Source organism: Balaenoptera physalus (assembly GCF_965194825.1).
Source record: "Balaenoptera physalus genome assembly, chromosome: 19".
NCBI lineage: Eukaryota > Metazoa > Chordata > Mammalia > Artiodactyla > Balaenopteridae > Balaenoptera > Balaenoptera physalus.
This window is the reverse complement of record NC_138900.1, coordinates 15,294,862-15,363,507: the sequence shown is the minus strand read 5'-3', so window position 1 is coordinate 15,363,507 and position 68,646 is coordinate 15,294,862. Positions and strand designations below refer to the sequence as shown.

The following is a 68,646-nucleotide window of genomic DNA, read 5'->3' as shown; positions in this document are numbered from 1 at the left end:
TGTGGCTACTATGGAAAACAGTTTGGCAATTCCTCAAAAATGAAACATATAACCATATTACCCAGCAAATCCACTCCTAGGTACATACCCAAAAGAATGGAAACAAGTACTCAAAAAATACTTGTTCATGAATATTCATAGGAGCACTATACACAGTAGCCAAAAGGTGGAAAGAGCCCAGATGTCCATCAACAGATGAATGGATAAACAAGGTATAGTAGATACATACAATGGAATATTATTCAGCCACAAAATGGAGTGAAGTACTGTACTGATACGTGCTACAACTTAAATGAATTTCAAAAACATTTTGCTAAGTGAAAGAAGCCAAAAAAAAAGTCACATATGTCACATAAGAAAAGGTCACATATTCCTTTTACATGAAATATCCAAAATAAGCAAATCCATAGAAAGCAGATTAGTGTCTATCTGGGAATGGGAGAAGGGCAATGGATAGTGATTACTTAGTGGATATGGGGTACTCTTCTGAGGTGATGAAAAATTTGAAACTAAGATGGTTTCATAACATTGTGAATGCATTAAATGCCACCAAATTGTACTTTTTAAAATGGCTAATTTTATATTAATTGTGAATTTCACCTCAAAACAAATGGATGGAAAAAGATATACCAGAATAAAGTAGACTTCAGAGCAAAGAGATTTACCAGAGACAGAGAGATACACTACATACTGATAAAAGAAAAACCAGAAAGACGATACCAAACGTAAATATGTATGCACCAAATAATAGAGCTTCAAAATACATGAAGTAAAACCTAACAACTGAAATGAGAAATAGACAAATCCAAAATTATACTTGGGGGCTTTAATCCCCCTCTTTGAGTACTTGAAATAATGACTAGACAGAAAATTATCAAAGATTTAGAATAAATAGCAGTCAACATGATCCAACTGACATAGAACACTCCATTCAACCACAGCAGAATACATGTACTTTTCAAGTACCAACAGAATCTATAACAAAATCAACCATATCCTTGGCTATATGATAAACCTGAAAAATTTTTAAATACTTGAAGTCATACAGAGTTTCTTCTCCAACCACAGTGGAATCAAACTAGAAATCAGTAACAAATATAATAGAAAACTCTCAAACCACTTGGAAATGAGAAAGGGGACCTTGCAAACATTAAAAGGATACGTAAATACTATGAACCACTCTCCACCCATAAATTCAATAACTTACATTAAATGGGCCAATTCTTTAAAAAAAAAACACGAAAAACAGAAACAAAACCCTCTTACCAAAACTCATGAGATGAAGCATAATATGAATATTCCTATAAGTATTAAAGAAATTGAATCTAGGGAGTGACACCAACAAGGGCTAAATAAGATGTCCCTCACTTATATGCCCCCTTCAGCAATAATTTGGCATCCACCCATGAACAAAAGTGACTTTGTGGGGTCTTTGTGATCCAGTGAAACCCCAGTGGAGTCCAAGACTGAGGAGCCATTTTGATAAGGTTTGTTCGTACTCAGGCAACTGACCCACCAACCATGGTCCTGGCTACAGACCAAGAAACGGCTCTGTACCCCAAGAACTCAGCTACAGTCCCATTTGACTTTGGTTCTGTCACCAGTACCATACACTAAGGAACCTGGAAGGATGAACGTGCACCTATGCATTGGGTAATAGACCTCAGTCCCAGCTGTAGACCCTGAATTGGTGTGTGAACAAGTTCTATTCCTTTTCAGCTGGGGTTCAGGAGTCCCTAGAGGTAAGCCCACCAAAGCAATCTGAGCTCAGTCAGATTGTAGATTCTGAAAGACTCTTATAACTGGGCTCCAGCCCATCACAGCCACAGTCCATGAAGTCTTGTTGACACAGGGACTTTGCAGGAGACATTCCCATCTCTGACCCTGTAGATCCTGAAAGGGCCCTCAGCAGCTACAGTCTGCCAACAGTCCTGAGGGTCCAGGTTCCCAGTAGGAGACACTTCATTTCCATCCCCAGAGATCCTGAAAAGGCCCTATCCTTGGCTCCAGCTCCTTCCAGCCACAGTCCATGAGCAGCCCTGCTGGCACAGGGACCCTATGAGAGACACATCTGCATCTCAGGAGATCCTGAAATGGCTCTATACTTGGCTCCAGCCTTTCTAGCCACAGTCAGGGAGCAGTTCAGCTAATCCAGGGACCTGGAAGGAGAAACACCCATCTGTACCTCCACAGCCAGGTTTGTAGACCTCAATTTTAGCTGTGGAAACTGAAACAGCCCTGGGGCTTGGTTGTAGCCCCTCTCAGCCACAGTTCAGAGCCCGTCCTTACCACCCAGGGGCCCATCCAGTGACAGTAGCAGCCCTTCCAGGGACCTGATGGGAGCCACACCCATCCAAATGGTATAGCCACTTTGAAAGACAGTTTGGCAGTTTCTTATAAAACTAATACTCTTACCATATGATCTAGCAATCATGCTTCTTCATATTTACCCAAAGGAGTTGAAAACTTAGGTCCACACAAAAACCTGCATAAGTATGTTTATAGCAACCTTATTCAAAATTGCCAAAATTTGGAAGCAACCAAGATGTCCTTCAGTAGATGAATGGATAGATAAACTCTAGTACATCCAGACAGTGGAGTATTTTTCAACATTAAAAATAAATGAGTTACCAAGTCACAAAAAGGCATGGAGAAATTTAAATACACATTACTAAATGAAACTCTGAAAAGGCCATGTACTTCCAACCACATGACATTTCAGAAAAGGCAAAACTATGGAGACAGCAAAAAGATGAGTGGTTGCTAGGGGTTAGGGAGGAGGGCTGAATAGACAGGACGCAGAGGATTTTTAGGGTAGTCAAACCATTCTGCATGATACTACAATGGTGGATACATGTTATTATATATTTGTCAAAACCCATAGACTGTACAACACTAAAAGTGAATTGGAATGTAAATTACAGACTTTGGGTGATAATGATGTGTCAGTGTAGGTTCACCAATTGTAACAAACGTACCACTGAGATTTGGAATGTGGTAGTGGGGGAGGTTGTACACGTTTGGGAACAGGGAGTATATAGGAACTCCCTTGTACTTGGAGCTCAGTTTTGCTGTGAACCTAAAACTGTTCCAAAAATTAGTCTGTTGTTTTAAATCATGAAAATTTCTGTCTTTAAAGCATTAGAAATTTAAAATTATACTGGTAATTTTTTTCCTTGAAAATTTGAAACGAGTTCACCAGTGAACTCTCTGAACCTGGTAGCTTCTGGGAGTTAAGCATTTTGATACTTCTTTGATTTCTTCCATAGTTATTAGCCTTTTAGTTTGTTCATACATTTAGAGTCAACTTTTATAATACAAGCATAACATCTATTTCTAGCAGATATTCATATTTATTTTTATACACTTATACAGATTTTTATATGAGTAATAACTCTTGTAACAGCTTTTGTATTTCTGGTTATTTCCCCTTCTTTTTTTTTAATTTTTGTGTTTGTGCTTCTTCTGTTCTTTTTGATAATATTAGTAGGTGATTTATCTATTTTATTTTATTTTCTAACTCCAGATTTTGGATTGATATATTTATGCTACAGTATTAAATTTCATTTATTTCTGTTCTTTTATACTTTTTCATTAGTTTCATTATGATGTTCTCCTACTTATATGATCTGAATGCAAATCAAAACAGTAGTGTAATATTTTTCCCTTCAGATTTTTACAAATGTAAAATATTCAGTATCAGTAAGATGTCAGGAAAAAGAAGGGTTGCCAGATTTAGCAAATAAAAATGCAGGATGCTCAGTTTAATTTGAATTTGTGATAAACAGTGACTAATTTGTCAGTATATCCCAAGTATTGAAACTCAGAGTATATGGCAATCCTAAGCAAGGGGCATTGTCAAGCTTTGTTGGTGCAATTAAGTTAGTATAGTCTTTTTTTTTTTTTTTTTTTATGGCTGTGTTGGGTCTTCGTTTCTGTGCAAGGGCTTTCTCTAGTTGTGGCAAGCGGGGGCCACTCTTCATCGCGGTGCGCGGGCCTCTCACCATCGCAGCCTCTCTTGTTGCGGAGCACAGGCTCCAGACGCGCAGGCTCAGTAACTGTGGCTCACGGGCCTAGTTGCTCCGTGGCATGTGGGATCTTCCCAGACCAGGGCTCGAACCCGTGTCCCCTGCATTGGCAGGCAGATTCTCAACCACTGCGCCACCAGGGAAGCCCAGTATAGTCTTTTTGAAGGGCAATTTGGCAAGATCTAAAGTATTTTAAATGTATTCAGAGAATCTTTTTCCTTATCTCTCATAAGGAAACTCTTGCTCATATGTACAAGTATAATATGTGTGACTGTTGATTGGAGCATTGTCTATAATAGAGAATTCCTGGAAATATCCTCATACTCAAGTATCAGGGAATTGTTTTAAAAGATATGATACTCCCAAATAAAGTATACCCACACTTATAGTTCAGCTCTGTGTGTGGAATATTACCGAGGGTAAATTAAGAAAGTGAACCTTAGAGCATTGCTCATGTTTCCCACTTATGGAAATAAACTATCTATGCAAATGTGTGTGCGTGTGTGTGTGTACAAATGCACAGAATTGAAGATGTTCACGAAATAGTTAACAGAGGTTACCCTTGGGGAAGAGATTGACTTGGTAAAGAGTACTGAGTGAAATCTGACTTTTGACTTTATACTCTTTTGCATCCTCTGGATTCTGCCCAGCCATAAAATATTAATTAATTATAGTAACTAAAATTAGACAGCCTGCCCATACCAAGAGTTAGCAAGGATCTGGAGGATTTGGAACTCTCACACACTGCTGGTGAGAATGTAAAATGGTACAACTACTTTGGGGAATCGTTTGGCAGTTTCTTTTTTTTTTTTTTTTTTAACATCTTTATTGGAGTATAATTGCTTTACAATGGTGTGTCAGTTTCTGCTTTATAACCAAGTGAATCAGTTATACATATACATATGTTCCCATATCTCTTCCCTCTTGCGTCTCCCTCCCTCCCACCCTCCCTATCCCACCCCTCTAGGTGGTCACAAACCACTGAGCTGATCTCCCTGTGCTATGCGGCTGCTTCCCACTAGCTATCTATTTTACGTTTGGTAGTGTATATATGTCCATGCCACTCTCTCACTTTGTCACAGCTTACCCTTCCCCCTCCCCTTATCCTCAAGTCCATTCTCTAGTAGGTCTGTGTCTTTATTCCCACCTTACCCCTAGGTTCTTCATGACCTTTTTTTTCCCCTTAGATTCCATATATATGTGTTAGCATACTGTATTTGTTTTTCTCTTTCTGACTTACTTCACTCTCTATGACAGACTCTAGGTCCATCCACCTCACTACAAATAACTCAATTTCGTTTCTCTTTATGGCTGAGTAATACTCCATTGTATATATGTGCCACATCTTCTTTATCCATTCATCCAATGATGGACACTTAGGTTGCTTCCATGTCCTGGCTATTGTAAATAGAGCTGCAATGAACATTTTGGTACATGACTCTTCTTGAATTATGGTTTTCTCAGGGTATATGCCCAGTAGTGGGATTGCTGGGTCATATGGTAGTTCTATTTTTAGTTTTTTAAGGAACTTCCATACTGTTCTCCATAGTGGCTGTATTAATTTACATTCCCACCAACAGTACAGGAGGGTTCCCATTTCTCCACACCCTCTCCAGCATTTATTGTTTGTAGATTTTTTGATGATGGCCATTCTGACTGGTGTGAGATGATACCTCATTGTACTTTTGATTTGCATTTCTCTAATGATTAATGATGTTGAGCATCCTTTCATGTGTTTGTTGGCAATCTGTATATCTTCTTTGGAGAAATGTCTATTTAGGTCTTCTGCCCATTTTTGGATTGGGTTGTTTGTTTTTTTGATATTGAGCTGCATGAGCTTCATTGCTGGCTTTGAAGAAACAAACTGCCATGAATTCTATAGCCACAACAAGTGATTTCTGCTAGCTACCTGAAAGAGCTTGGAAGCTAATCCTTTTCTAATGAAGCCTCCAGATGAGAATGCAGACCAGCTGACACCTTGATTTTAGCCTTGTAAGACCCTGAGCAGAGGACCCAGGCAAACTATAGCCAGATTCCTGACCCACGGAAACTATGAGATAGATAAATGGATTTGTGGTAATTTGTGACATAACAATAGAAAAATAATACACTGTTAATTTTATCTATCTGTTTTTTCACTATATGTGAAACACTAACATATTTCTAAAAGTCAAAACTACACAAAACAGTTCACCAAGAGGAGTAGAATTCCCTCAATCACTTCTATTCCCTTCCTTCCCCATATGCTCTTCCTCTTCTGGATTTGAACTCAAGGCATAAGAATGATGTTTAGCTGTGGGCTGATGTGCCAAAGCCAGCAGTAAATAGATACTGCAACAATTAGATTTTTTCAACTAACATGGAGAAGCAGCAATGAAAATTAGATCAAACAAAAGCTGGATGGCTCTCAGAAGAAATTCACATAAGTTCCTTGTAATATATAAAAATATAGGTAAATGGATATGCATTTAGATATTTTAGGATAAAATTTAAATGTTTTAGTGTGTATCATTTTACATGATTTCACACTAAAACCAAGCTTCTGTAATTAATCAACTGATTGCACTTGATAAAAGGTATCCACTATGAAAATAAATGATATAAAATGCATTTGATATAACTGTTCAGCTGATAAGCCACATGAACTTCTTGCTAAGTGGAGAGACAAATGCCTTCATTGTAAAAGCCACTTCCTGTTGGGCATTATATAACTTCCATCTTAATTGAAATTCCTAAATTATTATTCTTGTACCATCCTTTCCACTGAGCTGTACACACATATATCTAAATGCCTACTTGATATCACCTCTTTGATACCCAACAAGCATCTCAAAGTTAACATGACCCCCACCCCCATCCTAGACACCTGCTACATACTTGTTGTTTTCTGTCTTGGCAAATGATACTACCATTCATCCAGATGTTCAGGACAAAAATTTAGGCATTATATCTAACTTATTCTTTCCTTCATATTCACATCCAAGCATCAGCCATTCCTGTTAGTTCTACACTTAAATTTCATCCCACTTTGACCATTTTTCATTGACTTTACCATTTACTACCCTAATTCAAACCACCATCATATCTTAAGACCAGTGGTCTCCAAAATAAATCATATAGAAGCAAAACTGCCCACTGACAATTAGAGACCTGAGTCAACAGGACAAGTGGAAGTCCTCAGCCAGGCCCTTCTCTTCTCACCCCCCATCCTTGTTCCATGCCATAAGGGGCCTTAGGTTTAGACACTCCATCTTGCATGTCTAAGCTCTGTCTAATCTCACCAAATAGCTTCCACTTGGCCACCATGTACACATAAGCAACACATTCACCTTTCAGAGGACAGATCAAGGGATGGAGCTTTGGACACAGAAGAGATGTACAGGCTCTGGAAGCAAGCTTGAGGCTACTTGAGTGAGGAATTCTCGGATACCCAAAGCATGGTCTGAAGGGGGTTGTGAGCTCTGGACATGCATGTCTCTTTGCATATGGACTTCTTCTCATCAGGAAGGAAAGGTCTTGGCCAAAGGAAGGCCAAATTGTGGCTCTTTGTTTTGTTTGTTTGTTTGTTTTTGTTTTTAAAGTAAGCTCTGTTTTTTTTTTTAATTTATTGATTGATTGATTGACTGATTGATTGCTATGTTGGGTCTTTGTTTCTGTGCTAGGGCTTTCTCTAGTTGCGGCAAGCAGGGGCCACTCTTCATTGCGGCGCGCGGGCCTCTCACTATTGTGGCCTCTCTTGTTGCAGAGCACAGGCTCCAGACGCGCAGGCTCAGTAGTTGTGGCTCACGGGCCTAGCTGCTCCGCGGCACGTGGGATCTTCCCAGACCAGGGCTCGAACCTGTGTCTCCTGCATTAGCAGGCAGATTCTCAACCACTGCGCCACCAGGGAAGCCCTCTTTGTTTTTTTGAAAGATATTTATTTATTTATTTATTTATTTGGCTGTGCCGAGTCTTAGTTGCAGCACGTAGGACTTTCGTTGCTGAGTGCGAGATTTTTGTTGCCATGTGGGATCTTTTTTTTTTTTAATTAATTAATTAATTAATTTTTGGCTGCGTTAGGTCTCTGTTGCTGCGTGTGGGCTTTCTCTAGTTGCGGCAAGTGGGGGCTACTCTCCATTGTGGTGCGCGGGCCTCCCATTGCAGTGGCTTCTCTTGTTGTGGACCAAGGGCTCTAGGTGCCCGGACTTCAGTAGTTATGGCACGTGGACTCAGTAGTTGTGGTGCATGGGCTTAGCTGCTCCGCGGCATGTGGGACCTTCCCAGACCAGGGATCAAACCCATGTCCCCTGCATTGGCAGGCGGATTCTTAACCACTGCACCACCAGGGAAGTCCCATGTGGGATCTTTTTAGTTGCGGCATGCAGGATTTTTTTTTTTTTTTTTAGTTGTGGCATGCGGGCTCTTAGCTGCAGCGTGTGGGATCTAGTTCCCTGACCAGGGATCGAACCTGGGCCCCCTGCTTTGGGAGCGTGGGGTCTTAACCACTGGACCACTAGGGAAGTCCCGGTGTGGCTCTTTGTATGTTAATAATTATTAAAATGTTAGAGGTATTTGTTATTTTAATCAACTGGGTACTAATAATTATAATAACTAAATCTTTAAGAAAATTTTGACACAGAGCATTTTGGTCACAGGATAAGAATTAAAATTTCATTTTTGTTGCAGAGAAGTAAAACAAGATTTAATAAAAGATTTTTGAGGATAAGCAATTGTTACATTAAGATAAAATTCAGTGATGAAAGTGGAGTGGAAATGATTTCAAGTAAAAGGTACCATGCAAAATTTCTAAATGTTAAAAAAGAGCTTGCTTATGTGTGTTTAATGAATGATGAAGATATCTAGCATATTGAAAACATGCTAGAAATTATATCTTTGCATTATTTAAACTTATGAAAACATTGTAGGTGTCAACTTAAAAATGTAAAAGGGAGTACATTATTTTTAAAAATTGTTTCAAGGGGAATGTAGCAAAACATATGAAAGACCACTGCTCTGATAAAGGAAGATCAAGCTTAATAAATGATGTGTCAAGGTATACCATCACAGACATGTATGCTATTGAGAAGTAAATAAGGTTGACTCCTGTACCACACCAGCTATCTGAACTTTCATAAGTTGTCACACCTCTGAGTCCAAATTCTCCCAACTGTAAAATTGGATAAGAATATTTATTTGTAGTATTGTGAGGAACAAATCAGATAACATTTACAAAGGAGATTACACAGTTCTTGGCTCTTATAAGTTACCCATTAAATTTAAATTCTCTTCCCTAGAAATTAGCAGTGGGTTTTATATGTATCTGGATTTGACAATCACAAATTGTGGTGTGGGAGGTTCTTCACTAGCGTTAATGTTAGGGTATGAATGCTTTCCAAACATCTCAATAAGCCGTGTCAAGTAAGCCCTGGTAAAATCGTGCTTTATTCTTCCCTCCACAGGGTTATACAAAAACATTCTAGGGCAAAGAATACGGATGGTCAATTAAAATAACTAAGACAAGAAGTCGTTCTTGGTTTCTTCATTCTCAATTTTACTTCATTCTCAATTCAAAGAAGAACTACTGCCTTCAAATAAGAAATAACTGAAAAAACAGAGCTTATAAATACAGAGTACAGTTTGGTGGTTGCCAGGGGCAGGGTGCGGGGGTTGGGCAAAATGGGTGAAGGGGATCCGTTATAAAATAAATCATGGGGATGTAATGTACAGCATGGTAACTATAGTTAATAATACTGTATTCCATATTTGAAAATTGCTAAGAGAGTAGATCTTAAAATTTCTTACCATAAGAAAAAAAATTTTTTTGTGACTATGGTGATGGATGTTAACTAGACTTACTGAAGTGATCACTTTGCAATACATACAAATATCAAATCATTACATTGTGTACCTGAAACAAATGTAAAAGTCAATTATACATCAATAACTAATATACATAATAGTCTACAAATCACATACCATGATTCTCACACTTGTTAGGATATTGAGGACTGTGACATCATGAGGGCAATTAGTGGTTCACCATGAAATATTTATATTCGATAATAAATAAAGTTGGGGAAAGGTATATTCATTATAAAAATTACAACAAAATAGGTAAAAACATGAGTGCATCGAAATAACTACATATTAAACTAGACGTAAGCTATTTCAGAATTTGTATTGCTTTGTTATTAAGACACCATTACTAAATATGAGCCAGTTTTTGTCACCTACTAGGATTCCTTTATAAGGAAGTAGAAACATTGTTAAGAAAAGTTCCTCGGAAGAAAAATAACTTGGAAAGCTATATTAATTTATTTTCCAGCAAATTTTAAAATGCTCATGTGCTGATTACTTCCCTGTTGTTGTTTCAGCTCCAAGCATGTCTTTCTCTTATTCTGTGATGCCAGGGCTGGGACTCTGACAAAGACATTTCCCATTCTCCCTTGCTAGCTGGCTTCCTGTTATAGTTTGCCAATGGAGGCATTAAAGGGATTTTGGGAGACAGAAATGGAGAAGGAACCCGCTTCGTATTTTCCAGTTCTTTTAGTATCTCTCTAGCAGCATCTAGATATAGCTAGTATATCTCTAGCAGAATCTCTCTAGCTTGCCTGTAGAATCTTTCTGCTTTCCCAGCACCAGTACCAAACCTAGTTAACAGCCAGGCTGACACCCCTCTTCAGAGCTTTTAGGTTCTAGTAAATCCATCTCTTCCCCTTTGTTCCCCAAGCTCTAGGGTTTAGCTGCTTCCTGAAGTTACAAATCTCTCCCCTTTTTGCTCTTTGAGGCCTTCCTTCAAAATTGTATAATCAATTTCCTGTCATTAAATCTTCTGTTTGAAATTCCCAGTATAGTTCTGCTTTCTTGATTAGACCCTGATAAACAGAGTCCTACGACAATTTCTTTGAGCAGTACAAACACTTATAAGGTTGACATACTTTGAGGACCACTGCCGTACTCTACTGGAGATGACTGGGCTCAAACCAGTGTTGGACTTGGTGGTATGAGACAAGAAAAATAAAGGACAAAAAGTCTTCTTATGATCAATTACTGACATATGAAGAGATAGTCATATATACAGTTTCTCTGAAGGTACACCTTAACAGTCAGGAAGTATCTTAAATTTCTAGCACTTTAGAATGAAACATCCAAGAAGATCTCTAACCTGCGTGATAGTTAAGTCCAGGGAAGAGCTGTGTGATGTATTTGTCAAGCACCAAACCACAATTATCATCCAAAGAATTCTTTTTTTTTTTTGGCTGCATCGGGTCTTAGTTGTGGCATGTGGGATCTTCGTTGAAGCATGTGGGATCTTTCATTGCAGCGCGGGCTCTTGTGATGCGAGGGCTTCTCTCTAGCTGTGGCATGCAGATTTTCTCTCTCTAGTTGTGGCGCATGGGTTCTAGGGCACATGGGCTCTGTAGTTGTGGTGCTCGGGCTCCAGAGCATGTGGACTCTGTAGTTTGAGGCACGTGGGCTCTCTCGTTGAGGCACCCCAGCTCAGTAGTTGTGGTGGGCAGGCTTAGTTGCCCCGCAGCATGTGGGGTCTTAGTTCCCCGACCAGGGTTCAAACCTGCGTCCCCTGAATTGGAAGGCGGATTCTTTACCACTGGACCGCCAGGGAAGTCCTATCATCGAAAGAATTCCTAACTGGTAAATTTCCCATTAAAGCAACCCAACTATTAAATGTTTGTAGAGCCTTAAAAAATAATTGCTTGCTTTCTTCTGAATGTAACAATGCAATGTAACAACAGTTTCACAGAGTAAACTGCAAATCACTTCAGTCCTAGTAGCCAGACTCCCTTTGTCTAAGACTCTGGGGCTTTAGCTATTAGAGGGCTCTTTCTGGGGAAGGGATTAGAGGGAACCTCCAAGGATGTGTTCTTATTTCAAGAACTTCCCTTTGCTTCCACACACCCCTACTTACCGAGATCTTGAGTTGGGTGCACCTTCCCGATCTTCCAAGGTCTGGGGAAGAATGTTGATTTGTTTGGAACCTTCACTGACAAAGACTCTCTCCTTGACCAAACTTTTAGTCAGACTCCTCTGAATCCTCTTCTTAACTAGGCTTCAACCTTTGGGCTTCAGTGTTTGTCTTTGCAACACCCACTTTTAGCAAGAATTCGGTCATGTCAGTTTAGCTTGAGTTCTTGATATCTGATCACTCTCAATATCTAATTAAATTCCTCATCCACCCAGGTGGTATCTGATCACTCTGGCCAGCCCTCAGCAAGAATCCTGTTGGTCAGTATAGTGAGAATTCCCCCCTACCCTTTATGTCTCCTCTTTGTAATTTTCCATGAACTGACCACCCCCCAACCCCAACTTGCTCCTTGCCTATAAATCCCCACTTGTTCTTGCTATATTTGGAATTGAGCCCAGTTCTATACTGAAGTCTCTTTCCCCCTATTGCAATAGTTCCTGAATTTAAAAAACAAAAAACAAAAAACAACCCCCTCAACTACTGTTCAGCTCTGGTTTTCTTTAACATCACTCAGGGGTTCACATTCTTGTCCTCCTGACTGTGGACAGTTTTTCTTAAAGCTGGGCCCTAATTAAAGTTGTAAAGTGAAAAGGAGAAACAGCAATAAACCCCAGAGCTGTTGGCTACAACATTATAACTGGCTTTGGTGCAAATGAGCATCTTCCTACAACTGGAATATAATTACCCTCTGTGCCTGGCATCACATATGGGGCAATCAGAGAAGGGATAATAAAAATGAGGATAACACTGACCCCACCCATGGCCGGAGGTGAAGGGTTGGGTGGGGGTGGGAGAACAGTTAGACCTGGAGACAGGCTCACACACAGACACACAAACACTCTTCTCCCACGTACTCAACCCTAAAGACAAGCCCAGAAACACCGCCCATTATGGATAAACTCCTGCGATCTCTGGGATAAGAACACAGTTACAGAAACGTCATGCCCAAAGTCAGCCACAGTTCCTCACACACCCACAATCACTCTCCCATTCTTGGCGTGACAGACCCACAATCTGTCACACAACGACCCACACTCACGGGGCGTGACTGAAAATACAGAAGCTCACTACACCGACAGAACCCGTCGTCCCGTGGTGAGTAAGTACAAAAGTGTGCAGCGACAGTCACACACACAAGCCGCCCCACCTGAGCATTCAATAACAGTCACGGACGTGCGCAACTTCACCATTCCCTCACACACAGTAGCCCAGAGTCATTTGAGCGCCCAAGATCGCCCAGGGTCGCACACAGCGCTCCGGGTACCCGCACCTGCAGCTTCGGTCACCTGTAGCGCAGGCGCGATGTCTAGGCGTGCCTCGGGGCCCTCTGGGAAATGCTGTTCTTTCCGCAAAGAGGCCGAGGCGCAAAGCGTTCTGGGGCTCGTGGTCCGCGGGGTCGGAAGGAAAAGCTGAGTCGCTAGTCCAGGTTCCTGCAGCTGGGGTTTACCCAGCCGAGCTCGGGGTCCCGCGCGCCTCAGTCCCCGCCCCGCTCCGCCCCGCAGGGGATTCTGGGAGGCGACGTCGCTGGTCTCGGGTCGTTGGGCGTGTTTCCCAGAGCCAGCGGCGCCGGGAGGTGAGTAGGGCCTGGCTACGCGCGAGAGCCAGAGGGCAGGGCCGGGCTTGGGGTGGACCGGCAGGGAGCGGGATGGAGACCAGGAGGGCGCCGCCGAGGAGACTGTGTGACAGGCTGCGGATGTGACAGGGTGTGATCTTCTGTGTCACCGTGTATGTGATTGTGCGCGACTGTGACCGTCTGCCTCCGGTAGACTCCGAGTCTGTGTGTGTTTGTGCGTGACTGTCTCCGCAGGTGTAACTGTGTTATTGTATATGGGTTTGTGAGAAATTGCGGGTGTGACATTGTGTGTGTGTGTGTCGCTGTGTGGGTGTGTGTGTGACTGTGTTTGACCACTTGTCCCTGTGGATGTAACTGAGTTTGAATGTGTGTGACAGAAGGTGTGATTACGTGCCCATGACCATCTATCTCTGCAGGTATAATTTTGTGTGAGTAATTGTGGCAGGATGTGTGACTTTATGTGGTATGTCACTATGCATGAGATTGTGTGTGACTGTCTCTCTGTTGGAGTAACTGTGTATCATCATCTCTATCTTTGTGTTAATACCACTGTGTATGTATGTGACATTACAGTCGCAATTATGTGACCACATATATGTGTGTGATTGGGTGAGAATTGAATTTGTATGTGTATGTCAGACCTAGTGTGTGATTGTGAGACACAGAAAGATTAAAATTACTCACCCACATTCACACAGTTACTAAGTGACAGAATCAGGACTTAAGCCCAGGCTATTTGGCTCCAGAATCCTTGCTGTTAATTGCTAAACTCTCTTGATCTTTCCCACGCTGTGAGGGTGAAAAGTGGGGGCCCTGAGTTCTGAGGGTGTTGGAGAGGATTGTCTGTGGTCTTGGACTGGGACCCTTCTGGACATGGAACTTAACCTGAGTCTCTTCGTTTGGTCCCATTGTGAGTAACAGAACCCAATCTAAAGGCACTGTAGTGAAACCATCCTCATATTGGCTGCCTTTGGGGGAGGAAAGCCCAACCTGAAAACCCAGTCTTCCTCTCCTTAGGCCATGGAGTTTGAGATTTTAGGTTTGTCCTTGTCAAAACTCTTCCATGTTTGGTGCTGAGAGAGGCTGATCCATGGCTCTTTTTCTCACATACCAAGTGAACTAAGTGTTTGGGTCTGACTTTACGTAACAAAGAAAAATGCTCTCATTTCCTTTTCAACTGTGTGTGTAAAATCTAAGTGGCAATAAGGGTGGCACTTCTCTATGCCAGGAGTTGGCTCAAGCAATCTTGACAGTGAGGAAAGGTTCTGACAGTTGGGTTGATTTGCCCAAGGTCACGTAGCCAATGAGGAAAGGAGTGGAGAGTCAGTGTGTGTCTGGGGGTCTATATAAAGCGCAAGTCTTTCCCAACACCTTTCAGAGACTGGTGGTTCATCTCAAATTTGAAAAATATTATTCAGATGATACACAGCGATTTGAAACAGCAATTTAAAAGCTATTTCTTTTATGCAGGTGCTACTTAGAGCTCCCAGGTGCTGAGAAGACTTCACTGATTCTCCTCTTGGGTTGCAAAGGCTTTTATGGACAAATTCAAGCTGCATTGCACTAAGGAAATAATTTTCTTACAGATTGAGTTGGTTAGTGCAGAGTAGCCCAGAATTAGGGGGTTGTATATCTTAAATTCTAAGTCAAACACAACTGTCTTTGTTTTCAGAGTGAAGAAATGTTGGCTCTGAGAAGACAAGGAACTTGTTTCAGGCTGTGCAGTTTCTTGTTGGTTTGGTATTGAAATTTGTCAGTGTTTGCCTCAGGCTGAATTTCTGTGGAGTAATAAAGGTAACACCTGCTGCCCCTGAATATGCTTCTCTAAAAAACATATAGCATTGATTTCTCAGGTTATGTTGAATATTTCCCATACAAACATTGTGGTCTCTTGAAAGAGGACCAGTCTTTGAGCCACACTGCAGTTTGAGTCTTATGACTTTGAGTTAGCTGTTTAAGCTTTTTGAACCTCAATTTCACTTGGTGGTAAAATGGGGATAATAATACCTACCTTTGCAGTTTTGTGAAGATTAAATAAGATAATGACATACACAACATGTGTAACATTGCTATTTATATTACAGGAGCCACAGTAAGATTTATTTATTTGTTTATCAAATATGTTTTTAGCACTTACAGTGGTTCTGGCATTATTCTAGCACTAGAGATATACCAGTGAACCCAATAAATCCTGGCTGTCTTAAATCTTATACTATTGTTTGGGAAGACAACAGTTAACAGAAAAAAAAAAAGTAACATGTCCAATGATGTTAAATGCTAAGAAGAAAAATAAATCAAGATAAGGAAAAATAATAACTGGAAGAGAGATTCTCTTTAGGTAGAATAGGGAGGTCCCTCCAATCTTGTAACAATTGAGCACAGATAAGAATGAAGAGAGGGAATGTGCCGTGTCCAGGCAGAAGGAAAACCCAAGGCCACAGCCTTGAAAAAGGAGTGTGGACAGTGTTTGAGGAACTATAAGGAAATCTGTATGCCTGGAGTGGGGCGAATAAGGGGGAGAAGAGTGGGAAATGAGGTCTAAGGGGCAGCCAGGGCTAGATCATAAATTGTCTTATTGGCGATAGGATGGACTTTAGATTTTGTTGAGTTCAGGCTGTGTGTCCTTAATATTAGTCAGGACTTCAGGGGTTAAGTTCAACTTTGGCCTTTTTTCTCAGATCTTGGAACGGGGTAGGGCTGGTCCATGTAAAGAAACTAGGGACCATAAAGGGGCAAAAAACTCTGTGAGTCTCAGATCAGCAACATAGGGCTGCTCTGCCATTTTTTTTCTTGTTTAACTCTCCCTTCTCAGGACTTTGTTCTCCAAAAGAGAAAACTGAAGAAGGAAGGAAGAATGGCTGTTGGACTATGTAAAGCCATGTCCCAGGTAAGTTGATGTTTTCACTTTGTTTCCAGAAATTCCACATCATTTTTCAGGACTTTGGGACCTCAGAGAGAGTCACAAGTAGCCCAGTGAGCACTCTCTTCACTTCTCTCTCTCCACTATTTGTTCATATAATCCTTCTACAAAACATTTAGTTGCTTTTTTTACTCAGTGTTGTGCTTAAATGTATGATGGAACAGAATTTTTCCTCTTTAGATGGATCACGATTTGTTGTGTTGGAGATGAATGCAAGTGAAATAAAGGATGGAGTGTGATTATCAAATAGGGAGGTCAAGGACGGCTTTTCTGAGGAAGTGACAGTTGAGCAAAGAAAAACCTGAGTGAAAGTAGGGAGTAAGTTTTGTGGAGATCTGGGGAAGGGCTTTAAAAATGTAGAAGGAATAGCAAGTACAAAGTTACTGTGGTGGGAGCATGTTTGATATGTTCCAGGGATAGCAATAAGCCAGTATCCTCAGAGGGAAATGTGCACTGTGAGATCAGAGCAGTATCTGGGGACCAAATTATGCAGGCCCTTAAAAGTCATGACCAGAACTTTGATTTTTGTTCTGAAGGTGAAGGAGAACCATTGGGGTGTTTGTGATGTGATTTGATTTATGTTTTAAAAGGAAAATAAATAGCAGAGAAGTAAGAGTGGAAGCAGGGAGGCCAGTCAGGAGACTGCTGCAGTAATCCAGGTGGGAGGTGATAGCTGCCTGGACCATGGTGGTGGCATTGGAGCTGGCGAGATTCTGGGTGTATATTGGAGATAGAAAGTATGGGATTTGATCAGGGATTGGTTGTGGCGTATGAGAGGAAGAAAGAAATCATGAACGACTACAAAGATTTTTGACCTGGGCAATTGTGTAAATGGTCATGCCATTTACTGAGATAGGAAGACAGGGTGGGATGAGATAAGAATCAAGAATTGAGTTCTAGATATATTAAATTCGAGAGACCTGTTGGATATCCAAGTAAAGTATTGATTATATATCTAGAGTTCAAGACTGGAGATGTGAATTTGAGAGTCATTAGTGTATTTAAAGCCATGGGACAGGATGAGATTATCTTGAGGGTAGGGTTGTGGCGAATGTAGATAGGAAAGAGGTCCAAGGACTGAGATTAAGGCATTGAATATAAGAGGCTGACAAGAAGAGGAGGAACCAGCAAAAGAGACTAAGAAGGACTGATGTAGAAGGAAAACCAGGAGAGTGTGGGTCCCGGGAGTCAATAGTAGAAAGCATTTCAAGGAGATGATCAACTGAGTTAAATTCTTCTGAGAGAGACTGAGGAAGAAGCTAGGACCATATGGGAGTACTTGGCAAACAACATTTTTTAAAAAATTTCAGGGTTTGGTGACCTTCAGGGATGTGGCTCTAAATTTTTCCCAAGAGGAGTGGGAATGGCTGGACTCATCTCAGAAGGATTTGTACAGAGATGTCATGTTGGAGAACTACAGGAACTTGGTATGGCTTGGTAAGGATATGTATCCCCCATAATTCAAATCTTCCCTATGAGGTGTTTTTGCTTCCTCCATTGGGAATATCTAGGGCATCTTAAATGCTCAGCTGGATTTCTACTTCGTGTTCCCAGGAAATTATTCAAAGTAGTTTCATAGAGTTATAAATGAGTATAGTTCCCTTTGCTCTAGAATGTTGGTTTGGGATAGCAGCATTAGTATGGCGTGGGAATTTTTTTAATTGCAAATTATGGGGTCCCACTATAGACCTACAGAATCTGGGAATAAGCCTAATAGTCTGGGTTTTAATGAGCCCTCCAAGTGGTTCTGATGCCCATTAAAATTTGAGAACCACTGTGGCTTCTGATTTAGTAGGTCTGGGTTGGGGCAGCCTGAGAATTTGCATTTCTAATAAGTTCCTAGGTGATGGTTCTTCTGCTCTAGTACTTTGAGAACTGCTATGGAAGAGGCTTTGTCTTTCTCATTCTCCATTCAAGCATCTTTCCATTCTCTGGCCCTTCCTCTAATGGCCTTTCTTGCCTAATGACCAAGAGATTGAGTCTGAGTCTGGAACAGCAATAGCAAGTTGATTTGTTTATCTATCTGTCTGTCTTGCTGGCTCTCATTTTTCTTCTCCTGTAAACAGGACTTTCCATTTCTAAGCCCAACATGATCTCCTTATTGGAGCAAGGGAAGGATCCTTGCATGGTGGAGAGAGAGATGTCAGATGGTCAATATGCAGGTGAGTGACGGGGAACAGGGAAGGCTGTTGTAAGGTGACAGCCCAAGTGGTCATAAGAAGACTGCCCTGCATTTGAGGAGGCTGTCCTGGGCTTCAGGGGGTCATTTCCTCTCTATTTCTATCAAGTTATAGTCTCAATAATATTTCTACCTATACCCTAAATCTTGTTCCTTTTAAGTTCTTTCCCCTTTATGGACAGAGTTATATACATTTCTAGATTTCTTTTTAGAGTTTTTATTTTTATCAAAGTTATGCATGCACATTGGTTGAAGAGACAAGTTGTTTTATAAGGCTTATTCCTTTTAAAAAAGGAGGTCTCTTGCCCTGCTTCCCAGTTTCCCTCTCCCTAGAGGGATCCACTTTCTTTACTTTTGCAGCTTCTTTTGGTGTTTCCTTCATGTCTCTAATAAATATGTTTATGTTGCTATTTCTTGATTGTTTTTTTCAGGTTTAGTCCTCATCCAATATCTTCACTAAGAAAATAAGAATTTAGTACTTATCCTGAATCCAACATGTGTGTGAGCATGCACGCGCACACACACGATTTCTATCTTCCTATCTCACCGATATCATAATTTTTTAAGTTTTATTTATTTTTTTAATTGAAGTGTAGTTGATTTACCACGTTGTGCCAATCTCTGCTGTACAGCAACATGACTCAGTTATACACATATGGACATTCTTTTTTTTTTATATTCTTTTCCATTACGGTTTATCACAGGATATTGAATATAGTTCCCTGTGCTATAAGTAGGACCTTGTTGTTTATCCATCCTATATATAATAGTTTACATCTGCTAATCCCACACTCCCAGTTCTTCCCTCCCCCACCCCCTCCCTCTTGGCAACCACAAGTCTGTTCTCTATGAGTCTGTTTCTGTTTTGTAGATAGGTTCATTTGTGCCATATTTTAGGTTCCACGTATAAGTGATATCATATGGTATTTGTCTTTCTCTATATGACTTATTATGGTAATCTCTTAGTTGCATCCATGTTGCTGCAAATAGCATTATTTCGTTCTTTTTTATGGCTGCGTAGTATTCCATTGTGTGTGTGTGTGTGTGTGTGTGTGTGTGTGTGTGTGTGTGTGTGTGTGTGTGTGTGTGTGTACGTACCACATCTTCTTTATCCTTTCATCTGTAGATGGACATTTAGGTTGTTTCCATGTCTTGGCTATTGTGAATAGTGCTGCTATGAATATAAGGGTGCATGTATCTTTTTGAATTATAGTTTTGTCCAGGTATATGCCCAGGAATGGGATTGCTGGATCATATGGTAATTCTATTTTTAGTTTTCTGAGGAACCTCCATACTGTTTTCCATAGTGGCTGCACCAACTTACATTCCCACCAACAGTGTAGGAGGGTTCCCTTTTCTCCACACCTTCTCCAGCATTTGTTATTTGTAGACTTTCTAATGATGGCCATTCTGACCGTTGTGAGGTGGTACCTCATTGTAGTTTTGATTTGCATTTCTCTAATAATTAGTGATGTTGAGCATCTTTTCATGGGCCTGCTTGCCATCTGTATGTCTTCTTTGGATAAATGTCTATTAAGGTCTTCTGCCCATTTTTCGATTGAGTTGTTTGTTTTTTGTTGTTGAGTTGCATGAGCTGTTCATATATTTTGGAGATTAAGCCCTTGTCGCATCATTTGCAAACATTTTCTCCCATTCCATAGGTTGTCTTTTGGGTTTTTTTTATGGTTTCCTTTGCTGTACAAAAGCTTGTAAGTTTGATTAGGTCCCATACCAATATCTTAATTTTTATTGAATCACTGTTCAGTGTTTACATTATTATGGCTATTAAGTGCTAGTCATAGCTGTGCTGTGCATATACCAAGATTACTTTTTCTGTACTTTTTATTTTTCTTGGCATTAATAATTATCTGGGGTTTTGTCTATTTTTTTTCCTTAGTTTTCTATATACATATTCCTAACTCAATTCTTAACTCCTGATCAATTGTTTAAATCTCTTAAGACACTCAGACACATTAGGTTATCTATTGATTTTACCTTCTTGGAGAAATCTCTCCAGAGTCTTCAGATATGCTTCACTCTAGACAAATGGCTCATTACATTTGCTTGCATTCTATTTGGGTTTATCTAACGTTTTCTCATGATTAGATTGAGGTAGTGCATTTTTGAAAAGAGTGCCACAGAAATAATGTTGTATCCTTCTCAGTGAGTGCATCATACCAAAGGATTGATAATATTGATATATCTTATTATCAATGATGTTAATTTTCATCACTGGGTGAAGGTGGTATCTGCCTGGTTTCTCCATTGTAAAGTTACTATTTTTCTATTTATAATTAATAAATATTTGGGGAAGATACCTGATACTATTCAGTTTCTTCTGAAACTTTTGCCCACTAATTTTAGCATCCACAGCCCTGTTGGATCTTGTCTGCAACAATTACCACTGTTGTGGTATTGACCTGATGTTGACATTTTTATTTCCTTCTTTTCTTTACACATATTAACTAGGATTGTTCTGTCTGGAAGAGCTGTTTCATCTCTCCCATTTGTTTATATATTAAAATATTTCTTCATATTTATGGAATGATGGGGTTTTTTTTTCCTGTGAGTTAAAACTACTGTATCATTATTTTGTTGCTCAAAGTGTTCCAGCTTTGACCATTGGGATCTTCTTCAAGTTGGTTCCTATGACCTTTTAACATGCCCCACTTCGTGGTTCCAGGTGTTCCAGGTTCATCTTGTTTTCCTTTCCCCAGCCTTCAATCAACCACTTCTCCAAGGAGCCCTGGTTCCTTTTATTGGGAAATGATGTTTAGAAACCAAGGTCTGGGTACTAGGTGTACTTATTGCTACTGGAAGTGATTTCTTCTAGGCCCTCACAGCAGATTGAGCTGGAAAATATATGTATGTATACTAACACACACTTCTAGACAGACACACACTTCTATATTTATTTCTGCCTCTGTTTTTTTTTTAATATATTAAATTATTGGTTTATATTGATACCTTGATTTTAGTCCTACCCTCCACAGGGTTTATCATAGCCTTTCTCCTTTACTTATTTGTAATTTCTTCTTCTGACAATGAGAAGCAATGTATTTAATTATTTGCTCAATTTAAGTATACACACAAAGTAGTTTCAGAATTTCTAACCTATTCCTCTGTGAGGAATAAATTTACTAAGTAGATTACATTATTTGTATTTAGGTACAAATGTACTTTTTTAGTCTTAAGTATTCAGTCAAAAACTATTTTCCAGAGTTACTTAGGTTAGTTCTTCTAGGTTCATTTGTTTCTGTTGATTCCTACTACATCCTGGTTGATTTCAATTTTTTTTTTTGTATCTGAAACATTACTGTGCTCCTAAGAATCAGACCTTTACAAGAATGTATCCTCAGAAAAGTGTTGCTCCCTCCTTGTCCTTACTATCTTGTTTCTGTTCCCTACTTCTTCCTGCCCCTTTCTTACCCACCCCTTGTAGATCACCAGTCTTTATTTTCAGGTTTGTCCTTTTTATGTTTCTTTTGCACAAGTGAGCAGATATACCTGTAGATTTGCGTTTGCTCTTTTCACTTAGCTATAATGACATGGTTTGAACTACGAGGGTCCACTTATATGTGAATTTTTTCAATAAATACTTACTACATGATCCGAGGTAGGTTGAATCCATGGATGCTGAACTGCAGATTTGGAGGGCTGACTGTAAAGTTATACCCATAGCCCCTGCATTGTTTGGGGGTCAGCTGTACAGGAAATCACTCCATATGAGTTCATGGAGAGCTTCCTCATTTTTCTGACAGCTGCAGAATACTCCATTCTGTGGATGTTATGGTAATTTATTCAATACTCTATAATGTGTGAACATTTAGGATGTTTGCAGTAGTTTACAATTACAGACAATGCTGCAATAAATAACCTTGTAAATATGTATGTTCCTTTTGTTGAGGCTTTATTTTCAGGGTTGTTTCGTAGATGTAGGTGTGCTAAGTAAGTGCATATGTAGTTTAGGAATTGCCAAATTTCTCCCCAGAAGGTTGTACCTGTCTGCTTTTTGTATTAGTTTCTTATGGCTGCTGTAACAAATTACCACAAATTTAGTGGCTGAAAACAACACAAATTTATTATCATATAGCTCTGGATCCAGGTCAGAAGTTGAAAATGGGTCTTACAGGGCTAAAATCAAGATGTTAGCAGCCTGCCTTCCCTCTGAAGGCCCTCAGGGAGAATCTGTTTCTTGCCTTTTTATGCTTTCTTTAGGACCTTTATCATCTTTTCATTTTCAACTTTGTAAAATCACCTTGTTTTAAACGTGAGCTTTATATGCAGTATAGAATTGAGTTTTGCTTTGTGAACCAATCTGGATATCATTTCAATTTAATAGGTGAAAGTCCAACCACATTTTTGATATGTTTGGGCTTAATTCTGTACATTGTTTTGTGTTATATTTTCTGATTTTTACAGTTTTAAAAAAAGACTTTAACTTGTCTGTTTTCTTAGGCTTTTTTTTGGTCGTGTAATACTATAGTTTTTATAATAATTAGAAAGATTCTTCTTTTGTTCTAGTGCCTTCACGGTTATAGTGCTCTGTTTCTTTAGACAGTATTTATTCCTTCTATTACTTGATCGGTCAGCTTTAAAAACTAGCCTTTGATTTTTTTACCTGTTACAGATGAGTCAATAAGTAGCCTTGTTATACTCCCCACCTTCTCTTCCCAAATTTTGTTACTTGTATGCTTTTTACATTGTCCAGGCATATTATATTTACATGCTCTTGTGTCACATTTATCCCAACCTTTCCTTTTGTCTTAATTCTGTAGTTAAATATATTTAGTGTTTTCCACTAGGTCATTTTCCTGAAATTTCTCTGGACATCTCTGGATTGGCTGAAATCTGCTCTCTAGCAGTTTCCTCAAAAAGAGTTCATGCAAACAATGTCCCCCTAAGCTCTACCTTGTTCATAATTGGCCATTCTTTCCTTAAGTTGCTTATAGTATAGTATTGGTGTTGAATATTGTTACAAAGAAGTCTGATGCCAGCTTGATATTTTCCCTTTATGTATAAGTGCCTTTATATTTTGTTCTGACCTCCTAGATGGTTCTTTCTTTCATTTTAAAGTCATTTTATCAGGACATGTTTTAGTCTTGACCATTTTGGGTCACTTTTTCCTGGTAGATATGTTCTCTCTCAGGATGGAGAGTCAAGTTTTTATTTCTGGAAATATTTTTTTCTTTTTTTACTGATGAAGTTAAAAATATAGGAAAGTATAGAGAATAATAATATAGTAAAGATTTCCTATTGATGAACAATTTTTGTATTTCTGAATTGCATACTTCATCATGTGTATTATTTATTTAATATACTGCTTGATTCAATATTTAATATTTAAGAATTTTGCCTGTTATCCATGAGATTGGTCTGATATAACAACGGTGAAATAGATCAGTGGAACAGTGAAGAATGTACAAAAATACACCCACGTATATATGAGAACTTAGTATTAGATAAAGGTGGTTTTTCAAATTAGTGGTGCAAAAAGATTTTCTTGAAAGTTATGGATAATATTTGTATAATATTGGGTTTTGGAAAGTCTTTCTTAAAATGACATAAAGGCCAGGCTCTATAATGGAAAAATTGGAAGATTTGAGTTCATACAAATTTTTTAAAAATTTTATCAGAAGCATTATAAATCAAGATGACATGTGACAATAAAATTATAAATGAAAATGACATGTGGTTTGAGGGAGAAAAATGCTCATAAAGCCTTAATGTCTTAAATTTATAATGACTTCTATAAACCACTTAAAAGAAATGCCAGTGTAATTAAAATATATGCAAAGTACGTGAATAAGGAATTCACCAAAGAAGAAACCACAAAATATATAAAAGGTACATAAATATATATGCAAATGCTCAATTTTATAATCAGTGAATTGCAAATTAAAACAATAATGAGGTACTCTTTACTTGTAAGGGCAAAGATTTTTAGAATAATGTTAGCCAGTGTGAATGAGTTCGAAGACATATTTCATGTTGCTGACAGGAATGTAAATTGATAAAAAAAGTCAGAACCATGACTTTCTCCCCTCTTTCCCCCAAGTAAATTCTTTAATTTCTTCTATAACAGTTTTCTTTCTCCCTGCAAAGGTAAAAAGGAGACATTTGCTTTCTTCATATTTTTCAGAAGGGGGCTCTTTGTATGAAATCAAGGCATTATCTCCAAAATGGTACATTGATGAAGAGGAAATATCCCAGGGGATGATAATGGAAAGACTTACAAGTTATGGCCTTGAATCCTCCAGTTTCAGAGAAGCCTGGAAATATGAGGGTGAATTTGAGCAGCATCAGGGAAATCAGGAAAGGCATTTCAGGCAAGTGACAACTCTTAAGGAAATCTCTGCCATGAAAAGAGACAATGAATATAATAATTCTGAGAGAAATGTTCTCTTGAACTCAGTACTTTTAACACAACAGAGAGTTCCCACAGTAGAGCAAGTACATAAATTTGATATTTATGATAAAATGTTCCCCCCAAATTCAGTTCTAACTGAACATAAAAGACTACATGCTGAGAAGGAATCTTTGATAGGTAATGAATGTGAAGAATTCAACCAGAGTACATACCTTAGTAAAGATGCAGAAATTCCTCCTGGGGAGAAGCGTTACAAAAGTAATGATTTTTCAGATCTCTTAAGTTTCCACTCATTACTTACTCAACATCACACAACTCATCTTGGAAAATTATCCCATGGATACGTTGAATGTGGTGCTGCCTTTAGCTGTTACTCGTTCTTTACTCAACCTCAGAGAATTCACAGTAGAGAGAAACCATACGCATGCAATGACTGTGGAAAAGCCTTTAGCCATGACTTCTTTCTCAGTGAGCATCAGAGAGCTCATACTGGGGAGAAACCATATGAATGTAAGGAATGTAACAAAGCTTTCAGACAGAGTGCTCACCTTGCTCAACATCAGAGAATCCACACTGGAGAGAAACCCTTTGCATGCAATGAGTGTGGGAAGGCCTTTAGCCGTTATGCCTTCCTTGTGGAACATCAGCGAATTCACACAGGAGAGAAACCATATGAATGTAAGGAATGTAACAAAGCCTTCAGACAGAGTGCACACCTTAATCAACATCAGAGAATTCACACTGGAGAGAAACCCTATGAATGTAATCAATGTGGAAAAGCCTTCAGCAGACGCATAGCCCTTACTCTGCATCAAAGAATTCACACAGGAGAGAAACCCTTTAAATGTAATGAATGTGGAAAGACCTTTGGCTATCGCTCACACCTTAATCAACATCAGAGAATTCACACCGGTGAAAAGCCCTATGAGTGCATCAAATGTGGGAAGTTTTTTAGGACTGACTCACAACTTAATCGACATCATAGAATTCATACTGGAGAGAGACCTTTTGAATGCAGTAAATGTGGGAAAGCCTTCAGTGATGCTTTAGTTCTAATTCATCATAAGAGAAGTCATGCAGGAGAGAAACCCTATGAATGTAACAAATGTGGGAAGGCCTTCAGTTGTGGCTCATACCTTAATCAACATCAGAGAATTCATACTGGAGAGAAACCTTATGAATGTAATGAATGTGGGAAGGCTTTCCATCAGATCTTGTCCCTTAGGCTACACCAGAGAATTCATGCTGGAGAAAAACCCTATAACTGTAATGAATGTGGGAACAATTTTAGCTGTGCTTCAGCTCTTAGACGACATCAGAAAATTCATAATAGAGAAACTCTCTGATTATGTATAACAAGTGTAAGAAAGAAAACATTTAGTCACCATTCAGTCCTTATTAAATAAATATCAGTGAGTTCTTCAGTTGGTAATTCTATGAATGTAGTACCTATGGAGAAGCTTTCAGTTCATGAGCATCCCTTATTTGAAATAGCCTGAGTAGTAGACATCTATTACTTTTGGATCTGTTCTGTACCCCATTTGAGACTTACCTCACCCTCAATGCATATCATTCTGATGAAATTGTTTAATCAGGGAGAGCAGTAGATTGCTCATAGGCAGGCCAATTATTTTCTTCAAACTCATGATAGATAAGGGATTTACAAATGTCCCTGTCTAGACCAGTAGAGTCCTAGGGGGTTATTGTTATGGGTAGTAAGAAAAGATTTTTTTTTTCCCCACCCCAGAATTGCAAGTTTCAAGGATTTAGTAAGGTTAAAAACTCACCAGTAGCCTTTTTGCCACCACATGAAGAAAGCCTTCCCAGGATAAATCCAACACAAAGGAAAACTGAGGTCAGAGACAGAAATCTGAGGATGCTGTTTGATCTTCTGGATCCAGTCATGTCTGAAGTCTACACCATTTTTTACTTTTTCATTTTTGTGATCCAATAAATTTTCTTTTTTCTGCTTATGTTAATTTGATTTGGGTTTTTGCCTCTTGGAATCGGAGTCCTGACTCATACACCCCATGTTTGCTACACATCTGAGAAAGCCTTAATCTTTTATATGGCATAATTGTTTATCCTGAGTATAAACCTCATAAGTATATAAAAGTTAAATACACAGCCTTCATAAAGCTGAGAGAATTGTTACATTTTATTTGTTGATAAAAACTAATTTAGTATTCATTAGTCTGTTTCACAATAAGGAAGAATTTTTAAAAATTCACTTAGTAAAACTTATTACCAGGCTTTCTCATAGGGAATTAAAATCATTTGTGGCAGTGACTCACTATAGGCCTTTAAAGAAAGATTGGCCAGCTAAAAGAGAATAATGGATCCATTAGTTTAATGAATGGCTCTTCATCTTAAAGGAATTATTTGATTTTCTACTTTCAGCGTGGGTTTAAACATATCGTGATAGAATAAGATAGAATTGTAAATGAGGTCTTCTTTTGTGGGTGGGTTGTAAACTTGGTTTAAGAAGTTTATGGATAACTTCTTTGAAACTAGACATATTAGACAAGACATTGCTGGCAGACAAAAAGAATGAGCCATTTTCAACTAATGGTTAAAGTAAAGCAGTTGGAGCCTAAAATTTTTAGAGTATAAATCATTACTATTCAGAGTAATGAGGAACAGGAGGGTGTGGGGCAGTATATTCCTGTTTTATCTGAGTGGATATACGAAGGTAAACTTTAATATGGAGACGTTGCCACTTTGAACAGTTAGAACCAGTTATAATCTTGGGCATTGTCTGGAGAGCATCTATAAAAACAGATCAGGACAAATGAATTATGAAAAAGTGAAGGATTTACATGTGAATATATGTGCGTGGAGCAAAACAATGACTACTAATATAATAATGTCTTTAATAGTCAATTTATACTTATATCTAATAAAAATCTGAAAATTATTTTTCTTAAATATTAAGACAAATTCCCTTTGAACAACTTAAATTACAGATCTAGTATAATTGAATACTTCAAACCTTGAAGAGAAACAAATATAATGGTTTTAAAACACTGCCAAACTTGCATTATATCTATAATATATTAATAATCGTAAGCTAAATTCATGTAATCATTCCTTTATTCTCTCATATTTTCTGGGGGTATAGGAACACTTATTTTAATATTTTCTAAGGGTTTAGTTATAACTTACATCAGAAAGCTCCTCAGGGTTACTCTAAACTTACTAAGCTTAAAGGAAAAAAAAAATTAACTCAGACCAGTGATGAGTCTGAGTTGTTCACTAATTGATTCTTGATCTAAGTATGGCACCTGATTTCTTCCTCCAAGGTGATATAAACCCAAGCCACTGATGCTGTTTTTACAGTTAAACTTCACTTGTAATGTTGATAAAATCTGTTACACCCATGCCTTTAGCACAGGTGTTTGTATTTTACAATCTGATGTTTCTCCTCACAATGAGGTACCTAAATTTTGTTTATCTGCAACTATACAATCCATTGTCTTATTGTGATATATTGACTTGACCTTTTAGCATTATTAAAAACTCATGCTTTATTAGTACCTTATAGATATTAGGACCAGCTAGAGATTTCCTATCCTAAGAGATAAGAGTTTTAGTCTGTTTAGTTAATTATCTTTAGGACATGAACTAATCCATTGAGAACACACTGGTTAAACCTTTTCCACTTGGTTGAGTGTGATCAATGACAATGACTTTTTGGATTTCTTTTTTAATCTGGTTATTGTGCTGAACATATCTTTCTGCCTCGTTACAGTTTATGCAGTTTTTGCTTGTCATATAGAAGAGTTTTCTTTATTTACTCTTGCTTAAGTAGAAGGTTTGTATTTGTGTGTTTATGTGTATGTGTTTTATTTAAAATTTTTGTATTGAGCACCTACTCTGTGCCAGGCTTTGTTCTAATCCAGGCTTTGGACGTAACAGTTGTGAGTTAAACAGACAAAAATCCTTGCCTTCATAAAGCTAATTTCTAGTGAAGAAGATAGACAATAAAAAATATATGTAAGTAAAACATATACTATGTAAGAGAGTAACTTCTAAGGAGAAAAAGATGAAGGAAGAGCTGGGTGACCAGGTTGATATTTTAGATTGTGTGGCCAGTGAAGTCCTCTTTTGAAGTTAACTTTTGATTAAAGACCTGGGAGAGATGAGAGATCTGTCTATTCATGCTACATATACACGTACACACATATACACATGTATAGGCCTTATCTACCTAATGGAAAGGAAATGCATATATGTATATGTATGTGTGTGTATATATATATGTTTTATACTTTGTTCTTACTAAATTCTCATTTCATTATGCCTCTGTATTTGTGTATTGCATTTTAACATTTTTCTTTTTAGTCTCATGAACTCATGGCCTTCTACAGTCTTAACACATTTTAATTATAATGTATATATATATTTTGATGCTCAAATTATCAGAATTTAGCCATTGGGGCCACTTTAAGCTAACTCCTTGCTCCCTTCAGCACTGCCCTGACATCTCTGCAAGCAACTTTACTTTCTGGCAATAGTAGGATATTCCAGACCCATCCTAAATGTTTTCTGTCCAAAGTTAGCTACCTTCCAAGGAATTTAGGGAGGGAGAAAACAAGCATATACTTTTGAAATGAGACAAGCTGGGACCTGGAACCTGGCACCCTTTGCTACAGTGCATGCACCTGGACAAATGTCTCTTGGAGCAACAGAATACAAAAAAAACTATATAGGACTAAAAATAACTGCATGCATGCGCAGTTGGGGCAAATTATGAACAACAAGATACAAAAAGACCAAAAACCCAACTGCGACTTCTGAGGTGTCGAGGGCAAACCAGGGTACTGCACATAATCCCTGCACACAGCACCACCAAGGAGGTGGGCCGACCACCTAAGCCACCCTTCCAGCCTGACCCTCACCCCATTTAGGGATCAGCTCACACCCCCACGCACACACCAAAAGCGAGCAAGGGCATCTGTTACTTGTTTTCGCTCCCTTGTGCTGCAGCATGAGTCCCAATAAAGCCTTGCCTGAATTTCTCATCTGGCCTCTTAGCAATTTCTATTAATTAAGGAGTCCAAGAACCTTGGTCAGGAACAGAGAGAGGTTATGAAATCAGAAATAGGAGTTTTCAAATAATTTTTCTCAGCAAAAGGTCTTGCTAGATGGATTTGGGGACCTGAGAAAGAGTCTAAAGTAAGATTGCATTTTCCTTATATACTATATTTTCTATTTTCTATCGTTCCTCTTGCCCAAGAAGAAAAAGATGGCCCACAGTAGAGCTCATTTTAATAAGAAATATATATTAATTACTCTATAAAACTTGAAATTGTTTTAGGATTTGTGAACATTGTTTCAATAACATTGTTAAAAAACAGCCATTTGAAAATTGATGATAATTTAAAATTGCCTCAATTGATGTAAATGAGTCAAAAGGAAATGTGGCTAAGCTTCTTCAGGTGTGTTAAAATTCCACTTGCTCTCTTCCTCCTAATAGAAGGTTTTCTTTCTTTTTAAAAGTATTTCAGACATCTCTTCCTGAGCAAGTGCAAAGGTTTATGTGATGTATTGATAGAAGTAAATTTCCCATGGATTCCTGTACCCTTTTAGCAGTTACTGTATTTGGATGCTAGGACTGCACATGAATTGGGGGCAAAATTGCTGCTATTATGATTGGGTCCCTTTTAGAGACAGCTGGAAAAAATGTTTCCTTTTTAGAGCATCATTTCACATTGATTCTAGTTCTTAAAATATTTACTGTACCCTACTTTATTCACAGAGCTCGGGACAGGGAGACAATAAATTGTATGATAGAGAAAAGCAGATTGCTTGAAGCCATGAGTTGAGGCTACTTTAGTGACAGAAGAATGAGTCACTTTCCTGGTCAGCTTTCTTAAGGCATTTGCGTGGGGTAATTTCTCACATGTTCTTCCAGAAAGAGTAGTGGAAGTATCCACTCTTTTGATTATTGGCACATGTATAGATGTTGGCGTTAGACCTTCACGTGGATGTCAGGTCTTTTAGTTGGGAGAACCTGAAAAGGTGATTATACTTCTTTCAGAGTCAGTTTGGTTATCTGTAAAACTAAAATAATTACAGCCTTCCACGTTTTTGTGAGGATTACTTGACTGTAATATATGTAAAAAGTTAACATGGCAATTATTAATGATGAAATTAAGTAGGAAGTTGAATTGCATGGCTGAGAGCCAGCTGCTTATATGAGACAGAATTGCAAATTCAGCCCCTGTGTCCTGTTTCCCAGTGTGTGGAGTCTCAAACAGCAGTGCTCCTAGCCCTTCTCTCTGATCCTGGAGAGGGAACTGCAGTTCCAGAGTCTCTTCAGAGCTCCCTGTTGGGATATATGGAGCTGTTAGGACTCTGCCTTCTATTAAAATAGAGGCCAGGAAGGGTATGGCTCTTGGTTTTTAAATTTTGCATTTATACTTTTGGACCTCAATTCCTAGTATATTACCAAAATTGTTTAGTCTAACACTCATTTCTTGGTTCTTCCCCCTGTCGCTCCCAATTCCTAATCTCCCCCATGGGAACATACACAGCTATGTTTGGTATGCATCCTTAAATGTGTATATATCCCCTATCAAATAAGTCATGATGTGTGTTTGAAATTTATATTATTGGTATTATGCTATAAAAGTGTCACTCTTTTCTACTCAGTACCATATTTTGGATTGATCATATTCTTCTATGCACAGTGCTGTTATGCTATTCAGTGCTTCTAACATTTGCATAGTAATTCATAGTAAATGTTTACTACTTTTAATTTATTCATTTCTGCATACAACTCGTGGCTGGCACAAAGAACATCCTGGTATGTGTCCCCTTGTGGACCTGAACTAGATTAGACTACTTGCTGTAGAATATTGTGCAAAGGATTTTTTTGCACAATGTTATGAGGTACAACCAGATTACTTTCTAAAATGGCTGCAACTATTTACATTCTCCACAAGAGCACCTCTGTGTCCTTGTAAACACTTGATAAGATTTATCTTCCTTGAATGTTTTAGTTTGCATTATTGTTATTGACTACTGGTGAGTTGAAGTTATATCTCTATACTTCCTCATCATTTGGACCTTCTATCAAGTGGGTCTTTATTTTTTTAACCATGTTTAACTTTTATCAAATAGGTCATCAAATCTATTTACAAAAGTTTAGTTAAAATGTACTTGTAAGTCCATCTGGGCTTTAGGCTTTTTCTTCTTTTGAGGGGATGTTTCTATACTATTTCAGTGTATCAGATTTATTCAAATTTTGTTTCTTGTGCCAACTTTGGTATTTTATATTTTCTAGAAATGTATTCATTTTGTTTAGGTTGTCAAATTTGTTTGCAAATAGTCATTCATAAGATTCTTTTATAATTATTCTAACTTCATTTGGATTCTTACTCATTTTCTCATTTACATCTTTGCTCTTTTATTTTTATCAGCTTTGACAGAGGTTTACATAACTTACTGAGCACTGATCTTCAAAAAAACCTATCTCTTGGTTTTGTTATCCTTTTCTCTTATTTTTCCTAATTCTTTATTGATTTCTTCTGCCCTTTTTGTTTGTCATTTAATTCTTTTCTGAGTGTGCTCTGTCCTCTTAATTTACATTTTTTTTAACATCGTTATTGGAGTATAATTGCTTTACAATGGTGTGTTAGTTTCTGCTTTATAACAAAGTGAATCAGCTATACATATACATACATCCCCATATCTCCTCCCTCTTGCGTCTCCCTCCCACCCTCCCTATCCCAACCCTCTAGGTGGTCACAAAGCAGCAAGCTGATCTCCCTGTGCTATGTGGCTGCTTCCCACTAGCTATCGGTTTTACATTTGGTAGTGTATATATGTCCATGCCACTCTCTCACTTCGTCCCAGCTTACCCTTCCCACTCCCCGTGTCCTCAAGTCCATTCTCTATGTCTGTGTCTTTATTCCTGTCCTGCCCCTAGCTTCTTCAGAAGCTTTTTTTTTTTTTTTTTTTTAGATTCCATATATATGTGTTAGCATACGATATTTGTTTTTCTCTTTCTGACTTACTTCACTCTGTATGGCAGACTCTGGGTCCACCCACCTCACTACAAATAACTCAATTTCGTTTCTTTTCATGGTTGAGTAATACTCCATTGTATATTCCAAATCTGCATTTTTTAATTGAGAATTTAGTTTTTTGTTTTCCCTGAAAATGTATTTAAGTTGTATGTTTCCCTCTACTACATAAGTTGTGTCCTACAGTTTTGGCATTTAGCGTTTTCATTGTTGTATTCTGTCCTATGCTGTTGCATTATGCATTTCCACATTTTTTGTAATTTATTTTAGGGGTTCCTCTTTAACTCACAATTCTTGGCTATCTTTTTGTTATTTGTTTCTAATGCTATTACATTAGAGGTTTATATTAATTCTTTGGAATTGAATGAGTCTTCCTTTATAGCCTCATATGTAATCAATTTTTATAACTGTTACATGTATATTCAAAAAGTATATGTATTTTGAGCTTTTGAGTGTAAATTTCTCATCTGTTAGGGCAAACCATTAAACTACTGGATCTTTATCAATCTGATAAGTGGGAAATTATATCCCAGTGCAGTTTTTATTTGCTTTTTTCTTATTATGAATGGGTTTGAGCTTCTTTTCTGTGAATTGTCTATATTTCTTGCCCAATATTCAATTGGAAAGTGACCTTTTACTTATATAGTAGGGAAGTTAGCTCCTTATGATGTGATTTGCAGATTTTTTTCCAGTGTATTATTTGTTTTTTGAATTTGCTTACAGTCCTCTTTTGCCATGCAAAATTGATTTTTATGTTATCTAATTTACCAATATTTTCTTTTAAGGCTCTTAAGTTTTGATTCATATTTAAAAGGCCTACATCTTGAGACAATTTAATATGTTTCACATGATTTCTCCTTCTGTGCTTTCATTTTTTTTACATTTTAAGTTTTTTCGTAAGAATCTCATTCTACCCCCATATGACTACCCCATTTCTCAGCATCATTTACAAATAATCCACCTTTCCCACTTATTGTAAATGTGAACTCAAGCATATACTAAATAAACAGATGTAGTTTGGTACATTTATGTATTTCCTATTCTTTTAATACCTGTTATATTAAGTCTACTATCTCTTGTCAATTGTTTTCAGAGAGGGGGTTTTGCCATCTCTGGCTATAATTGTGAATTTGTCTGTTTTTCTTTTTTGGTTCTATAAGCTTTTGCTCTATGTGTTTTGAAGTTCTTGTATTAAATGCCTAAACCTTTGGGATTATTATGTACTCTTAACTAATATATCCCCGTATCATTATAAAATGAACTTCTTAGTCCCTGGCAATATTCTTTGCTCCCAAACCTACTTTATCTGATATTAATATACACACTGTAGCTTTCTTTTAATTAGTCTTAGCATAGCATATCTTTTCCCATCCTTTTACTTTTAACCTATTTGTGTCTTTCTATTTAAAATGCGTTTCTCATGAAGAGCATACAATTGGGTATTGTTTTTAAAACTCAGTCTGCAAATCTCTGTTTAATTGCAGTGTTTACACCATTCACATTTTAAAAATTGTTGAAGTGAAATTTACATAATATGAAAATAGCCATTTTTAAGTGAACAATTTAGTAGTACTTAGTACATTCACAATGTTGTTCATCCACCACCTGTCTAGTTCCAAAACATTTTCATCATTCCAAAGTAAAACCCCTTACCCATTAAGCAGTTTCTCCTCATTCTCCCCTCAGCCCCACTAAGGCAACCACTAATCTGCATTCTGTCTCTATGGATTTATTTGTTTTGGATATTTCATATAAATGGAATCATACAATATGTGACGTTTTGTATATGGCTTCCTTAGCATAATGTTTTGCAGGTTCATCCATGTAAGCATTATTTGTACTTCAGTTTTTTTATGGTTGACTAATATTCCACTGTATGTATGTACCACATTTTGTTTATCTGTTCATTGTTGGATGTTTGGGATATTTACACCTTTTGGCTATTGTGAATAGTGCTGCTGTGAACATGTGTGTACTTGTACTTGTTTTCAGTTCTTTGGGTATATACCTAGGAGTGGAATTGTTGAATCATATGGTAATTCTGTGCTTAACTTTTTGAGGAACTGCCAAATTGCTGTCTACAGTAGCTGAAGCATTTTACATTCCCACCAGCAGTATACAAGGTTTCCAGTTTTTCCACATCCTAACACTTATTTTCCTTTTTTAAGAATTATAGCCATCCTAGTGGATGTGAAGTGGCACTTCGTGTGGTTTTGATTTGCATTTCCCTAATGACTAATGATGTTAAGCATCGTTTTGTGTGCTTGTTGGCCATTTGTATATCTTCTTTGGAGAAATGTCTATTCAAGTCCTTTGCCCAAATTTTAATTGGGTTGTCTTTTTATTGTTGAGTCATAAAAAGTTATTTATATATATTGGATACTAGACCCTTATCCTATACATAATTTGCAAATATTCTCCCTTTCTGTCAGTTATCTTTTCACTTTCTTGATAATGTTTTTTGATGCACAAAAGTTAATTTTTATTTTCATGAAGTCCATCTTACCCAACCAATGAGATGTGAGCAAAAGGGATGATTATCATTTCTGTGCCTGCTTTATCTGCCCTTCCTCTACCCTATTTGCTGGGAGATATTGAGAATTTTAATACTCACCTTTGCCCCAAAGATGGAAACTACTTGTTCAGGAAGGCAGAGCTATCCCACCAGTCCTGGACTGCTCACCCTTAGACTCTTACATGAGGGAGAAATGTATTATATTTAGGTCACAGTATTTTGGGGTCTTTATTATATCAGCATAATCTACACCCTAACTTATACAACTCCAGTGTGCCATACAAATATTACCATTTTCTCTTCGTGCCATGATAAAGGTTGGGAAGCACCATGATCTGCACCATTTCTTCTTGGTCCCTTTTGCTAGCCCCTCCTCCTCAGTGTCATAAAGGGGAAAATCCTTTCTCTCCTATCCATCCAGGTATTTAGCTTATTCTGGCCCCAAGATATACATTGAATACCCCTAATTCTTGTAGAAAAGTTGAGCATATAATGGGTGTTGGCCAAAGGAAGCTATTGCCTTGCCTTGGGAGGCACGTGGGGTAAATAAAGGTTGGTGGGCCCTGGTGCTGGAAGCCCCCAGGATGTCCCCCTCCACCAACCCCCCAGGAGTCCAGCACCCATGAAAGACTGTACCTGCATTATGGGTTGCCCTGGCATAGTGTTTCCTTCCTATTTGGGAGACAAGTCTTTTTCTCCTGCTCTGCTTGACCTGAGACAAACAACGATACCAGGTAAAACGAGCCTCTCAAAGTTTATCTTTCAACTCTGAGCTCGGTTATAATTCAATGAGCTACCAAAATTAACGTGAGCTGCTAGCTCCTTGGCTTGTTGGTCTCCCTGGACAAGCATCACCTGAGCGCTCCTCTCCTAGGAAGATCCTCCCACCTCTGGGGCTTGACCCTTTCCTTCCGGTCTCACCCATACTCCCCCTCCCCTCACCTCCTCCACTCCCCCGAACGGAGCTTATTCCTTTCCACTTGTGATTTCGGTGCCTTCCGTCCCACCCCTCCCTGAAATGCCCCGTGTCTGTGCAAGGGCACCACTTGGGACCCCAGCCCTAGTTCTTCCCGCGGATCAGTGGACGGGTCGGGGCTTTCTTTGGCTCTGGGGCGTATCCGGGGCCGCCCCTCGCGCGCGTTACAGCTCTCCGAGCACCGGCGTCTCCCTCCTAAACTACAAGCCCCAGAGCCCTTCGCACCTGAGCGTTTCCAGCCGTCTCCCTGCCCCCCGCCCCAACTACATTTCCCAGGGGCCACTGCGGCCCGATTCAGTCTGGTGACGTAGCGGCGTCGGTGGCTAGCGTTTCTCAGCGTGAGGCAGGTAAGTGTGTTTCCGTCCGGTTCTGGGGCGCTAAGCGGTGCGACCTGAAGCTCCAGAGGGGTCAGACTGTGCGGGCCGAGGAGGTGCTGTCTTTCGGTCTTTGTCCGGGCGAGAACGTGTACGTCCGGTTTGTCGGCGTGCGTTCGTCTGTGTGTCTACCAGGCTGCTCCTTCGAGTGTGTGTGTCAGTGTGTGTCTTTTTGTCTTGTGTTGCTACGAGGGTTGCATGTGTGAGGCCACAATAGCGTATTTGTGGGGCCTACGCCTGATCTGGTGTAGTGCGTTACCATGGGTCTGTGATTAAGGGGAGATTGTTGCAGCCTGTGTGACTGACGCTGTGTCACCACGATGGTGAGACTGTGTGACCCTGTGTGGCTGTGCCAGTGTGAGCGTGCGACAGCTTTTGTGTGGCTGCCGCCGGGGGTAATCCTTAGTAACCCAGTGATTCCTTGGTGTTCGTGAAGTTCGTGAAGCGTTTCCTTTCTCTCTGCCTCAGATATGGCTGCCTCTACCAAAGTAGATAGGGTGAGTGACTGAGAATCTGGCTTCCTTGGAGGAAAGGCCTGAGCCTTGCCTTTCTGCATTCCTCTTCCCTGCAGTGCCTCGCCTAAAAGTGGGCTCAAGCGGAGATAGCAGTACCAATTTGTGGAGCACGATCATGGCTCTCCCGGGCCGTCATTTTCTAGGGTCTCTGATGCCTACAGCTGTGAATCCCTCTTGCTTCTTCCTCCTTTTCCCCAATAGCCTTAGAGAATCCCTGGGAAAATGACCTCTAGGAGAGAAGACAGGAATTTGAGTTTCAGTTTGAAGCCTTCAAGCACAGAGATTCTCCTGAGTTGCAGACTCGGTCTTGTAATGTGAATTCACAGATGTGGCCCCATATAGCTAAGAGAAGACGGCTGGAGTTTATGCTCCTCAAGGCCGCACTGTCTCTTACCTAAAGAGGGCTAGTTTTGGAGTCAGAGAAACCTATATTCTACTCTGGGCTCCATCACGTCCAAACCATGTCATTTTGGATGAGTTATGTTAACCTGGTTTCCATCATCTGTAAAATGGGGGGAAATACTTAACATTGCACTTTGTTTTATGTTTTTTATTTTTTCATTTTTTGAGAATCAAATGAGATAATATATACAAGTTCTTACCTAGTTGCTAGTATTACTGATATCATTATTGCTATTAGAATTATTAAGGTAATTTAAACACATCGTTTGAACATCTCTGGTGTGTACTTGCCCTGTTCAGGAGAGAAAGTTGTGAACTCCATCCCATTGAACCTAAGGCAAGTTCTGTGGCAAAATGCAGCCATTTTGTCAAGGATGCAGGCTGTACCTTGGTGTCTAAGGGACTCAACTCCAGCTTTTGAGGGTTTTTTTGGGTTGAAGAATCTTCATGTGTTATCAAGGGCCAGAGAAGGAAGTGGAGTGAGTTTCAAGTTGTGTGTTTGGAAGCTGCAAGACAGGCCTGCAGCCTTCTATCTCCTTTTTCCTCCTCCAGACCTACAGGACTCTGTACTCCCCACCAGAAGAGCCTGAACGGAGAAGTTTGTACCAATTAAGCCTTAAAGCCATGGCCCAGATGAGTTGGTATCTTCCCTCTTTCTTCTAACACCATCTTGTTTATCATGACTTATGCACGACATTTTGTCTAAAGTTTGCTATCCTAACAGGTTTCTCTGAGCAATTGGTCCTCAGTTCCTTGCATCCCTAGAGATGAGAGGGCTGAAGATATGTTCTCAATTTACCCAATTCTTACTCTTATCATCCCTGCTCCCCCGACCCTCTCTTCATGTATTTATTCAGGAAACTAATTCCACCCATCCAGGGAACTTTGTGCTCCCCACAACCCTGATGATGCAGAAATACACATCTTGGAGAGAATTGAAAACCTTTGTAACTTATGTTGTCATGTGGAATATTTACCAGCCCATGAGGCACAGGCACTGCCAGAAAGACATAGGCCAGGGATGGAGCAAGACGTTAGAAGGACCCTTTTCAATCTGAAATGAACCCTTTCATTTCAAGATTGGGGGAAACTGGGGAAGGGCGGGTGTCCCAGGTTTTGAATAGGTCATTTTGGAAGATGGTTGGTGCAGCAGCTGTTTACCAACAGATGAATCTGTAAAACTCTAAGACTGATACATTCTCTTTGCATTTTAACATTTCTGAATTGGGGATGCCTTTTTTTCAACCAATGGCGTCTTCAGTTCGGTGAAATACAGTAACATTACCCACCTCATAAATAGTAGTTTTTAAGGCCAAAGAGGAGATAGTCCTGAGAGACCTGACAGGGACCACCTTCTTTAGGAGGACTTGAAAAGAAGGTTTGTGATTGAGGCCTTTAACACAGAGATGTGGGTCAACGGGGTAGGGGTTTGGGCAGGGAAATGATAAGAGATGAAGCACGGGGTTCATTGTTGTTCCTGAAGGGTCCAGTTTAAAGTTGATGCAGTTTGAGTAATGACCATGTATGTGGAACTCTGAGTCAGCTTTACCAGCTCTCTGTCATCAGGGTGTAGTGTGGCCCAATGGACTGTTACAAGTCACAAGTAAGGAGCTGATCTCCTTGACCTGAAATTTGGGGATTCCTTGGACGGGTTCCCAGAGGTCCTTGAACTCTAAGAAGTTGTATGTATGGAGTTGCATATTGGGGCCTAGGTGTATTTTTCTAGGGATCAGATTTTAAAAATTTGACTTAATTCCCAGAGAAATAACCCGTGTCCTAGCTCAGGCTGGTATAATAAAATACCATAAACTGGGTGGCTTACAAAAACATTTCTCACAGTTCTGGAGGTTGGAAGTAACATCAGGGTGCTAGCTACCATGGTTGAGTTCTGGTGAGAACCATCTTCCAGGTTACAGACTGGCAGCTTCTCCTTGTATTCTCATGTGGCCCAAAGAGGGCGCTCTGTTCCCTTCATCGCCTTCATCCCATTTATGAGGTCTCTATCCTGATGACCTAATAATCTCCCAAAGGTCCCACCTCCAAATACTATCATATTGAGGGTTAGATTTCAACATGAGAATTTTGGGAAGACATAAACATTCAGTCCATAACAACTCCCAAAGTGTCAAGAACCCCTGGACTAGAATCCCAAGACTATAAGAACTGGCAAGGGTGTTTGCAATAATCTTGCCCTAAATCAGTGCCCTACAATGAATGCATTGCTGAGTAATTTATGGTTTGTGCAATCACAGAACTTTGTATAACCATAAATCATATTTAATTATTCAACAGTTAGTTACACTTGAATATAGACTGGGTATTAGACGATGTTAAGGACTTACTGTTAATTTTTTTAGGTGTGGTGCCATTATATTAGGTGTCATTCTTTAGAGATGTAACCTGAACTATTTAGAGCTGAAATGTCATCATATCTAATTTAAAGTAGTTAGCAAAATATACATAAATCAAATATGGCACTCTGTAAACAATCATTAAGCATAGGTGATGAGTATATGCTTGTTTATTGCTCTCCTTTATTTGAAAAATTTCATAATAAAAATGTTTTTAAAAAGCATAGGTAGATTTTTTAAAAAAAAGACTATTTTAGAGAAATTTGAGGTTCATAGGAAAATTAAGAGGAAGGTACAGAGGTTTGCCATATATGTCTTGCCCCCACACATGCATAGCCTCCCCCATTATAAACATCACCCACCAGGGTGGTACATTTGTTAGTTGATAAACCTACACTGACAATCATAATCACCCAAAGTCCATAGTTGACCTTAGGGTTCACTCTGTGTTGTACAGTACATTTATCCATCATTATAGTGTCATACAGAGTATTTTCCCTACCCTAAAAATCCTCTATGATCCACCTATTCATCCCTTCCTCAACCCTTATCCCTGGAAACCACTGATCTTTTTACTGTCGCCATAGTTTTGCCTTTTCCAGAATATCATATAGTTGGAAGCATACAGATGTGACTTTTTTTAGATTGGCTTCCTTCACTTTTGTGCATTTAAATTTTCCTCCATGTCTTTTCATGGCATGATAGCTCATTTCTTTTTAGCACTGAATAGTATTCCATTGTCTGAATGTACCACAGTTTATCTATTCACCTACTGAAGGACATCTTGGTTGCTTCCAAATTTTGGCAATTGTGAATAAAGTTGCTGTAAACATCCACTGAATGTACCACATTGTCTGGTACATTGTCTGAATGTACCACAGTTTATCTATTCACCTACTGAAGGACATTGTCTGAATGTACCACAGTTTATCTATTCACCTACGGAAGGACATCTTGGTTGCTTCCAGATTTTGGCAATTGTGAATAAAGTTGCTGTAAACATCCACGTGCACATTTTTTGTGTGGACATACATTTTCAACTCATTTGGGTAAATATCAATGAGTGATTGCTGGGTCAGCGGTAAGAGCATGTGTAGTTTTGTAAGAGACTGCCAAACTGTCTTCCAAAGTGGCTGTTCCATTTTGCATTCCCACCAGCAATGTATGAGAGCTCCTGTTGTTCTTCATCCTTGCCAGCGTTTGGTATTGTCAGTGTTCTAGATTTTTAGCTATCCTAATAGGTGTGTAGTGGTTTCTCGTTGTTTTAATTTGCATTTCCCTGATGACATGATATAGAGCATCTTTTCATATGCTTATTTACTATCTGTATATTTTTTGGTGAAGTGTCTGTTCAGATCTTTTGCCTATTTTTAAAATCAGGTTGTTTTCTTATTGTTGAGTTTGAAGAGTTCTTTGTATATTTTGGATAACTCCTTTATCAGATACATTTTTTGCAAATATTTTCTCCTAGTGTGCAGCTTGTCTTCTCATTCTTTTGACATAAATATTTTTCCTGTTTTTTGAAATAATCACTTATGGAAAATAAATAAATAGTATCATTAGGGAGAATATTAGATAATAGACACAGTGATGAACCAGAATACTCCAGAAATTAAATTGTATTTAAATAGTATTTATGGAGAAAAATATAAATATTTTTAAAGATCTTATAAAATAAATATATGTACTGTATTTATTTATTTTAATTTTTGTCTGTGTGGTCTTTCTCTAGTTGCAGCAGGCGGGGGCTACTCTTTGTTGCAGCGCGCGGGCTTCTCATTGTGGTGGCTTCTCTTGTTGCGGAGCACGGGCTCTAGGCACGCGGGCTTCAGTAGTTGCATGGGCTCAGTAGCTGTGGCTCACGGGCTCCAGAGCACAGGCTCAGTAGTTGTGGCACATGGGCTTAGTTGCCCCATGGCATGTGATATCTTCCCAGACCATGGTTTGAACCCGTGTCCCCTGCACTGGCAGGCGGATTCCCAACCACTGCGCCACTAGGGAAGTCCCCTATAGGTCCTGTAAAACAGTGTTGCCCACCATCCAGTTCTACCAGGATTAAGTCATTGGCTAATGACTGGAAGGAATTCAGGACAAAAGACAGGATAAGGTACCAGCCCTGCAATCTTTGGGGATCTTCTCTGGTCCCCAGACAGGCCATCAAAATGTTGACCTAAAACACACTGCCAGATGTTTCTCCAGATGGGTTTATTTGGGATCAGCAGAGAATTGCAGTTTGGGTCTGCAACCATGTTGAGCCTTGTGCAAGACTGCCCCCCATGGCTAGGGAAGGAGAACACTTTTATAGAGGGGAAAAGGAAGTTGGGAGGGCTACAGTAGACAAAGCTAGGCAAGAAGAGTCTTTCTTCCTGTTGGGCTCTATCATTGCAGGGTGTGAGCGCTCCCCCTTCTGGTCTCCTGACTCGATTTAATTGAGGTTTCTGTCATTAATTTTTGACATGTTGAACCCATGAACACAAGCCCCACTGGCCACCAGAGCCAGGCTATCAAGGGATGTATTCTCTGGGCAACAGCCACAAAAGCTGGGGCACCTGATGTGTGCACCAGTTTTTTGTCGGAGATACCTGCGATCTGGGGTGGGGCAGGGGAAGAGCATGAAGATGGCAGCCACCAGCCTTGATATTAGCTGCAAGCCTCCCTGGTCTCTGGAAAGGATTGTATTTGGCCCCAGATGTGTGTTTAATTAGAAGCCTAGCCCTGAGGCCACAGCTATGAAGATAAGCTAATAGGCCTCTTTCACAGAAAGACTGGGCATTTCAGTCAGCTACCTCTCCATTGTGCCCCAGGTTGGGAGGAGCAGGGTGTAGCTTGTTATGAACATTTTCTCCGTTTGCTACAGTCCTGTACAACCTGTGAATATACGCCCTGCTGGCCACCAGAGCCAAGGGGCATCCCCTGGGCAGCAGCCACAAAATCTGGGACTCCAGATGTGTGCACAAGCTCCTTTCTGGGAGATACCAGCAACATGGAGTGAGGCAGAGGGATAGTGCAAAGTTGGTACCTGCCAGCCTTTCTGATCTTTGGAGAGTATTTCAGTAGACTTCTAGTTGTGTGTTAAGTTAGAAGCCTGCCCCTCAGGCTGAAGCTTTAAGATAAGCAAATAGGCCTCTTTCACAGAAAGCCTGGGGGTGTGTTTCATGCTGCTACCTCTGTGCTGTTTCTTGTAAGAGCAGCCAGGTAAGAACTGTTTCTGTTACCGAACCAAACTTGGGTCTGCTTCCCTGCGTGCAGTGAAGCCAATCTGCTGACACTGGGTTGTGCTGAAGGAAAGTGCAGCATTTATTGCAGGGCGCCAAGCAAGGAGTCCAGGGCAGCTAGTGCTTAAAAGACCTGAACTCCCTGAGGGCTTTCAGGGAAAGGTTTATAAAGACAGGGTGAGGTTTCTTTAATATTGAGCTGAATGAGCTGTTTATATATTTTGGAGATTAATCCTTTGTCCGTTGATTCGTTTGCAAATATTTTCTCCCATTCTGGGGGTTGTCTTTTCGTCTTGTTTATGGTTTCCTTTGCTGTGCAAAAGCTTTGAAGTTTCATTAGGTCCCATTTGTTTATTTTTGTTTTTATTTCCATTACTCTAGGAGGTGGATCAAAAAAGATCTTGCTGTGATTTATGTCAAAGCGTGTTCTTCCTATGTTTTCCTCTAAGAGTTTTATAGTGTCCAGTCTTATATTTAGGTCTCTAATCCATTTTGAGTTTATTTTTGTGTATGGTGTCAGGGAGTATTCTAATTTCATTCTTTTACATGTATCTGTCCAGTTTTCCCAGCACCACTTATTGAAGAGACTGTCTTTTCTCCATTGTATATCTTTGCCTCCTTTGTCATAGATTAGTTGACCATAGGTGCGTGGGTTTATCTCTGGGCTTTCTATCTTGTTCCATTGATCTATGTTTCTGTTTTTGTGCCAGTACCATATTGTCTTGATTATTGTAGCTTTGTAGTATAGTCTGAAGTCAGGGAGTCTGATTCCTCCAGCTCCGTTTTTTTCCCTCAAGACTGCTTTGGCTATTTGGGGTCTTTTGTGTCTCCATACAAATTTTAAGATGATTTGTTCTAGTTCCGTAAAAAATGCCATTGGTAATTTGATAGGGATTGCACTGAATCTGTAGATTGCTTTGGGTAGTATAGTCATTTTCACAATGTTGATTCTTCCAATCCAAGAACATGGTATATCTCTCCATCTGTTGGTATCATCTTTAATGTCTTTCATCAGGGAGAAAGGGAGAAGCTCAGAGTTGTGAGTTTCCTCCCAATTGTAGGTTGCTGTGCCAAGGGTGGGGTTTATGGTGAGATTGCCTCTCAGCCTCTCCCTACCTGTTTGGTTTTTTAAATTTTATTTATTTATTTATGTATTTAACATCTTTAGTGGAGTATAATTGCTTTACAATGGTGTGTTAGTTTCTGCTTTATAACAAAATGAATCAGCTATACATATACACATATCCCCATATATCTTCCCTCTTGTGTCTCCCTCCCTCCCACCCTCCCTATCCCACCCCTCTATCTGCTACCTGTTTTGATGGGGGTTTTTTCCTTGTTTACCCAATACATGGGAGTTCCTCAACTAATTTTTGGATTTCTTTCAGAGGGAATTGTTCTGTATGTAGCTGTAGATTCATTGTGTCTGTGGGAGGAGGTGATGAGTTCAGGATTCTTCTATGTTGCCATCTCAAACTAGATCCTCATTCCGCCCTTTTCTTGAGGAATAATGCATGTCCAAATTCATATAGCTCTATTGACCCGTCTGTCCTGTGAAATCTTAGAAGTAAAACAGACTTCATTCTATCCTATTTTCTCTGTCCCCCTTTAGTCCCAGCTGGCACTTTTTCTGCTGCTATAATCCCATCTCTCTTCCTGGCTCCAGCTGAGATGGGTGATTAAACGCATTGGTAATCTCTTTATGGAGTGACTGTCCAGCCACACTCTTGGTGTTCTCTCCAGAGCACATTTTCTCATTTTTTGCAACGTGGATAGGCTGAGAATTTTCCAAATCTTCAAGATCTGGTTCGTTTTTGCTTAAAAGTTCCTTCAATTTATCTTCCTCTCCTCCCTCATTTTATAATAAACATTAAGAAGAAACCAGGCTGCACCTTCAACACTTTGCTTAGAAATCTCCTTAGCTAAATCCAAAGTTTTCACTAATTTCCACAAAACACTAGAACACAGTTCTGCCAAGTTCTTTGTCACTTTCTAACAAGGATCACTTTTCTTCCAGTTTCCAAGAGCATGTTCATAATTTCCATCTGTGAGCTCACCAGAATCAGCTTTAACATCTGTATTTCTACGAACAGTCCCATTAATGCAATCTAGGCTTTTTTCTTTTCTAAATTTATTTATTTATTTATTTATTTTTGGCTGCTTTGGGTCTTCATTGCTATGCGTGGGCTTTCTCTAGTTGTGGCGAGCAAGGGCTACCCTTCGTTGCCGTGCGCGGGCTTCTCATTGTCGTGGCTTCTCTTTGTTGCGGAGCATGGGCCCTAGGTGCGCGGGCTTCAGTAGTTGTGGCACATGGGCTCAGTTGTGGCTTGCGGGCTATAGAGCAGAGGCTCAGTAGTTGTGGTGCACGGGCTTAGTTGCTCCTCAGCATGTGGGATATTCACACACCAGGGCTCAAACCCATGTCGCCTGCATTGGCAGGCGGATTCTTAACCTCTGCGCCATCAGGGAAGTCCGTAGGCTTTTTCATACATACACCTCAGAACTCTTTCAGCCTCTACCCATCACCTAGTTCCAAAGCCATAACCACTTTTTTTTTTTTTTTGGCATTTGTTACAGCAGCATTCCTACCTCATGGTGCCAAAATCTATCCACAACAGTCACTTTCCAGCTTAAATCTATTATTGTTTCCCTTTATCCAGTGGAAAATACCTGATCTTTTCTGCATGAAATGCTTCATCATCTGGCCTCTGATTACCTAAAGTAATCTCTCTGGACTGCATATGATTTTCTTGCAGTCTGCATAATCCCCACTCATTCTGCCACTTCTGTGATACTACACATGAGGTTTCCTTTACCTAAAATTAAAATATCTGTTACTGTATTCCCAGTTTTTATGGGGTTTATTTAATCTGTCTATATTTATTCAGGGAAGGCTTCATGCCCTCCCCAGGGCTATGTCATGTACTTTCTTCTGCTCTCCCAAAGCCTTCTGTTGTCTTTAAAACATTTACCAGAGTGACTTTTTCCATTTAAAATAGCTTCTTTGAAATTATACATGCTGTTTGTAACATATTAAAAAAATACACAGATGTAACTTTTATTACAATTATTTTAATGTAATTTTTACATAACTCTCTTTTATCCCTATCTGTAATCCGTTCAAACTCACCGTGTCCTTAAGTTTGTCTCCTTGTGAAAAAATGAAAGACAAATGTTATTGGTTTTTGTTGCTTTTTTTTAATTTTTAAAATTTTATTTATTTTTGGCTGTGTTGGGTCTAGTTGCAGTGAGCGGGGGCTACTCTTCATTGTGTTGCACGGGCTTCTCATTGTGGTGGCTTCTCTTGTTGCACAGCATGGGCCGTAGGGTGCATGGGCTTCAGTAGTTGTGGCTCACGGGCTCTAGAGCGCAGGCTTAGTAGTTGTGGTGCAGGGGCTTAGTTGCTCCAAGGCATGTGGGATCTTCCCGGACCAGGGATCAAACATGTGTGCCCTGCATCCGCAGGCGGATTCTTAACCACTGTGCCACCAGGGAAGTCCCATTTTTTGTTGCTTTTATTTTTAATTTACATAAGCAATATGGTGCAATAAACTTTTTAAAACTTTTTTCACTCAGCAAAACCATGTCTAGTTCTTTTGTTTGTACTGCTCCATAATATTCCACCTGATTTTATTTGGCCATTCCCTGAGTGAGCGATACTAGATTGCCTCTAATTCCTCCAACAAACTCCACCCCTCCAACAGCATAACAAACAAGACTATGATTAAAATTCTTATACATATCTTACAGAAATGTGAAATTTTCTCTGGGATATATACCCCAGAGAATGAGATTGGTGTATCATAGGGTTCACTTATACTTAATTTGACCAAGAACTGCCAGGTCACTCTCCACTATGACTGTATATTCCTGGTAGTATTGTATAAGAGTTCCTCTTTCACCACACCACTACCAACACTTGGGATTATCCAGCTTTCTAATTTTCACAGTCAGCTATGTATAAATTGTTATCTTGTCTAAATTTTGTTTACCTGACTATTGAAAAGTTTGAACATTGTTTCTTTGACTTGTTAAATATTTGGTTTCCCAGTCTGTAAAATGACTTCATATCTTTTTCTTGGAGGTATCTACTTTTTTCTTTTTGATTTGTATAGTTTAGTAGCATATTCTAGTTGATAGTCTAGATGATAGTTACATGTTAGTGCTAGATGTTGCAAATATCTTCTTTCAGCCTATCATTTTTTTTCTGGTAACTTTGGGGTCCTTTGCTTAATAAACATTAATTTTGGTATAGTGTAAGGCATCTTTGAAATTCTTTTTTACCTATAATTTGTGCTTCCTTGGATTTTGTTTTAAGGTCTCCCCAGCTGAAGTCACAAATATATTCTACAGGATTTTTCTCCCATTTATCTTTCACAATTAGGTTTTTATTCCACCTAGAATCCTTATATGTATAGGACTTATGGTCAGAACCCACTTATATTTTTCTCATGTAATAAGCTACTTTACTAATATAATTTTCTAATAGTTTATCATTTCTTTACTACTAAAGAGTGTATATATATGTGTGTATTTCTCTATTTACTTCCGTTGGTCTATGGGAAAGTTAACTAGAGGGAAGCGTCCACACAAAATTGCTCTCACTTCTGACACCAATTCCAAGTCTGAGGGGTTCCCAAAACTACCTTAAGTTGTCTTTTTTTTTTTTTTATTCATTTTATTTTTAATTTCTTTAGTTTTGGCTGCATTGGGTCTTTGTTGCTGCATGCAGGCTTCCTCTAGTTGCAGTGAGTGGGGGCTACTCTTCATTGCGGTGCACATGCTTCTCATTGTGGTGGCTTCTCTTGTTGCGGAGCATGGGCTCTAGGTGCATGGGCTCAGTAGTTGTGACTCGCGGGCTCTAGAGCACAGGCTCAGTAGTTGTGGTGCACGGGCTTAGTTGCTCTGTGGCATGTGTGATCTTCCCACACCAGTGTTTGAAAACGTGTCCCCTGCATTGGCAGGCAGATTCTTAACCACTGCACCACCAGGGAAGTCCTTAAGTAGATTTTAGAATAAGATTATAAGGTAGCTCAAAAAATCCCACTGGGATTTTATTTGGAATCTCATTGAATTTATATATAAATTTGGAGAAATTTGATATTTTTGATATTTTTATTTTCCTAAGTCATCTGATCCAAGAACATGGAATATCTTTACATTTATTCAAAACTTCCCCTTTAAGAGTTTAAAGGTTTTTCCATAGTGGTCTTGTGTGTTTTGTGTTAATTCTTAAATATTCATTGCTAGTGTGGAGAAATTTTATTGTTTCTAATAAAATGATCTTGAATCTAGCAGACTAGCCAAACTCTCATAGTTGTCCAATAGTTTATATGTTCACTTGGTTGGATTTTCTAAGTAAATGAATCTTAACGTCCTCAAATATTGAGTTTTATTCCTTCCTTTTCAGTCCTCACACATCTTATTTTTGTCATCTTAGATCATTGTTTAGGAATTCCAGTAATATGTTAAACAATGCAAGTGGTACCAGTCATTCTTTTCCTGTAACCTATGTTTAAAAGGATTGACTAGTTTCTTCATTATGAACTACATTTTGCCATGGGATTTTGCTGTGTATGTTACACATAATTAAGAAAGGTCCCATTTAGTCCTACTTTATTGGAGGTTTTTTTCACCCCAATGACTAGTCCTTGAATTCAATCAAATTACGTTTCTGTACCATTCGCATTCCAAGGAACATCACTGAGGGAGCACCTTTTTCTCTTATCCTGAGGAGGCAGGGTCTTTATTCCTTTTCACTTCTGAGTTCCTTGTATCTCTGTCTTTAATGCAGGGCTTTTCCTCCTACTGATACAAGTGGGATACTCCCAAATCCCTGCCCTTCCCGTGCAGGAGATGGGAGACCTATCCTTGACAGCTCTTCTCTGTCATTTGCTTGCTCTGGAAACTTGACTCTTTTGTAATCAATGGGATATTTATGGTGGATTAAAAATGGGCCACAAATCGTTCAACGTTTTCGCATTGTGGGGAGATACCTGATTCCTCACTTCTTGAATCTAGGATGATCTTAGTGGTTAGCTTGACCAATTGAATATGGCAGAAGTAATGCCTGTGGCTTCTAAGGCTAGGTCATAAGAAGCTGGTGCTTCTGCCTAGTTATCTTGGAATACTCACTCTTGGGATGCTCCATATTGGAACCCAGCCACCATACTGTGAGAAGTTGAAGCCACACAGAGGCCGTATATAGATGTTCCTGGCAACTGCCTCAGGTGAGCTCCTAGTCAACAGCCAGTGAGCCAAAGTGGATGTCCCAAATTAGATGAAAGACATGAAACTACACCTCCAAGAAACTTAATGAACTCCAAGCAAGGTAAACTCAGATCCCCACTGAGATGCAGTATACTAAAATTCTCAAAAAACAAAGAGAAAAGTCTTGAAAGCAGCCAAGATAGAGACTTGTCACAAACAAGGGATCCTTAGTAAGATTAGCAGCTGATTTCTCATCAGAAACCATGGGGGTCAGAAGGCAGTGGGATGAAACATTTAAAATGCTGGGGTGGGTGGAACAAAAAACAACAAACACTGTCAACCAGGGATTCTATATTGGCAAACCACTCCTTCAAAAATGAAGGAAAAATTAACATACTTCCAGATAAACAAATGCTAAGAGAGCTCATGTCTACTAGACCTGCACTGCAAGAAATGCTAAAGGGAGTTCTTAAGGCTGAAACAAAATGACATGAGACAGTAACTCAAAGCAATACAAAGAAATAATGATCATTGACAAAGGTAATATATAGATGTATACATTAAAGCTATCACCACTGTTTTTCAGGTTTGTAACTCTTTTTGTTTCCTATATGACTAAAAAGACAAATGCATACAACAATAATTATAAGTCTATGTCAATGGGCACATGATGTATAAAGATGTAATTTGTGAAATTATAACATAAAAGTTTGGGATGGAGCTGGATAGCAGCAGAGTTAATGTGTCGTTAAACTAAGTTGGTATTAATTCACACTAGATTGGTATAAATTTAGGGCATTAACTATTAATTCCCAAATTGCAACCAATAAATTACCTTAAAAACATACTGAAAAAGAAAGGGGGAATAAGAATTACATTGGAAAAGGCATTATTAGAAGAACTGAACAAAAATCATATAAGACATATAGAAAACACATAGCAAAACAGAAGAACTATGTTATCAGTAATCACTTTAAATATAGATAAACTTACAAATTAAAAAACAAAGGAAGCAGTATGGATTTTTTGATAACTTGATGCAACTGTGTGCTGCTCACAAGTGATTCATTTTATACCCAAGTCACAAATAGGCTCAAAGATAAATGATGGGAAAAGATATTCTAAGCAAATGAATAGCAACCAAAAGAGATCTGGAAGGAGGGTCAAGATGGCAGAGTAGTAGGATGTGGAGCTCACCTCCTCCCACAGACACATCAAGAATACATCTACATGTGGAACAGTTGTCACAAAAAACTAACTGAAAACAGGCAAAAGATATCCTATACAACCAAAGCGGCAAGAAAGATCAACATGTAACTGGGTAGGATGGGGAAAAAAAGGCATCAGGTCAGGACTGGCACCCTGGGAGGGATTTGTAAGGAAGAGAAGAAGGTCCACACGGGTAGACCCTTGCCCTGGAAAGGGAGCATATTATATTGACTTACAATCTGGGCATCCCAGTCCTAGGGTCCTGAACAGAGGAGACAAGTCACCTTGCCTACTGGGAAATCTACTGAGACAGACAGGAGGATTGAAGAAGCTTAGACTCTCCTCTCAAGGAGTGTGTGTGTTCTGGCTCACTAACAATCCATGCAGAGAGAGACTTGCAGTAGTGGGTGCTGCCTTGCCACGCTTCCCAATCTGAAGGGGCAAATACCTTGGACCTGCTCACTCCTCATCACGGCCTGGCATGAGGTCAGGGCAAAGATTCAGTCTAACTATGCAGAGATAGATCAGGGTGCCTAGGATGTGATCCAGGCAGAACCATGGAGACCATTGTCATTGCATGCACAGGGGAGCAGCAGGGCTAGCTGGGCAGACATTGCAATGTGCAGACCAGGTGGTGCCACAGGAGTGGCTAAGCACTGAATCCTGGGCAGAAAGGCCCTGGGTGAGGACTCAATCTAGCTATAAAGAAGCAGCCAGAAGGGCCTGGGGCGTGATCCAGGGGGAGCTACGGAACCCATTATCGGTGTGTAGAAGGAAGTGGCAGCTCTAGTGGCAGAGCCTATTGTAAGCATGCACATGGCGGCAGCAGGTCCAACTGCATCAGACACTGTCAGCACACTCACTGGGCATTGCCACAAGAATGCACAGCAGCTAAGTGCTGAAACTGAGGCAAGCTGGCCCTGGGCGAGAGTACCCAGCAATTCATTTCCCAGTGAGGGTGCCCCGGCTCTGCTGACTACACACTGCACCTAGTGCCAGATCTGGGGCAGACAGATCCTGGGAGAAGTCTGCTACAGAGTCAGACCAGATCCCAGGCAGCAACACAGCCACCTCAATTCCTGCAGCCACAACACCCTGACACCCAGCCCCAGTCTACTGCACACCACAGCCTTGCACTACATCTGGGATGAACAAAACAGGAAGAGACACGACCATGGGCTGCTTGTGAGCAGATGCCTACTCAGGCAGTGCATGCATAGGTTCTCTGTGACCACACAGGCCTCACCTGGTTTAGCAATCACTTCCTTTGGGGCAGGACATGAACTCAAGGGCAATGGAACCTGATTGAACTTGACCTCGGGGCTTCTACCGTAACAACTGGAGAGCAGACCCAGCCCTGGAGAGGGTGATGACAGCCACAGGGTAAAGAGGAAGCACCTCCTCACATCCAGAACAGGCTCAAGGCACCACAATGCAAATCACACCCCCTATCAAGGGGATAATGGCCACCACACTCTGAGGAAACACATGGCTGGCATCCATGCCAAAAACAGCCCTCACACCAAAAATATTGGACACACAGCCTACACAGGGATGCTCTCACATAAAAACAGCTCTTCAAGAGCACGGTGGATAACTGTTTCTTCTAAATTCATAGAACAGAGAAAGTTAAGTGAAGTGAAAGAGCAGAGGGATTAATCCTAGTTAAAAGAATAAGAGAAATCCCCTGAAAAAACAAATAATGGAACAGACCTTAACAGTCTGCTAGACCCTGAGTTCAAAATGGAGGTAATAAAAATGCTAAAGGAATTAAGAAAGATTACCAATAAAAATTCAAATCACTGTAATAAGGAACTAAAAACTATAAAGATGAATCAATCAAAAATAGACATTCAATTGCTGAGATAAAAAACAATCTAGAAGCGATGAATAGCAGACTAAATGACACAGAAGAACGAATAAATGATCTGGAAGATAGAATAATGGAAATCACCCAATCCAGAACAGCAGACAGAAAGATACATTTTAAAAAATTAAAGTAACATACAGGATTTATGGGATAATATAAAACCTGCCAACCTATGCATAATAGGGGTTCCAGAAAGAGAAGGGAGAGAAAAGGGAATTGAAAATGTATTTGAAGAAATTATGGCTGAAAACTTCCCAAACCTAAAGAAGGAAACAGATATCCAGGTACGGGAAGCACAGAGGGTCCCAAACAAGATAACCCAAACAGACCAACACCAAGACATATAATTAAAATTCCAAAAGTTAAAGAGAGGATTCTAAAGGCAGCAAGAGAAAAACAGTTACAAGGGAACCCCCATAAGCAATCAGCTGATTTCTCTGTAGAAATTTTGCAGGTCAGAAAGGCCTTCCATGATATATTCAAAGTTCTGAAAGAAAAAAACCCACAATCTAGGATACTCTACCCAGCAAGATTATCATTTAGAATAGAAGGAGAGAGAAAGAATTTCTTAGACAAGCAAAAACTAAAAGCATTCAGCAATACTAAACCTACCCTGTAAGACATATTGAAGGGTCTTCTCTAAATAGACTAAAAGCAAGAATATATAGGAAAGGGAAAATCACAATAAGAAAGGCAAATATATAAAAGGATTGAAGACCACTTAAATGAGCCAGTAGATTTTAAAAGTCAGAAAATTTTGTAAAAGCAATTATAACTACAAGTAACAGCAAAAGGATAAACATAAATATGTAAAATAGGACATTAAAATCACAAAATGTGGGGGAGGGGAGTTTAAAATGTAGATATTTTAGAACGTGAACTTGTATGACTATCAATTTAACACAAGTAGATATAGTTATGGGCCAACATACTTGAGTGCCACAGTTACCACAAATCAAAAACTTACAGTAGGGACTTCCCTGGTGGCACAGTGGTTAAGAATCTGCCTGCCAGTGAAGGGGACACAGGTCGATCCCTGATCTGGGAGTATCCCACATGCCATGGAGCAACTAAGCCCATACGCCACAACTACTGAGCCTGCACTCTAGAGCCCACAAACCACAACTACTGAGCCCACGTGCCTAGAGCCTGTACTCCACAAAAAGATAAGCCACCGCAATGAGAAGCTTGTGCACCACAATGAAGCGTAGCCCCTGCTCGCCACAACTAGAGAAAGCCCGTGTGCAGCAATGAAGACCCAACGCAGCCATATATTAATTAATTAATTAATTTAAAAAGTTCATTATTATTGTCTATCATCCATCCATCTATTCACTCACTCACCATCCCTCTATCCATCCATGTATCCATCCATCCTCCCTCCCTCCCTCCCTCCCTTAAAAAAAAAATCAATAAGGCAACAGAGGTCCTAAATGATATAATAGACCAGTTAGACTTAACAGATATCTGTAGGACATTCCATCCAAAAACAGCAGAATACATGTTCTTTTCAAGTGCACTTGGAACATTCTCTAGGGTAGACCACATACTAGGTCACAAAATAAGCCTCAACAAATTTAAGAGGATAGAAATTATTTCAAGCACCTTTTCTGACCACAGCAGTATGAAACTAGAAATCAACCACAGAAAGAAAAACAGGAAAATAATGAACTGATGGAGACTAAACAACATGCTACTAAAAAAACTAACGGGTCAACAACGAAATCAAAATAGCTTCAGAGAAATGAAAATGAAAATACAACCTTACACAACTTATGGGATATAGCAAAAGCAGTAATAAGAAGGAAGTTCATAGAGATACAGGCCTTCCTCAAGAAACAAAAAAGTCTCAAACAACCTACCTACCACTAAAAGAATTAGAAGAGTCAACAAAACCCAAAGTCAGTAGAAGGAAGGAAATAATAAAAATTAGAGAGGAAATAAATAAAATGGAGATCAACAAAAATAGAAAAGATCAATAAAACCAGGAGCTGTTTTTTTTTTAAAGATAAAATTAACAAACCTCTAGGCAGGCTCACCAAGAACAAAATAGAGAGGACATCAATAAACAAAATAGGAAATGAAAGAGGAGAAATAAATGATATCATAGGAATACAAAAAACCATAAGGGAATACTATGAACAGTCATATGCCAACAAATTGGGCATGATAGAAGAAATGGACAAGTTTCTAGAAACATAGAGCCTGCCAAAACCGAGTCAAGAAGAAACAGATAATTTGAATAGACTGATGACTAGAAGTGAAATAATATCTAGAATTTAAAAAAAAAACCCAAAAACAAAACAAAACCAACCTCCCTCTAAACAAAGGTCCAGGGCCAGATGGCTTCACTGAGGAATTCTACCAAACATACAAAGAAGAACTTATACCTATCCTTCTCAAACTCTTCCAAAAGACTGAAGAGGAGGGAACACTCCCAAATTCATTTTATGAAGCCACCATCACCCTGATACTAAAACCAGACAAAGACACTACAAAAAAGAAAATTACAGGCCAATATCTTTGATACAGATGCAGAAATACTCAACAAGACATTAGCAAACCAAATCTAACAATACATAAGAAGGATCATACACCATGATCAAGTTGGATCATTCTAGGATGGTTCAACATACGCAAATCAATCAATGTTATACACCACATTAACAAAAGGAAAGACATAAACCACATGATCATCTTAATAGATGCAGAAAATGCATTTGACAAAATTCAACATACATTCATGATAAAAAAAATATCTCTCACCAACGTGGGTATAGAGTGAAAATACTTCAACATGATGAAAAAACATTTATGACAAACCCACAAGCAACATAATACTCAACAGTAAAAAGTGAAAGCCTTCCTGCTAAATTCAGGAACAAGACAAAGATGCCCACTCTCCCCACTTCTATTCAACATAGTATTCAAACTCATAGCCACAGCAATCAGACAAGAAAAAGAAATAAAAGATATGCAAATTGGAAGAGAAGAGGTAAAATTGTCACTATTTGCAGATGACATGATACTCTGTATACAGAACCCTAAAGACTCCACACCAAAACTATTATAACTAATAAATGAATTTAGCAAGGTAGCAGGATACAAGATTAATATACAGAAATTTGTTGCATTTCTTTACACTAACAGTGAAATATCAGAGTATGTAAAAAAAAAAAAAATCCCGTTTAAAATGGCATCAAAAAGAAATACCTAGGAATAAACAACCAAGCAGGTTAGAGACCTATATGCTGAAAACTATAAAACTGAAGGAAAACTGAAAATGATTCAAAGAAATGGAAAGATACCCCATGCTCTTGGATTGGAAGAATTAATATTGTTAAAATGGTCATACTGGGCCTTCCCTGGTGGCACAGTGGTTAAGAATCCACCTGCCAATGCAGGGGACACGGGTTCGAGCCCTGGTTCAGGAAGATCCCACATGCTACGGAGCAACTAAGCCTGTGTGCCACAACTACTGAGCCTGCACACCTAGAGCCCGTGCTCCGCAACAAGAGAAGCCACCGCGTTGAGAAGCCCGTGCACCGCAATGAAGAGTAGCCCTCACTCTCCGCAACTAGAGAAAGCCCGTGCCCAGCAACAAAGACCCAACTCAGCCAAAAATTGTTGGGAACCAGCTGCAAGCTGACACAGTTCTTGCAGCTTAAAGCATGGCAAAGACCTGCTTAATCCTTGACAGGACCTGAAAGAGTTATTAGAGAAGATATGAGTCTTGGCCCGTGAGGTTGCTTGCGGTTTCTGTAAGTATAGTTTGTCCTTGGCATGCTTCGGTAGTCACAGTCTGTTCTCACGCATGTTTATATCCTGGTTCACAGAATGTTTTGTACTATAACTTCAACACTAAGGAAATACTGTCTGATGATTTTAACAAAAACATGTATTGTCTACTGCAATATATAAAAAGAGGTTTGACGAGAAATAAAGTGTGTGTGTTTATACACCACCCTCCTGACCCTGTCTCTTCTTAATCCCCTCACCTGCTCTCAGGACTTGTTCCTCAGTCTTACAGCGACTGACAAGTGGCACCCGAACAGGGACCTGAGTACGTGGGCTGTTGAGAGGGACCCCGGAAATATTTCACGCACAGACATATACAGGGTAAGTTGGATTGTACTGGGGGATATTTTAGATGTAGCCTTTCTTTCTGTTTTGTTCTCATCAGGAGTAAAAATGGGGCAAACTGGAGCTAAGGAACGACAACTTTTCGTTCAGCTACTATATGTTATCCACTCGGGGCATTAAGGTTACGCATAAACAGCTTGATTGTTTTCTTCATTTGGTGCAGGAAATTTGTCCATGGTTCCCAGAGGGAGGAACTGTTAATATTCAAACATGGGAAAAAATAGGTCAACAATTGAAAACTTTCTATTCCCTTCATGGACCTTCTAAGGTTCCTGTGGATACTTTTTCATTTTGGAATTTGATAAGAGATTGTCTTGATCCAACTCATGAGATTCAGAAATTATTCAAAGCAGCGTCTTTACGCTGCTTCCCTTCTGCTCCTCAGTTACAAAATTTGCCTGAGGAACCTGTTTCTCCTACTGCGCCTCCCTTGTTGGCGACCATGCCATCTTCAGAGTCCCTGGAGGATGATGATGAACTATCCCCAGAGGATGAGACTGAATTGGAGGAAGAGGCTGCACGATATCACAATCCTGATTTTGATGATGGCATTTTTGCAGCTCTTAAGAATGTGCCTGCTGAATCTGAAAACTTCCCTATATTTGATAAAACTTCATTTACTGCTTTAGCCCAAGCTTTAACTTGGGTAAAACATTTTCATGATGTTACTCAAGATGCTTCCCTAGCCCCTATTGCGCATTCTTCTGGCTCTTCCTTGCCAGCGAAAGCCCCTGATGAGTCCCCTTCAGTAAATCAGGGGTCTATTTCTGTTTCTTCTACTTCTTCTCTGCCTGTGAGTCTTTCTTCTCCACTCCAAACTGCTTTATTTCAAGCTTCTAAGCAGGGGGAAGATATATCTTCTTTGGGGTTTGAAAACAAAGAAGGGGGAATATACCACAACCCTGCACAATTTATTGCGACGTTCTTTATATACTTTAAATTTTTTGAACGTAGATAAGCAAGGACAGACAGCTGCAGAAAGATTTTGGCATCCTCGTGCCTTGCCTTTTGCTGAAGTCCGTTGGCGGGATCCTCTGACTAATCAATGGAATGGTCCAGATCCTGTACTAATATGGGGACGAGGGCATGTTTGTGTGTTTCCTAGGGACCCTAAGGATCCTCGTTGGATACCTGAGCGCCTCGTGAGAGTCTATGGATCCGGACCAGATGGTGAATTCCCTCCCCTGCAATATGGATCCGGACCGGATGGTGAACTCTCTCCCCCACCATATGAAGAGAACGCGGCTCAACGACACTCCCAATCCTCCCGAGAAACCAGCTCTCCAAGCTCGTCAGTGTCGTCTCTCCTGCATCACGTGGATGGCCAACCCTCCAACATGGGGCAATTGAAATGACTGACCCAGAAGGCGGAGGAGATGTTGATGCAGCAGCAAGTGACTAAGTCCCCACAAACGTTGTTTGTGGCTATGTTGGCTATTATCTCTTGTCAGGTAGTTTTGGGTAATACTGATGCTTATTGGGCATATGTCCCTGATCCTCCATTACTTCGCCCTGTAGAATGAAATGATCCCTCAATTCCTGTTTATGTTAACGATACTTCCCTTTTTGGCTATCCAAGCAGTGATTTTATTACCCCTCTCACTGTAACTCGTTTTTCATATACTGCCTTTTCTTTGCGGGCCCCTATCTGTTTTTCCATTCCTGCGTTTTGGTATAACCAACACGAACGATACCGGCATGGATGTCTTTCGGTAGGACCCAGGTCTTCTTATACATAACAGTTCCAGTATCGGGATGAAACGTGATCTCGCAGGAATGGATTCTGAATATTATGAGGCTCTCCACTCCTTATTTTAAGGCTACAGAGGATCATCCTAAGGACTTGCCTCCCTGCACTCAACAATATTGTCCCCCTTTTCTAACCCCTCAGAACCTTTATGGTCATATCCTCCGTGGCATCGATGCCAATATTCTACACCAGTGTGGCATCGAATTAATTCCTCATACTACTGAAGCTGTTTTGGACTGGTCTTTTCCTCAACCTTTTGCTGAACTTCTTATTAATAAGATTGAATCTCTAGGGGGATGGGTGGAGGGTGTCCTCTCCACCAATTTAGGAAATGTACAAAATAATATTTGGAAGTTGATGGCTGCTGTGGGGCCTGTTGTCCTTTCACATCAACAACATCCTGTTAGGAACTTAACCGCTTTTGTTATGGCTTGTGTTCCATCACCCTATGCTATTCTTACTGGTTCTGTCTACGTTTTTCAAAAAGAAGGGTTTTATGGCATACGTTGTGATAATTGTAATTTGACAAATTGTATAAGCACGGGGGAATCAAATCGGGGATTTCTTCTTGTTCATCAGCCTCCCTTTGTTATGCTCCCTGTAAATGTTACAGGTCCTTGGTATTCTAATTCAGGTTTGCAGGTCATGCATGAACTTTCCCTTCTTTTACAATGGCCTAAGCGATTTTTGGGGCTACTTATAGTTGGAATTACAGTGATCGTTGCAGTCATTGCTTCTGTAGCTGCTTCTGCTACTGTGCTGACTCAAAGTATTCACACTGCCACATTTGTGAATAATTTAGCTGCTAATGTCTCTAATGCTTTGGGAACTCAAGAAACTATTGATAGAAAATTAGAAAGTCATGTTAATGCGTTGGAAGTTGTTCTTATTCTTGGAGACCAATTAGCTGCTCTAAAAACTGCCTTTTCTATGCATTGTCATGCAGAATTTTCTGCAGTCTGTGTAACGTCTAAGCCATGTAACGATTCGCAGTGGCCTTGGCCTCAGATTAAGAATCATTTATTGGGAATTTGATCTCATTCCAATCTATCCCTTGATATTACTCGCTTACATGAGGATATCACAAATATCCAGCATGCAGCTCCCCTAGATGTAAATCCAGTGGAAATTGCTCGAGACATATTTACCCAGATTACACGTACTTTTGCCCTGAGTTCTCTTATTAACCTCCTTTATCCTATAATTAATTGTTATTGGTATTTTAATATTATTGTGTATTTGTTGTTTTCCAGTCCTCCTGCGAACTGGCTTACGAGCAATTGCAGAACTCCGAGCTGGACTCTACCACCTCACATTAAAAAATAAGGAAAGGGGACATGTCGGGAACCAGCTGCAAGCTGACACAGCTCTTGCAGCTTAAAGCATGGCAAAGTCCTGCTTAATCCTTGACAGGACCTGAAAGAGTTATTAGAGAAGATGAGTCTTGGCCCATGAGGTTGCTTGCGGTTTCTGTAAGTATAGTTTGTCCTTGGCATGCTTCGGTAGTCACAATCTGTTCTCAAGCATGTTTATATCCTGGTTCGCAGAATGTTTTGTGCTATAATTTCAACACTAAGGAAATACTGTCTGATGATTCAGTTTGGCAATTTTAACAATAACATGTATTGTCTACTGCAATATATAAAAAGAGGTTTGACGAGAAATGAAGTGTGTGTGTTTATACACCATCCTCCTGACCCTGTCTCTTCTTAATCCCCTCACCTGCTCTCAGGACTTGTTCCTCAGTCTTACAGCAACTGGCAAAAAATAAATGAAGGGAGGGAGGGAGGAAGGAATTTATAAAAAAAAAAAAAATGGCCATACTACCCAAAGCAATCTACAGATTTAGTGTGATCCCTATCAAAACACCCATGATGTTTTTCACAGAACTAGAACAAATAATCCTAAAATTTATATGGAGTCACAAAAGACCCAGAATTGCCAAAGCCATCCTGAGGAAAAAGATCAAAGGTGGTGGCATAACCCGTCCAGACCTCAGACAGAACTACAAAGCTACAGTAATCAAAACAGCATGTTATTGACATAAAAACACATATAGATCAATGTAAAAGAATAGAGAACCCGGAGTAAACCCAGACACCTACAGTCAATGAATCTACAAGAAAGGAGGCAAGAATACACAATGAAAAGACAATCTCTTCAATAAGTGGTGTTGGGATAGTTGGACAGCTACATGCAAATCAATGAAATTAAAACACCATATATAAAAGTTAACTAAAAATTGTTTAAAGACCTAAATTTAAGACATGACACCATAAAACTCCCAGAAGAGAACACAGTCAAAGAGCATTCTTGGACATAAACCACAGCAATATTTTCTTAGATCAGTTTCCCAAGGCAAAACAAATAAAAGCAAAAATAAACAAATGGGACCTAATCAAACTTTAAAACTCTTGCACAGCAGAGGAAACTATCAACAAAACATAAAGACAACCTACTGAATGGGAGAAAGTATTTGCAAACAATGCAACCAACAAGGGGTTAATATTCAAAATATACAAACAGCTGATACAACTCAATATTAAAAAACAACATAATTTAAAAATGAGCAGAAGACCTAAATAGACATTACTCTAAAGCAGACATACAGATGGCCAACAGGCACATGAGAACATGCTTACCATTGCTAATTATTAGAGAAATGCAAATCAAAACCACAATGAGGTATCACCTCACATCATTCAGAATGGCCATCACCAGAACTATAAATAATAAATGCCGGAGAGTGTGTGGAGAAAAGGGAACCCTCCTACACTGTTGGTGGGAATGTAAATTGGTGCAGCCACTATGCAAAACAGTATGGAGTTTCCTTAAAAAACAAAAAATAGAGCTACCATGTAATCTGGCAACCCCACTTCTTGGTAAATATTTGGAGAAGATGAAAACTCTAATTCCAAAAGATACATGTGTCTCAGTGTTCATGTAGCAGCACTATTTACAACAGTCAAGACAGGGAAACAACCCAAATGCCCGACTGGCTTAAGAAGACATGATATGTGTGTGTGTGTGTGTGTGTGTGTGTGTGTGTAATGGAATATTAGTCATAAAAAAGAATGAAATATTGCCATTTGCAGCAACATGGATGGACCTAAGGAATATTATACTTAGTGAAGCAAGTCAGACAGACAAATATTATATGATATCACTTATATGTGAAATCTAAAAAATAATACAAATGAATATACAAAAGAGAAATGGATTCACAGGCACAGAAAACAAACTTATGGTTACCAAAGGAAAAAGGGAGGGGGGGAAGGGATAAATTAGGAGTATGGGAGTAATAGATACAAACTACTATACATAAAATAGATAAGCAATAAGGATTTACTGTATAGCACAGGAGATTGTATTCAATATCTTATAATAACATATAATTGAAAATAATCTGAAAAAATACATATATATGTAACAATCACTTTTCTGTATACCTGAAACAAACACAATATTGTAAATCAACTATATTTCAATTTTTAAAGGTTTAAAAGTTAGTTGTAATCTTTAAAGATATAAAAGTATCCACTAGAGGAACTAAAAAAGTGATCTTGTGTAGATAGATTAAAACACAAAATGGGTTTTAGGTCTAAATTGTTATAAGACAAAGGAAATTATCTATTGATAAAGGTGTCAATGCATTTAGAAGATAAACATACTTGCACTAAACAGCAGAGCCTCAAAATATATGTAGTAAACATGGACAGAATTGTTGGGAGAAATAGTTCTACAATAGTTGGGGACTTAAGTACCTTATTTTCAATAATGAAAAGTATATCTAGATAGAAGATCAATAAGTAAGTGGAATTGGACAACACAAAAACCAACTAGCCCTAACAGACATATTTGGAACATTCCACCCAACAACAGCAGATACACATTTTTCTGAAGTGCACATGGAACATTCTCCAGGATCATAAAGTAATTCTCATTTTAAACAACTGAAAGCCTACCAAGTATCTAACTAATATGAAACAAGGTTAGAAGTCAATATTAGAAGGAAAATTGAAAATTTTGCAAATATGTGGGAATTAAACAACATACTCTTTAAATGACCAATTGGTCAAAGAAGAAATCACTGGTGAAATTAGAAAATACTTTGAGATGAAGGAAAATAAAAACACAACATACCAAAACTTATGAGATTCAATGAAAGCAGTTCCCAGAGGGAAATGTACAGCTATAAATACCTATATTAAAAAGGAAGAAAATTTTAACCTAACTTTACATCTTAAGGAACTAGAAAAGAGGAGCAAACTAAACCCAAAACCAGCAGAAGGAAGAAAATACAGACAAAAGCAGATACAAAGAATAAATGAAATTTAAAAATAGAATCAGTGAAACCAGAAGTTGGTTATTTGAAAAGATTGAAATTGACAAACCTTTAGATAAAGTGTTTAAGAAAAAAAAGAAGATGCAAATAACTAAAGTTAGAAATAAAAGTGGGGACATTACAAACTTTACAGAAATTTAAAGAATTATAAAAGAGTACTACAAATAATTGTACACCAACAAATTAAATAATGTAGATTAAATGCACAAATCTCTAGGCACAAATTACTGAAATTGACTCAATAAGAAATAGAGAATTGCAACAGACCTGTAACAAGTAAAGAGGTTGAATCAGTAGTTCAAGACCTTCAAGAAAGAAAAGTCCAGGTCCAGATGGCTTCACCAGTGAATTTAAACTTTTAAAGAAGGATTAACACCAATCCTATTCAAACTCTTCTGAAAAATAGGAGAGAATTATCCCTAACACATTCTATGAAGCCAGCATTATCCTGATATAAAGCCAGACAAAAATACCACTAGAAATGAAAACTACATATAAATACCTCTCATGGATATAGGTACAAAAATCTTCAACAAAATATTAGCAAACCAAATCCAACAGTATATTAAAAGGATTGCACAGCTTGACTAAGTGGGATTTATTCCAGGAATACAAAGGTGCTTCAACATAAGAAAATAAATGAAGTTAATACACTTCATTAATAAAGCAAAGGCGAAAAAAACCCAACATGATCATCTCAATTGATGCAGAAAGGCACTTGAAAAAATTAAACAGCCTTTCAGGTTAAAAATGCTCAGCAAACTAGGAATAGAAGGGAATTTCCTTAACATGATAAAGGGCATTTATGAAAAACCCACAGCTAACATCATCCCCAGTGGTGAACATCTGAAATCTTTTTCCTTAACACCAGGAACAAGACAAGAATATCTGATTTCACCATTGGTATTCAACATTGTACTGGAAGTCCTAGCCAGAGAAATTAGTCAAGAAAATAAAAGGCATCCAAATTCTAAAGGAAGAACTAAAACTATCTCTGTTTGCAGATGACATGACTCTATACATAGAAAATCCCAAAATGTCCACAGGAAAAAACTGGAGCTAATAAATTTTAGTAAAATTATAGGGTACAGGATCAGCACAAAAAAATTGTTTTTCTATACACTAGCAATCAACAATACAAAAAGGAACTAAGAAAATTCTATTTATAATAGCATCAAAAAGAATAAAATATGTAGGAATAAATTTAACCACAGGAGTGAAAGACTTGTACACTGAAAACTATAAAACACTGCTGAACAAAATTAAAGACATTATTAAATGGAAGGACATTCCATTTTCATCAATTGGAAAATGTAATAGTGTTGTATTACTCTACTAGGTCTGCCATAACAATGTACCACAGACTGGATGGCTTAAACAACAGAAATTTATTTCTCACAGTTCTGGAGGCTGGATATTCAAGATCAAGCTGTTTGCAGATTTGACGTCTCCTGAGGCCTCTCTCCTTGACCTGCAGATGGCCTTTTCTCTGTACATGCACATTTCTGGTATTTTTTCCTCTTCTTAAAGAACAAAATTCGTATTGGATTAGGGTCCCACTCTTATGGCATCATTTAACCTTAATTGGCTCCTTAAAGGCCCTATCTCCAAATATAGTCCCATTGTGGGTTAGGGCTTCAACATAGGAATTGGGGGACACAATTCAGTTCATAACAACTAGTAAGATGGCAGTAATCCTCGAAGCAATTTACAGATTCAGTGCAATCCCTATCAAAATTCTAATACTTTTTTTTTCAGATTGGAAAAGGTGATCCTCCAATTTATATGAAATTTCAAGGGTCCCCAAATAGTCAAAACAACACTGAAAAAGAAAAACAAAATTGGAAGACTCACACTTTCCCATTTCAAAAACTACTTCAAAGCTAGAGTAATCAAAACAATGCGGTACTTACATAAGGGCAGACATATGGATCAATGGGATAGAGCTTAGTCTAGAAATAAACCCAAATATCCATACCAGATTGATTTTTGGCAAGGGTGCCAAGAAAATTCAATGGGGTACAAATAGTTTCTTTAAGAAATCTGCTGGGACTACTGGTTAACTACATGCACAAGAATCAAGGTGAACTCCTGCCTCACTCCATTTACAAAAGTTAACTTGAAATTGAACCATGACCTAAATTTAAGAGTTCAATTATCAGATTCTTAGAAGAAATATAGGGGTAGATCTTCCTGATCTTGAATTTGTCAACTGATTTTTAGATTTGACATAAAAAACACAAGAAGCAAAAGAAAAGATAAATTGAAATTCACAAAAACTATAAACTTTTTCTACAAAAAGACCTTATCAGGAAAGTGAAAAGACAACATATAGAAGAAAATGTTTGTAAATCATGTACCTGTTGGCCATTTGTATCTTCTCTTGAAGAGACAGAAATCCTAACACAACTCTGCTTGCTTGTGGTCTATTTTAATTAAATGTGTGTGTGTGCACGCACACACAGTACCACTCTATTATACTGTCAGATTTTTCTTGGAATTCCGTATGTTCTTTTCATACTGTAGATTAGACCTAAAACTGATTCCTACCTTATCCCCGACTGCCTCGATTCCTGTTTCTCTGCATACTCGATGGGTTAGACCAGCAAAAATCACAAGGCTGACTTCAGTGGTCAGTTTGGATATGTGCCTTAGTATCCCTAATAATGGTGAGACCTTCATGAGCAAGGGACACCTTCGATGGTGTACATTGTTCATGAGAAAATAGCTAGAACTGATAGGGATCTTCATTACTTGGTCTCATCCTGCTCAATAGTTTTTCAACTGTGGTTCCAGGAAGGAAGCTCTAGTTAGATCCCACAGTATTTATCAAGATTCTTCCTGCTGGTAGGAGCAAAGCTCCATCTAAATTACCTTCTCAATTAGGTTATTTGAAACTCAAGTCACTTCAAGGAAAAGAATAGTGGAATTTTCTCTGTAAAGGTGACAATTACTCTAGTAATAGGCCAGTCTCTTGTCTCTTAAATATTAGCTCTGCATCTTTTTTTGTTGCCTTTTTTATTTTGGCCTTTGTTGGTCACTTAACTTTTTCCAGTATTCAGCTTTAAAATCCCATTCCAGAAGTTAACTGGCCATTTATCCCAGAGAAAAATGGAAAACATCCTATGATTAGGAAAAAGGCAAGGATGCCTTCTCTCACCAGCGTATCTGGAAGCCCCAGCCAGTGAAATAAGACCAGAAAAGTAAATAGAAGGCATACAGATTGGAAAGAACAGCAGCAACAACAACAACAAAATTGTCTCTATTTGCAGATGACATTGTTTTCTATATAAAGAATGAAAAGGAATCTACAAAACAAAAATATCCCTCTCTTGCCAATGAAACAGTTAAGTTTATATCTAACAATATATGTACAGGAGCTGAAAACCAGAGGACACTGATGGAAAAACTCAAAGATCTAAATAAGTGAAGAGACATATTGTGCTTATGGATTGGAAGTCTCAACACAGTAAAAATTTCAATTTTCTCCCATGTAAAATAAAGGTGTACTGCAATTCTTATCAAAATCTAAGCAGCATTTTTGAAAAAAAAAAGGTGGATCTAAAGTTATAAGGAAAAGCAAAGGAATTAGGATAAAGCAGTTTTGAAAAAGAAGGATAAAGGGAGAAGAATCACTATTTAGCTACAATAATCAAGACAGTGTGGTGTTGGTAGGGTGACAGATACATAAATCAATGGAACAGAAAAGAGTTCAGAAATAGACTCACATAAGTCAGCCACCTGATCTTTTACAAAAGTGCAAAACAATTGAATAGAAAAAGGATAATTTTTTTCAACAAATAGTGTTGGAACAATTAGACATCATAGGCAAAAAAAATGAACCTTGACCTAAATCCTATACCTTATACAAATTAACTTAAAATATATCATAGACTAGGTAATATCCACATTAAACTTTAAAATTTTTGTGCATCCAAAAAAACCAATATTTTAATAATGCAAATATTTGACAAATGGTTTGTATACAGAATATAACACTAAAAATTAAAAATTAATTACCCATTAGGGCCACACCCAGTGGCAGTGAGGTAAGTTTGCCTCTGCTTCACCAACAGGGTAGTATCAAGCAGGATGAACTTCCATGGTGGCCCAAAAGCACTGAGGTTGAACTAGGTAGTTCCAAGCAGTGCTGCTCAATAATCAGCTTCTCACCCTCCTCAGTGTTATCAGGGCCCAATGGGGAGCTGAACTTTCATCCCCACTTAACACACTCTAGCAACAAAGGTGGTGCTAGCCAACACCCTTTCCCCACTTTCATCTTCCCCATCTGTTCTAGCTGGGCTGAATGGAGAGCTTAACTTCCACCCCCATCCACTGAAAATGAGGCGGGTGGCCATGTTCGACTTTTGCTGGGGTGGAGTCTGTGGGGCCTAGCAGGGTGCTGAACATCTACCCCAACCTGGACTTCTAAGCTACACCTAAATAGAGTAACTGCCTGGATAAAGGAAGGCTCTAGAATCTAACAACACAACCCCCAAAATGTCAAGAATAGAACTGAACATCATTAATTGTATCAAAAAACAGGAAAATCTCAAACTGAATGAAAAAAAAGACAATCAAGAGACATCAACACCAAGATAAATTAATCTGACAAGAAATTTAAAACAGCAATCATAGAAATGCTTCAATGAACAAATTATGTACACACTTGAAACAAATAAAAAAATGGAAAATCTTCGCAAAGGAAGGGAGAATATAAAGAACAAAATGGAATTTTTTTGGGGGGGGCTCTGTTGGGTCTTTGTTGCTGCGCGCGGGCTTTCTCTAGTTGCGGCGAGCAGGGGCTACTCTTCATTGTGGTGCATAAGCTTCTCATTGTGGTGGCTTGTTGTGGTGCATGGGCTCTAGGGCGCACGGGCTTCAGTAGTTGTGGTGCACATGGGCTCAGTAGTTGTGGCTTGTGGGCTCCAGAGCGCAGGCTCAGTAGTTGTGGTGCACAGGCTTAGTTGCTCTGTGGCATGTGGGATCTTTCCAGACCAGGGATCGAACCTGTGTCCCCTGCACTGGCAGGTGGATTCTTAACCACTGCGCCACCAGGGAAGTCCCCAAAATGGAATATTTTTAACTGAAAAATACCGTAGCCAAAGTAAAAGACTCAATGGATGTGCTCAAGAACAGAATGGAGGGGAGAGAGGAAAGCATCAGTGAACTTAAAGACAGAACAAGAGAAATTACCCAATATGAACAACAAAGAGGGAAAATATGCTGAATCCTGGAAGGAAAGGGGAAAGTCAGGCTGAAAAGGCATTCAAAGAAATAATGGCAGAAAATTCCTCAATTTTGGCAATAAACATAAGCCTACAGATTCAAGAAACTGAGCAAACCCCAAACAGGATAAACCCAAAGAAATCCATGCCAAGACACATCATAATCAAAATTCAGAAAATTAAAAACGAGAAAAAAAATGAAAGCAGCATGAGTAATGATACATTACCTGCAGAGGAACAATGATTTAAATGACAGATTTCTGATCAGAAACATGACGGCCAGAAGGAAGTAGCACATTTTTCAAGTGCTGAAAGAACTGTCAATCCAGAACTCTATACCGGCAAAAAATATTCTTCATGAATGAAGGTGAAATGAAGACATGCTCAGATGAAGGAAAACTAAGAATCTGTCAGGAGATCTATTCTAAGGAAGTTCTTCAAGCAGAAGAGAAATGAAGGAAATGTGGAATATCAGGA

The 68,646-nt window shown here is 39.1% G+C and overlaps 1 protein-coding gene and 1 long non-coding RNA gene across 10 annotated transcripts; both read left to right on the top strand.

Moving 5' to 3' along the window:
* The first annotated feature begins 9,520 nt into the window (after positions 1-9,520).
* Positions 9,521-27,012, top strand: ZNF527 (zinc finger protein 527). Of its 6 annotated transcripts, none has more exons than XM_082439351.1 (6): positions 9,521-13,537; positions 15,211-15,358; positions 16,377-16,451; positions 17,795-17,921; positions 18,551-18,646; positions 24,806-27,012. In XM_082439351.1, exons 3-6 carry the CDS (start codon positions 16,419-16,421, stop codon positions 26,377-26,379), a joined length of 1,830 nt encoding a protein of 609 aa, XP_082295477.1. In that variant the 5' UTR covers positions 9,521-13,537; positions 15,211-15,358; positions 16,377-16,418; the 3' UTR covers positions 26,380-27,012. The 6 variants fall into 6 exon arrangements, with proteins under 6 accessions (XP_082295477.1, XP_082295480.1, XP_082295475.1 ...); XM_082439354.1 differs by having other exon boundaries at positions 9,521-13,564; positions 15,237-15,358; positions 17,795-17,911; XM_082439349.1 differs by having other exon boundaries at positions 9,521-13,564; positions 15,237-15,358.
* Positions 27,013-34,608: 7,596 nt separating this feature from the next.
* LOC309649415 lies at positions 34,609-60,260 on the top strand. Of its 4 annotated transcripts, none has more exons than XR_014257095.1 (4): positions 34,609-36,904; positions 38,401-38,489; positions 56,712-56,822; positions 57,952-60,260. It is a non-coding gene; the product is annotated as an uncharacterized lncRNA (long non-coding RNA). The 4 variants fall into 4 exon arrangements; XR_014257096.1 differs by lacking the exon at positions 34,609-36,904 and adding an exon at positions 36,915-37,022; XR_014257094.1 differs by lacking the exon at positions 38,401-38,489.
* Positions 60,261-68,646: the final 8,386 nt, after the last annotated feature.

What these genes read in the sequence shown, in the direction of transcription:
- ZNF527 (XM_082439351.1), top strand. Translation starts at nt 16,419, where the DNA reads ATGGCTGTTGGACTATGTAAAGCCATGTCCCAG. An exon ending in CAGGAACTTGGTATGGCTTG is followed by an intron (nt 17,922 to 18,550) that starts GTAAGGATATGT and finishes TCCTGTAAACAG; the next exon opens with GACTTTCCATTTCTAAGCCC. An exon ending in GTCAGATGGTCAATATGCAG is followed by an intron (nt 18,647 to 24,805) that starts GTGAGTGACGGG and finishes CATATTTTTCAG; the next exon opens with AAGGGGGCTCTTTGTATGAA.